The sequence below is a fragment of the Gadus chalcogrammus genome, chromosome 14, assembly GCF_026213295.1.
Source record: "Gadus chalcogrammus isolate NIFS_2021 chromosome 14, NIFS_Gcha_1.0, whole genome shotgun sequence".
NCBI classification, from domain to species: domain Eukaryota; kingdom Metazoa; phylum Chordata; class Actinopteri; order Gadiformes; family Gadidae; genus Gadus; species Gadus chalcogrammus.
Genome location: NC_079425.1, coordinates 28,570,287 through 28,642,214, shown reverse-complemented (window position 1 = coordinate 28,642,214; position 71,928 = coordinate 28,570,287). Strand labels below are relative to the sequence as shown.

At 44.5% G+C, this 71,928-nt stretch overlaps 3 protein-coding genes across 6 annotated transcripts; 2 read left to right on the top strand and 1 right to left on the bottom strand.

The window, feature by feature from the left end:
- The first annotated feature begins 19,617 nt into the window (after positions 1–19,617).
- On the top strand, positions 19,618–29,032 carry LOC130402949 (KH homology domain-containing protein 4-like). Of its 2 annotated transcripts, none has more exons than XM_056607027.1 (14): positions 19,618–20,048; positions 20,579–20,837; positions 21,021–21,140; positions 22,657–22,730; positions 23,003–23,055; positions 23,251–23,447; positions 23,856–24,064; positions 24,266–24,326; positions 25,304–25,361; positions 25,594–25,826; positions 26,328–26,432; positions 26,516–26,601; positions 26,676–26,782; positions 27,163–29,032. In XM_056607027.1, the coding sequence occupies exons 1-14, from the start codon at positions 20,023–20,025 to the stop codon at positions 27,279–27,281; spliced, it is 1,707 nt and encodes a 568-aa protein (XP_056463002.1). In that variant the 5' UTR covers positions 19,618–20,022; the 3' UTR covers positions 27,282–29,032. The 2 variants fall into 2 exon arrangements, with proteins under 2 accessions (XP_056463002.1, XP_056463003.1); XM_056607028.1 differs by having other exon boundaries at positions 19,619–20,048; positions 27,166–29,032.
- On the bottom strand, positions 27,401–41,747 carry LOC130402950 (fibronectin type III and SPRY domain-containing protein 2). 2 transcript variants are annotated; one of them, XM_056607030.1, is made up of 12 exons: positions 41,393–41,747; positions 40,348–40,538; positions 39,937–40,170; positions 39,651–39,673; positions 39,290–39,411; positions 38,751–38,915; positions 38,171–38,305; positions 37,446–37,599; positions 36,601–36,734; positions 36,114–36,246; positions 28,846–29,022; positions 27,401–27,900 (listed from the first exon to the last, which is right to left on the bottom strand). In XM_056607030.1, exons 2-12 carry the CDS (start codon positions 40,519–40,521, stop codon positions 27,651–27,653), a joined length of 1,701 nt encoding a protein of 566 aa, XP_056463005.1. In that variant the 5' UTR covers positions 40,522–40,538; positions 41,393–41,747; the 3' UTR covers positions 27,401–27,650. The 2 variants fall into 2 exon arrangements, with proteins under 2 accessions (XP_056463005.1, XP_056463004.1); XM_056607029.1 differs by lacking the exon at positions 41,393–41,747 and adding an exon at positions 40,663–41,217.
- Positions 40,408–43,642, top strand: LOC130402951 (junction-mediating and -regulatory protein-like). 2 transcript variants are annotated; one of them, XM_056607032.1, is made up of 5 exons: positions 40,408–40,616; positions 41,276–41,938; positions 42,267–42,440; positions 42,578–42,725; positions 43,011–43,642. In XM_056607032.1, the coding sequence occupies exons 2-5, from the start codon at positions 41,339–41,341 to the stop codon at positions 43,226–43,228; spliced, it is 1,140 nt and encodes a 379-aa protein (XP_056463007.1). In that variant the 5' UTR covers positions 40,408–40,616; positions 41,276–41,338; the 3' UTR covers positions 43,229–43,642. The 2 variants fall into 2 exon arrangements, with proteins under 2 accessions (XP_056463007.1, XP_056463006.1); XM_056607031.1 differs by having other exon boundaries at positions 40,469–40,616; positions 42,575–42,725.
- The last annotated feature ends 28,286 nt before the right edge of the window (positions 43,643–71,928 follow it).

Below are 71,928 nucleotides of genomic sequence, written 5' to 3'. Positions count from 1 at the left end.
AATCATTTTTGTCACACACACACAGTATATAGCCTGGCTGCTCCCTTAGGCTGAAAAACAAGCTGTGTCTCAACTGTTACTGAAATACTCACATTGCAACGTTCTTCGTGGTATGGCTGGTGCAAGTCTCGGAGGACACCAGCAACACGCTTCTCCCCTGCCCTCACTCCTTTATTGGCCAAATACCCAGTTAGCATCTTTCTTCCAAAGGTTGGTCCAACCTATAGCAGATATTTGAATTAAAAGCAAAGTATTAATGAATTGTTTGCAAGATTTGTGTGTGTGTGTGTGTGTGTGTGTGTGTGTGTGTGTGTGTGTGTGTGTGTGTATTTAGTGTCTCATGTTTCATGTTTAGTTACATCAATTATGTACTGTTATGTGAACCATGCAATCCTATGCGACTTCAGTGAAACTGTGTGTGTGTGTGTGTGTGTGTGTGTGTGTGTGTGTGTGTGTGTGTGTGTGTGTGTGTGTGTGTGTGTGTGTGTGTGTGTGATTAGTTCTACCGTAGCCGTCATGTGCAAACCAAAGGTCAGAGAGACACACTGTCGCTCTCGTTTGTTTGTTTTTGTCTTGGGTGGGGAGTTGCTTGGTAGGCCTATGACTCGCTAAATATGTGATAGAATATCCCTTTATATTTATTGGGTATTGGACAGTTTGACATGAGAGACGTTTTTTGGTGATAGGCCTACATAGGCCTATTTCTTATATTTGTGCACTTGTCATCTTTGTTTCTATTGAATGGTGTTCCTTTTTCTTTAGCATAGGCTATGTAATTTATTTCATATTCATTTGGGTTTTTGTGTAGGCCCAATTCTTTTTTTATTATGTTTTAAATATGAAGTGTGGAGCTGTCATTCATCGGCGCACTGCGCCCGCCCCTGATTGAGAGTCTTTAAAACTTAAAAATTAAAAGAACTGTCAGAAACACAAACTCACACCTACACCTGACGAAGACCAGACTGGTCGAAACGTTGTGTATAATAAACTGGGAGCAGAACCGTGTGCGGACCTTTTTCTTCTTTTGTTCGATCGCGTTTAGTCCGGCACCTGTTTTAACTGGGTGCGCGCACTCCAAAACGCTAGCAGACATAAGACCCACAGGTCATAGGCCTAAGTGTTCACATACACATGACATGAGATATAACTTATTTCAAAGGATAAATAGGCCTAACCCACTGCCGAATACGCAGTACATTTCTCATGGACGGGAAAAGGCTAGATTGACTGCATTACGTCCATCTTCATTAATAGAGCAGTAGTAAGCTAGGTACACACACATCATCATCATAATTTATGAAAAACAAGGAGAAGAGGATGTTCAGGAACACTTTATTCTGATCACCAAAAAATACAAGTTGCGTAAAATGTCAAATGTATGCAAGTATAGTGTGCAAAAGTTTGAGCTCAGTCCAATATTTTCGGGGGTAGGATGTCACGTCTTGTCGAATTGGGCGCATTTAATTGCAAACATGAGAGGGCCCTGACACTTCAAGTAGCCTACTAACCCAATTTTTGAAACAATATGCCTATATGGATCTGAGCTTCAACAGAACTTCATTTGCCCATCATTACATTTTGGCTCCGCGCAGTCGGCTTTCGCCCAGGCTACTAACCTACCTCATGAATCGCGCGAGCCACCTCTACCTCCAATCGGTCGCTTGACAGAGGACGCCTCAACAAATCATGCTCGGAGCAGTATCGCCGAATACTTCTCTCTGATAAGCCTCTCTGCAAACCAAATTCAGCGACTAGTCTTTCTGAAATGTCAGCATAAGACATGCCGCTTTGCCTCATTTCGTGTATTAAATGTCCAACTTCATCAACGGTAGCCATGATTAACAGACACTGACAAAAGACATCAAGTTCCGGGTCATACTAATGCAAAATTAATGCAAAATCAGTGATGGAAAATTGCCCCCGTTTTTATTTACCCGAATTTCCATTCATAACCACGCACACAAACCACAGAAAACGACCCGTTCCCCGTTTCCCGTTTTGAAATCGGAAATCGGAAATGGGAAATAGGTTCGTTCCTCGTTTCCCATTTTCCGACTCCGAGACGGGAGACGGGAGACGGCTCGTTATCCGTTTTCCATTTCCTGGTTTTAAAACGAAAATCGATTGGCCAGAAGATCCACGGACCATTAAGCAGCAGAGACAGTCACTTTTACCACCCATACAAGTACCAGTTTTTGATGGTGATCCCCTGCAATTCAGATCCTTTATCAAAGCATTTGAACAAGGCATTGAGAGCAAGAGAGATGATATGCAGGATAAGCTTTATTATTTAGAGCAATTCACATCTGGGCAGCCCAGAAAGCTGGTGCAGAGCTGCATGCATATGAGCCCAAAAACTGCATTCGGAGAGGCTAAAAAGCAGTTGGAGTGGAACTTCGGAAGCAAAGTGAAAGTTACAGCTGCATTTCTGAACAAGGCATTGGATTGGCCAGTCCTGAAAGCAGATGACGGCGTAGGCGTAGCATTAAGATCATACACATTTTTCCTAAGAACCAGTTATAACACAATGGAGGACGCCGGATATTTGGATGAAATGGAAAACTCCTCACACATGAAGGTGTTCGTCTCCAAGCTGCCGTTCAGAATGCGTGAGGCCTGGAGGATGAAAGTGTGCAGCATCAGAGAGGAGCAAAAACGGAGAGTGAAATTCAAAGACTTACTGGACTTCCTGGAAAGGCAAGTGAGAGCTGCAATGGATCCTGTCTTCTGTGAAAGTCAAAATACAAGAGCAAAAGCCACAACACCACCAACCCCCAAGTCAATTGGAAAAGCCAAAGGCAGCAGCTTCGCCACCTCTGTTGCTCAGGTGCCACACCAGAGTGACACGCCCAACGCTGGAAATGCAGGTGAAATTCAGTGCTTGTTTTGCACAGACGGCCACATACTTGACAAGTGCACAACATTCAAAAAGAAACCAAACAAAGACAAAATTAAGTTTTTACAGAGCCAAGGTGTGTGCTTTGGATGCTTAATACAAGTTCACTTAAGCAGGAACTGTCAAGAAAGGCTGACATGCCGCACCTGCAGTAAGAATCATCCAACAGTTCTGCACATCGAACCAAAACCTCAGAACACCCCAGCCGACCATGAAACACAAACTGTCTCCAACGCACTTGTGTCCTTGGACTCTGAAGGTGATACTGGGGTCGGTTCTAAAGAATGCTCGCTGTCTGTTCTACCTGTCAAAGTCAAACTAAACAAAAGCACAAAAGTAATTGAAACATACGCTTTCTTGGACCCAGGCAGCTCAGCTACATTCTGTACTGAGTCATTAATGACTCAGCTGAACGCACCTGGACAAAAAATGGACATACTGCTGAAAACGATGGGGCAGGAGAAGTATGTGAGTAGTCATAAGATCTCTGGCTTGGAAGTAGCTGCCTTAAATGACAACAAATTCTTGAGACTGCCAGATGTGTACACTCAATAGTCAATCCCTGTCACGAAAGACAACATACCCAAAGAAGAAGACCTCAAAAAATGGCCTTACTTACAAGAAGTGGAACTGACGCCCATCAATGCAAGTATTGGACTGCTGATTGGTGCAAATGCACCTAAAGCACTGGAACCATGGAAAATAGTCAACAGTGAAGGTAATGGACCCTACGCTGTCCAGACTCGTCTTGGATGGGTCATCAACGGCCCACTCGGACAAGAAGATAGCGACGCCAGTGATGCAGCTTCTGTACAGGTGAATCGCATCTCATTAGGAAAATTGGAAGAAATGTCGATTAAGCAGTATAATCAAGATTTTGTCGAACAGCACTGTGATGAACACGCTGAATTGTCTGTGGAGGACAAACCGTTTATGGAAATAATGTCAAGCTCAGCAACACTTACCAATGGTCATTACTACCTGAAGCTGCCATTCCGCGACTCCAATGTAGTGATGCGCAACAACAAACAAGTCGCCCAGCAGAGGGCGCAACACATGCTGAAAAAGTTCAAAAGGGACCAGTCATTTTTTGAGGAATACAAAGGATTCATGCAAGATGTTAGCACAGAGGGATACGCTGAGATCATACCTCAAGATCAGCTGAGCCATGAAGAAGGTAAAGTCTGGTTCTTGCCGCATCATGGAGTCTACCACCCCCGCAAGAAAACATTACGCGTGGTGTTCGACTGTGCCTCATGTTTTGCTGGAACATCCCTGAACAAACAGCTCCTCCAAGGCCCCGACCTGACAAACACCTTGTTAGGTGTGCTCATCCGCTTTCGTCAGGGTCCAATGGCACTAATGACTGACATCAAAGGAATGAGACCAGCTGCCTATGGAAAGAGCCCTAGGCGTCCAGTGGGATGTTGAACAAGACTCCTTCACCTTCAGCACTCTGAACAAGCACAAGCCACTGACAAGACGTGGAATACTGTCAAGTGTGAGCTCCATTTACGATCCACTAGGGTTCTTAAGCCCGGTGATACTCCCCGCAAAGCAGATTCTGCAGCAGCTGTGCAAGTTGAAGCTGGCGTGGGATGAGGCAATACCACCAGAGATGGCACAAACATGGCAAAGGTGGGTGGATGATTCAGTGTCAGAAGATGCTTCACACCTAGTGAATTTGGAAATGTAGAAATGGCACAGCTGCATCACTTTTGTGATGCCAGCGAAGTTGGATTCGGTGCTGTATCATACTTACGGCTAACTAACAGCGAGAAGGAAGTGTGTGTTGCTTTTGTTATAGGCAAAGCAAGGGTGGCTCAACTCAAGCACGTCACCATACCTCGCCTGGAACTGGCTGCAGCAGTCGTTGCTGTGCGCCTGGACAAGATGCTGTCAAAACAGTTGGAGCTCAACCTCAGTGAGTCAGTCTTTTGGTCCGACAGCATGACTGTCCTAAAATACATTGCAAACACCACCACTCGCTTTAAGACCTATGTAGCCAATAGAGTTTCCATCATAAGATCACTGTCTAATGTCCGTCAGTGGAGACATGTTGGCTCTAAGATGAATCCTGCAGATGCAGCTTCGCGAGGCATGAAAGTTGGAGCCTTCCTGAAGTCCTCAACCTGGATCACTGGTCCTGACTTTCTCGGAAAAACCGAGTGTGAGTGGCCAGCAAGCGTGGACAAAGCATCGCTGCATCTAGATGCTGACCAAGAAGTGAGAGAGGAGGTCCTTTCCTTCGCAGCACAGGCGGAAGAAGTATGTCCCACCACTAAACTGCTGCTGCACTTCTCTAGTTGGACAAGGCTCAAGAGAGCCGTGGCATGGATTACGAAACTGAAAGAAAAGCTAAGGCTAAAGATAAAAGAAAATGCACAATGTGGAGATCAAACTTCTGTCAAACAGGTAAAGAAAACAAACTACTTACCACTCACAGTCGATGACCTGCTCTTAGCAGAGGAGGCAATAGTGCGCTTTGTGCAAAAGAAACATTACTCCAGTGAATTGGCTGCACTGAAATCCGGTGGTGTAAAGAAATCCAGTCAACTGTACAAACTTGACCCCATTGCCATTGATGATGTATTGAGAGTTGGTGGTAGGCCGAGCAGGTCCGCTTTACCTGTGGAAAGAAAACACCCTGCAATACTACCAAAAGAAAGTCATGTCTCAAAGCTCATTCTTCAACATGTACACAATAAAGTTGGTCACAGGGGAAGAAATCATATGCTCTCAACCCTACGACGACAGTACTGGATTCCTCATGCAAATGCAGCAGCCAGAAAGATCATCAGTGAGTGTGTGATATGCCTAAAGCAGCGCCAAAGACCAGATTCCTGTATAACGCCATCAGGAGGTTTATCTGCCGCAGAGGCCAAGTCAAAGAAATCCGGACGGATAATGGAACCAACTTTGTCAGCACAAACCGTTTATTCAAGAAGGATGACCTGTACGCTCGGAGACGCTGGAGGCAAGTGCAATACGTCGCCGACCTCTTCTGGAAGAGGTGGACGACCGAATACCTCCCTCAACTGCAAGAGCGGCAGAAGTGGAACAAATTTCACAGAAACTTCACAGTTGGTGACATCGTGCTCGTGGTGGAAGAGTCCGCACCCAGAGGTGCGTGGCCCATTGGGCGCATCACCGACACCATGGCAGACTCCAAAGGGTGCTTTCGACGGGTCCGTGTCAAGACACAGACCAACGAGTTGGAAAAGCCCATCAACAAGATCTGCCTCCTGGTGGGGGTAGTTTAAGGGGCAACAGTGAATGTTCGCCTCCAACGGAGTCATGTTCTTGAACCTCTGACTCTACACATCTACAGATGCTCACCTACTGATTTAGTCCGTGATGCAATAGGCGTCACAACCTTTCTGCTGAAAACATGCACACAGTCCATAAGCACACAGAACACATGCACACAGACCATTGCATACACTTGAAGCCTTTTTTCCTTTCAAGAAGAAGAATTTTTGTTGTTTACGGACCGAAAACCATTTGTAAATGCACTTGAGTATGAACTTTAATAACAATGCAAAAAAAAAACACAAAAAAGAAAAAAAAGAAAGTAAATAGCATTGAATTGTATGTAAGCTTACATTTATCACCATACTCGTAATGGCCATTCACTTGTATATATTGTATATAGATTTGTAATTACTTGTTGTTCAAGTATTAGGGGCCGGAATGTCATGGCCGTTTCTGTTTTTTGTTAAGCTCACTTCGACCTGTGATTTGTATACGCCTACCTAGGCACAGGTGCAGCTGATTTTAGGTCACGCCCGCTGCTCTAGCATAGTTGGAAAGTAATGTCGGGCAGCGTGGCATGGTTTGGGCGAGATAAAAAGATTTTACCACACCTAATGCAAGCATTTTGGATAATGGAAATGGAAAACCTTTGTTAGAACTTCATGCAAAGAAAACCGTTGGAATAAACCGAACTCTTTTTTGGAAACTTGTGTTTGTGCGTAAACTTGAAGCCGAATCCACGTCACCCACGGCCTTTAGTTTGGAACATTGGAAAATAGAAAAAAGGCCGCTACAACGTGTGAAATGTACGTGTGGAGAAGCTACGCCGCCGCCGTGTGGAGAGGATATGCACGCCGCCGCTTATGGGACTGGGGTTCGATTCCCAGTCTATATATATTTTTTTTTTTTGTTCATTATTTTCTGGTATTAATATATCCAATGACTTGTTGAGGACATTTTATAAAAAACGTTAGTTTTTATGTGTCAAAAATACCAAAACTGTTTTAAAACAGATCTCAAAAATGTTTTGATGATTGTATGGGCATGATGTCACTTCATAGGGCAGAGGGTAGGCTATTCCACAAAGCCGGTTTTATCACATAACCGGGCAAATTAACCCAGGGTTTGCGGTAACCCGTTCCAAAAGGCTGATGCTACAAACTGGGGCATTGACTGGGAAGGACCTGTTGCAGAGCCTGACCCACTGGCTGTGGTTCAGGTTTTACCAGTCCATTCAGACCTGCAGCAGACAATTGAGGACCAGTGACGTCTTCGGCATGGACCTTTACTGGCAAGCTTTGTCACTTGTTGCACAGCTTCACTTACCGGACTAGTTCTGCTATTTTGTGCTATAAGTGAGCAAACTATTTATGTGACGGTTTGGGTTGATGCATCCAATTTGGGGTTGGCTCATTTATGCATTTGCAAAAAGAAATTGCATTTTTAATATTTCCAGTTATATAAATGCATTGTCTTATTTTTGTTTGGTATTTGTGCAAAATAAATGACATCAAATGACTGTTCAAGTTCTTAATTTTAAAATAATAGAAACTAGAAAATAATTACATTAATATTCTCAGGCCTCGTGTCGTTCATATATGCGACCGACACACTGTGAATGTATCACACTTGAATAATGAAAGTCAGAGTGCTTTGAAGAGTTTCTCTTTACTTATATTCTGCAAATATACACAGACACAACGACACATTAATTACGACACTTTTTTGTTCAACATTCATGTCAGTACTGCAATACAAAATGTTTAGGTTTCAGAGGACAGAAAGGTAAAATCCACCCTGTGGTACTACACAAATCAATACTATGCCTGTGTAAAAATAAGTGGAGCACAATGTATACTGCACAATGAAATCAAATAAGAGAAAATGACTTAAACAATTAATGGCAAAAATAATGACTAGACAATACAATTATGTAAGTTTCTGTAGGGGTTTATTTATGGCTGAAATGTTGCTACTGTTGAAATTGCTAGTGTTCACTTGGTATTCCCAAATTCTGGCCCCTAGTGTAAATCCTCTCTATTTTGCCAGTCTTCTCCTGTCCTCCTGTCTTTCATTTTTGTGGTAGTGCTGGGTGGTTTAAGGGACATCAGAGACGCTTCTGCAGGTTTAGAACCGGAACCACAGGAACCAGAATCTGGGAGGCAGGCAGGAGAAGTGGAGGTGTGGACAAGTGGTTGAAGAGCTGGTTTGGTTGACTGGAGAGGAAGCTCAGGAGCAGGCCTCAGAACAGAAGATGGAGCCTCTCTGGGCTCACGACAGTTCTCCCGTGCTTGTTCCCCTGTGCAGTGCCTAAAAGTATTACCTTTTTTGTATAACAAAGCATAATATCAGATGACAACATGGCTACACAGGAAATGGCACAGATACTAGGTTATTATTGGCTGGGTAAAGTGTTTATAAACTCAACATCTTGTGATTGTTGCAGTATTTATCACTTGGAGCCGGGTGGTGCTTTTCTCTATCACCATGATATTAATAATAATGACTTGCCGGATGTGGGGGTATGGCTCAAACACTGGTGCCTGACTCCACATTCGCGCCTTGATCCACAGTACTGCTCGTAGAGTTGGATGAAAAGTGCCTCAAACACACGATTGCAGTCAGGTCACTGTGCTGGGATTCTCCCTCCTGCAAAGTATTTGCAAAGGTATTGAGTAGCATTAGTGTAGTACAACACATGATGTAATGGCTTGCCTTGCAGTATTGTCATGCTTGCTCAGAGTATTCATTTAGAATATATTTGTTTGTGAATGTGAGCTTAATTCAAATTGTATTCATTATTGTAATCATATACTCGTGAAAATCTGTTGATTCTTGGTATTGTACGGATAATGAATTGTTGTGTTGGTAGATCTATAGTCTCCTGTGTGTACAAGGAAATATGAATACAGGCAAGAGAGGAGATTTAACGCTGGTTATGTTGGCTGCCATTGTCATCTCTTTTATTTTACGCCACATCAGATATTCTCAGCATTGTTATCAAAATAAACTAGGCCTACTCAATCAATAAATAATCTACACAATTTCTTCTGAATGACTCTGATTAAATAAACCCAATAACCAATAACCAAAATAAACCTTCAAATCAAATTCATTTATCTAATTACATTAATATACATTTTAAGTATAAATGTGACTCTTTACAGATATACTGTAGTAAAAGATAACACTTTCAGTGGTGTTTAATGCTAAGTCTGTAGACCTACCCATTTTAATTACAGTAAATTACCCACACAAATTAGCAATTCATTATCTCAACTAAAACAATAATAGGTCTACTTTGACAGTGAATAACCGTATCAAAACAGGCACCATCAAAATAGCCTACATTTAAACAACAGTTTATCTGTCCTACACCATTATACATTGCTGTTCCAAGTGAGATAAATGTGCTGGTTGTATAAAACACTAGTAAATCGTAAACTAAGTCATAAAATCACACTGAAGCGCTTTGTGGCCACATACCTAGTTCAGGCGTTCTCACGGCGACGCAATAGGGTCCGACTGCGTCCTGCGTCCTTATGGCAAGTGGATATGGCGAGTGGATAGTGCCAGGATTCCCTGGAGAAGGATAACAACGTGTGAAATGCACGTGTGGAGAAGCTACGCCGCCGCCGTGTGGAGAGGATATGCACGCCGCCGCCGTTGGGACTGGGGTTCGATTCCCAGTATATCATTTTTTTCTTCATTATTTTCTGGTATTAATATATCCAATGACTTGTTGATGAATAAGTTGATGACATTTTATAAAAAAGGTTAGTTTCTATGTGTCAAAAAGACCAAAACTGTTTTAAAACAGATCTCAAAAATGTTTTGATGATTGCATGGGCATGATGTCACTTCATAGGGCAGAGGGGTATTCCACAGAGCCGGTTTTATCACATAACCGGGCAAATTAACCCAGGGTTTGCGGTAACCCTAGGTTTTCCGTTCCAAAATGAACACGGTATGTTAGTTACTATAGCAACATATTGTGGTGACTCCTACCCCCCGGGGAGTCTGGGTAATGGGGTATTCATAATGTTGTTTGGGGAAAAGGGGTTTTATTGTCTTTAGATAACTTGTTTATGTTATTAAGTTAAGTGGGGTTAACGTGTTTGGGGTTCTTTATTGTTTGTGTGTTAATTGTGATGTGTGGTGTGATCGGGACCATTAGTGAGAGTGTTGTGTGTGTTGGTCAGGTGTGCCGTGTTTTCTGTTGTGTGTTTGAATAAAGGCAGCTCGGATCCGGACGGCCACCCTTCCCGCCACCGAGACGGCTGAGGCTTCCCTTGCGCAGTGTCGGCAGCTGGGGCTGGTCGAGGACTGCGGGTGGACGGGGCAGCGTGCCACTCATCCTCGTCGCAGCCGCCGGCATGGCCGTCGGAAGGCCAGATGTCGGAGGGCGGCGGAGGATGGGGTGCCCGAACGGCGCCCCAGAGGCCCCCTACAGCAGAACCTGGTGGGGGCCCCGATGGAGGTGGTCCCCGACCACACCCCCAGGACCTCTGCAGACAATTGGAGACGGGCGTCCCAACCTGAGGGGAAGGCTGCACCACAACGGGGCCGCTACTGGCAGGGACCAAGGCGGCGGCGCCGGCCCCCTGAACACTCGGGACTGTGCATTGGGTGTTGGGGTCGTCGGGACGTCTGACCCCTAAGGTGGGAGCCAGGGGCGCCGCTAGGGATTTTGGGCCCCATGAAAATAATCTTTACAGGGCCTTCTGTATTATAATTTCATCATCATTAGGGGCCTCTCTGGGCCCCCCTCCATCATGGGCCCCTAGAATCCGTCTCCTTTACCCCCCCTTTTCGGCGCCCCTGGTGGGGGCTGTGTGGCGACTCCTACCCCCCGGGGAGTCTGGGTAATGGGGTATTCATAATGTTGTTTGGGGAAAAGGGGTTTTATTGTCTTTAGATAACTTGTTTATGTTATTAGGTTAAGTGGGGTTAACGGGTTTGGGGTTCTTTATTGTTTGTGTGTTAATTGTGATGTGTAGTGTGATCGGGACCATTAGTGAGAGTGTTGTGTGTGTTGGTCAGGTGTGCCGTGTTTTCTGTTGTGTGTTTGAATAAAGGCAGCTCTCGGGGTCGTGCGGTGTATTGAGGCACGAGAGTTGCGCCGCCATTTAAACCTGGGCTCCCCGCGCTCTCGTCCTTCCCGCGCTGCTCGCCACAATATGCTCTGAATCAAACCTGGTCGGACCAGGTTTTCCGCAGGTTAAGGCCCCGTCCACACGAAGCTGATTTCATGGCGAAACCGCAAAAACCGCAAAAAATATATATAGATCTTGTACGGTTCGGCCTTCCGTCCACACGAAGCCGGCGAATCCGCTGACCGAAACCGCAAACTTCTGAAACCACCCTCGGAGGTGGTTTCAAATCTATCCGGTTTCGTTTTGGTTTCGTGTGGACGCCTGAAACCGACTGAAACCGCAAACCGACGTCATCGCCCCACCCCTCGACCTCCTAGCCAATGGCTCTTAAGCCCGCGGAGTCTCAGAAATCACAACAAAAAAGATGATGGCGGACTACAAGCTTGTAATCGTTCTGCAGCATATCATGTCCCTTGTTGGGTTGCTAAGCCATTATTTATTGAGAATCTAGTTCGCCATCGTAGAAGAGCTGTTTGTTTGTGTTGTTAGTGGTTCGGGGGGCAGCCTTTATGCGCATGCTCGCCTCTTCTTCTTCTGGATTTGTGTACCAGAAGCAGCGCCCCTTATGGGCCTGGAATGTTTACTACAGCGTTTCTACAGATCTATCCGGTTTCGCTTGGCTTCGTCTTTACGGAGATACTTCGAAACCGGATAGATCGAAACCGTAACGGTTTCGCCCGTTTCGGCTTCGTGTGGACGGGGCAAGTTTGGAACATAACCCGGTTTTGGGTATTTAAAGCTGCGTTCACCGCAGATTCCATGTGTTCACAACTAGTAAATCCTAAACTAAGTCATAAAATCACAATGAAGCGCTTTGTGGCCACATACATAGTTCAGGCGTTCTCACGGCGACGTAGGGCAGCAGGCGTCTTAGTGGCGACGAACTTATCCACACGTCGAGAGTAGACGTACATTTTGTCTGAATTTCCTTATGCACGTCGCCGTGACACCGCCGCCGGTGGACGGATCTTCCATGCCGTCGCCGTGACGTCGCTGCTGGTCTCTCGTCTGCAGTCACAATCAATCCCATTCAAAATTGCACACGTTCCCACGGCGACGTAGGGTAGGCTGCTCCTTCGCCTCTTCCAGGGTATCCTTAGGTTTGGCACAATCCACTCGCCATACGTCCTCCTGCCAAGACACGCCCCGTGTACAAAGACACGCCCCTCGTGTGTAATACACGCCTATACAACGACTGACCAATCTCAGCGTGATGACATAATACGTAGGATTGTGATTTCCTACTGAAATCGGGGAGTAATTTTCCAACGTAGCACAGAGACGGGTAAAAAATAGCGAAATATTTTTCCTTGTACTGTCGAGTACGGTGTCACAATGACAATGGGATTTCCACTGAAGTTTCCCCCGTCCTTCCTTACTCTGATGTTGGAGTTTATTTGTAAGCAACTTTATTGGAGCTCCAGCAGTTGTCTTGTTGAGCAACAACATCGTTAACTCTTCTGTTACGAAGCTGTTCCGTTTTTGTCAAAACCTACAAAACGTAGTTATCTATGCCATACAGCTACACAGCCTGCCACACCATAGGTACACAAAATGGGGTTTCAATATTTCAGTTAACTTCTGTAAGTCCAGATATTGCCTGGTGTTTGTAGGCTACGGGAGGGAGTCAATTTACTGTAACAGTGGAGTTAAAAAGTTAGTGTAATATTTTGCTCATGGGCGGTGTCATTTAAATTCTGGCTCTTAATATTCACAAAAATATTGATTGGAATTTACTCTGAAAATGTCAGGCTGACCAAAGAGTAATGAAGAGAAACCGAATTTGCATTTACTGATAACTGTGATGTCAAATGCATATACTTGGCTTTACAGAGGTACAAAGTAAAGTTACTTAAAGGATACAAGCCTTAGAATTGTACATTTTCGCCCCTATTCCACTTGTATTGTTTACAGACAATACTTATGCATACGATAGGGAATTCTTAGTAAGGGAAACATGACTCAGGCCATAAGGGTAGGCTACATTTTTTTATTATAGAGAAAGGGAAGGTCATTACACAAAGCATTTAAAGTAAATAAAAAAGTAAATACAAAATATGTGCAATAACATTAAGGGATACAATTATTATTAAAAATGGGAAACACAAGAGGCATTGGCAGGTATAAGTTAACACAAAAAAAACATCTTTCTGCTATCTAACTGCTGTTGACCAGTTTGTTAAATCTCCGGAGTAGGTTCGACAAGAGAAGAGATCCGCAAATGTCAAATAGAATAGATTATGGCTCTGCACGAGGCTATGTGTGACGCCAGACGCCGTCGTGAATCAGACCAATCAGGGCCGACTAAATACACGCCCTCCTTACAAGACACGCCTCCTCAAAATACACGCCCCCGTCTTGCAGGACGCAGTCGGACCCTACTCCGACGACGTAGGGCAGCAGGCGTCTAAAGGCCGATATATGCTCTGTTTTAGACGTAACGCGTAAGCACGTAAGATACATAACCCCCCCTTGCGCGGTAAAATATCCCCCCTTACGTGCTTAAATGCGCCGGCCAAAATCCCTGACTATGCGACTCAAGGCCGATTTAGGGTCGTTTTAGACGCAGAGACGTAAGCACGTAATTTACACAAGGGACTTGTTTTAGACAAGTTTTGATTTACGGTTCCTTTAAGGTTCCTTAAGGATTGCGCATGTTGCAAGGGGATTCTCCGCCAGAACAGTAGGGGGAGCAACGAACGAATCTGTGGGCGTGGAAGTGGAAATCGCTGGCTTGTTTATATTTATAATTATCATAATTCGTTCTTGTGTTTTCTTCTTCTCCTTCTTCAAAATTCTTCATTTGCTTCTGTCACGGCCTTTTAAAAATGGCGCTATTATGCTGTAAAACCGGAAATGTGAGACTCCTGAAAGGATGTGGTTAGCTGGCCAATCACAGTCTTTGCGAGCTGCGTAGGGCCGTAGTGTTTTAGTCGCATAGTCAGGAATTTTGGCCGACGCACTTAAGCACGTAAGGGGGGATATTTTACCGCGCAAGGGGGGGTTATGTATCTTACGCGTTACGTCTAAAACAGAGCATATATCGGCCTTAAAGGCCGATTTATGCTCAGTTAAGTAAGCGTAAGCGCAAGCGCAAGAGGCCCTTGCGCGCCCTTGCGCACCCCTTGCGCGACTTCTCACGTCTTGCGTGCGTCGGGCGACTTTTCTAGACTTGCGTCATTTTTTACGCAAGCTTTTACGCGAGCCGCGCAGCCTGCAAGGCTGTGATTGGTCTGCTCGTCTGGTTACTACTTCCTGTCTGGAGTATCACATTTCCTGTTTTCATACCGCCACCTACCACACGATCTGGCACATAATTATGCGATCCCTTTATGCGAACCCTTCAACAGGGGCAAAGTGCTATTTTGATGCGCGACATCAAACAGCTGATGCGGGATTGTGAGCCATTTTAATGATCTTGTCACCCGATATTCGTTCTATTAGGCCTACTGGCCTTATTTGTTTTAGTGTTAGCCTATTTGAATTAATTACGTAATGTTTTGTGTTCACGTTCTATGTGAAACATAGGTGTTCATGTTCTTTGTGAAACATAAGTTCAGTAGCCTCTTTGAGTGAATGAAATTTGAAAGCGTGAGTGTGTAGTGAATGAAAAATGTGTATGTGTGTGTATGGTGGGACTATTTTCTGTATTTGATAAATAAACCCCTTTTCTCTAATAATGCTGCCTACCATATAATTTATGTGGACATTATGCGCTATAGCTTAAAGCCTTTGGCTATAGGCCTACACTTAAATAATTCATTCATCTGTCAAGGCAGTAGCTGTTGTATAAACATTTTATATGGATATGAATTAATGAGTTTGACGTAAACCAAATTAGGTAACTTGTGTAACATGATAACTAATGAATCAAAAGTCATGCTTCCAAGTGACCAATGTATATATATTTATTGGTCAGTGCGCATACCCAATCGTAGCACATTGTACTGGTGGGGAAACACGCCAGCATCTGACAAAAAATAATCTGCCAGCTGCTCCCTGACAAAGGCCGGTTTTGGTGAGAGTCGGGAAGATATCGGATGACTCGCGAAAGGAGATCATCAAACTTTGGCACATAAACAAACCAACGACTCCCACAGACAAAGACGTCATTCTCGAGGTCGTCTTCAACGAAAAACTTTACTCCACATATTACTCCACCTACTGTTCTGGCGGTAAATTGCTTGGCAACACGCGCAACCTAAAAGGGAGCATGATTTGCTTTGAGTAAATTTTGCGCAACAACGTAACACCAACGCTGAAGCATGCAGCCGCCTTAACCCTAAAACACTACGGCCCTACGCAGCTCGCAAAGACTGTGATTGGCCAGCTAACCACATCCTTTCAGGAGTCTCCGTTTCCGGTTTTACAGCATAACGCCATTAGCGCCATTTTTAAAAGGCCGTGACAGAAGCGAATGAAGAATTTTGAAGAAGGAGAAGAAGAAAACACAAGAACGAATTATGATAATTATAAATATAAACAAGCCAGCGATTCCTTATGTACGTCGCCGTGACACCGCCGCCGGTGGGCGGATCTTCCATGCCGTCGCCGTGGCGTCGATGCTGGTCTCTCGTCTGCAGTCCCAATCAATCCCATTCAAAATTTCACACGTTCCCACGGCGACGTAGGGTAGACTGCTCCTTCGCCTCTTCCACCGGCGGCGGTGTCACGGCGACGTACATAAGGAAATTCAGATAAAATGTACGTCTACTCTCGACGTGTGGATAAGTTCGTCGCAACTAAGACGCCTGCTACCCTACGCAGAGGCGGTCCTGGCTGGATTTACGCCCTGGGCGAACCATCCCTCGCAACGCCCCCCCCCCTCCCCACCTCGTCGCCAAAAAAAAAAAACGTACCCCCTAACCCTGACACCAACACAACAATATATTATATTATTTGTATTATTTTAATATATATCATCTTAAATACAAAAAGGTAACAAGAACAGAGAAAAAACAAGATAAATAAATACAGTATATAAACACCAATGTAAATTGCACAAGGATTCCACAGGATCTAATAACCATGCTTGAAAAATCCCTGAAGAAAGCTAAAAAAAAACAACAAATAAAACTACTCTGCGGAGCATTAAAAAAAGATTTGTGCAGTAAACTATTTTTCACCCTGGGTTTTTCACCCTGTTTACAACTGGCATTAACATTACCAACAGGTGTGAAGTGCAATCTAAAACTTTACTTTTCTAGCCTTCTTTGCTGCAAAATCATCAATTACATCATCATACGAAATCTGTTGTGCAACTGTATGATTGATGCTGATGATGGCAAGTCCAGAGAGACGCTCCTGGGACATAGTGGACCTCAAGTATGTTTTAATAAGCTTCAGCTTGGAAAAACTCCTCTCTGCTTCAGCTACTGTCACTGGGAGGGTCAAACCAATTCTAAGTGCAGTCCACAGATTGGGGTAGATTTCTGCGAGCTCTTTCTCGTGGATGAAAGTCAGTTATCTGTATTATGTTATTTCGTCTTTTGGAAACATGAGCCGAATGTTTTTTGCAACCTGCCCGGCAACAGACGATCGCTTCGTCTGACGATCGCTTCGTCTGACGATCGCTTCATCTGTTGCCAGGCAGGTTGTCAAGATGTAAACAACTGATGACGTAGGCCGGTACAATTTTCGCCCCCGGTACAATTTTAACGTGACAGTGGCCTAGGATCAGTCTATCCCCCGCCCCCCTCCCTCTTGCCGACCTCTGCAGACAGTCGCAAATTGATCCCCCGCCGCCCCCCTCCCTCTTGCCTCTTCTGACACACACACATAACCTGTATGACTCTGACTCTCAGCAGCAAGTTGACGTGAGGGCGCCCAAGCGCCCACTCCACCAACTTTGACATGGAAATGAGCGGCGGTAGTATAGAGATATGGCGACAGTTTTTTTTTTTGTTGAATTTTTAAGTTTTTTTTTATATATATTTTTTTTTATTATTATTTTTATTTATTTTTTGGAGGGCGCTCGCTCGTGTGCGCCCTAACATAGATTGCGCCCTGGGCGGTCGCCCACATTGCCCATAGCAAAAACCGGCCCTGACCCTACGTCGCCGTGAGAACGCCTGAACTAGAGTGAAGGCTATTTAAATATATTAAAGATTTGCGTGACAATCTGTATCTCTCCAGCAAAAAGTCATCCGAATATAGCCGTGGTCTTATAAATCTCTCCCGGTGGATTGCACGAATAATTGGCGCTCCGGTATCAACAGGGCTCTCATCAAAAGGGCATGCCATTGTGAACACATGGAATCTGCGGTGAACGCAGCTTTAAATCCCCAAAACCGGGTTATGTTCCAAACTTAACCTGCACAAAACCTGGTCCGACCAGGTTTGATTCAGAGTATATGTTGCTGTAGTAACTAACATAGGCCTACCGTGTTCATTTTGGAACGGAAACCCTAGGGTTACCGCAAACCCTGGGTTAATTTGCCCGGTTATGTGATAAAACCGGCTTTGTGGAATACCCCCTCTGCCCTATGAAGTGACATCACGCCCAAACAATCAAAACATTTTTGAGATCTGTTTTAAAACAGTTTGTCTTTTTGACACATAAAAACTAATGTTTTTTATAAAATGTCATCAACTTATTCATCAAGTCATTGGATAGATTAATACCAGAAAAAAATGAAGAACAAATTATATATATAGACTGGGAATCGAACCCCAGTCCCAACGACGGCGGCGTGCATATCCTCTCCACACGGCGGCGGCGTAGCTTCTCCGCACGTTCATTTCACACGTTATCCTTCTCCAGGGAATCCTGGCACTATCCACTCGCCATATCCACTCGCCATACGCATCAACACTCAGCTAGGAGGAGGAGCTGGGGATCGAAGCTAAGCCGACCCAATTCAAAAATCGTACGTAACAAACAAGTCATACTAATTATTACTAATTATTTTCTAATGTGGGCAACGACACATTAAATACTGTTTATTTAGTCTGGCCCCATTAATTATTCAATGCAAATTGGTATTCATTATGTGGCAGGGCGAGGGGAGACGCGGGCGTGGGGCGAGGTCACGTTAGGGACCACACCAAGCACAGCCCGTGTTCAGGAGGTTGCAGACAACGCCACCTTGGGACTTTCACCCAAAGATTTAATTTAGGACACGCAAGTAAGTTGACTCTAATGGCAGGAGACGTGGTTCACAGTTTTAACAATATATATTTTATTTAATGAATCCAATGGACTAATCACACAATAAACTGTTATGACGGAGGCTGATGTGATTGGGGGGGACTAGCGAAGGGAAGGGTCCAAATAATATAAATAACCCGGGTAAATGATAATCACACACACAAACACAAATCCCAGGGAAGCACAGCACACAGGAAGAAAAGGGACACCGCCACCACCACAGACCTCTGTAAAGTAAAACAGACAAGAATCAAACACAATTAAACAAAACTAATACGAAACCAAAACGGGGCAAACAATCAATCCAAACAAAATATCCTTTGCTCAAAAACAGAAAAGAAAGTAAATAAACAAACTATATTCAAAGCAAAAGAAACCCAATGGCCAAGGAGGCACACTTATGAAAATGGCTGTAACGGTTCCGGCCGTGGTAACACAACGCAAAATCTGTTGCAACGCTGTAGGCAACAGACAACAAACAGCGCTATAAACAAGGACAACAGACAAAGCTGTAAACACAACAGCGGACGGCGCTGTAATTGAAACTACAGACGAAATATAAAGACAAAGCAGCAGGGTTCAGCCGTTCAGGTTGCTCAGTAGCCGTCCCTCATCTAAAAACAGAATGTGTAAAATTGGTAAAAATGTTTATTATTGAAATGACCATATGGGCCCAATGCTGGATTAAAACACACTATATCTGTTGACTCGATTGGCGGCACATTGACGATAACAGGGGGAGGAGCCTACAGCTACATGCGGTACCTACAACCGAACCATTGTTAGCGCTAATATTTAATAATCAGATTGTGCAGACCAAGAGGACACTTACCAACGCAGGCCAACGGGAGTAGCGCACGCTAATAGCGGGGCACGGCAGCTCAAGCGCTCTGCAGCAAAGCAAATGCACCCAAGAGTCAACAACAACCTCAATAGGATCTCAGAAACAAAGCAGCAGCGTAACACCTTACCCGCCGCGGGACAACACTTCGGACCGGAAGTCATGCATGCAATTGAGCGCAGACAGAGCCCGTTAGACATTCTCTGGCGCAGAGAGAGAGAGCACCGGGGAGACCTGCCTCCTTTATGTAGCGTTCCCCCTACCGGCTGCTATGCGCACTTCATTGAGTGTCTACTACTACAATTATTTATACTTTCATTTTCTGTAGTGTGCACTCACAACTTAGTTCTACTTTGGGTTATGGTTAGATTAGATAAACTTTATTGTATTTTTACGCAGAAATGTGTCTTACATTACATATCTCTTCAGTTAATTGGTTACTGTTAGAGTATGGGTTTGTGTATGGGTTAGTGTTGGTGTCAGGGTTAGTTTATGGGTTAGTGTGAGTTAGGGTTAGTGTTAGTGTATGAGATTTATGGTATGGGTTGTATGGGATTCCAGTGATCTGTCATTCGTCAACCAAACTCCTCGGCTTTGCGACAAGCCGTCAAGCAATAAACTGTCGTTGATGTCCGCCGGTGTTGGCGAGTTGGCGGTTGATGTTGAATAACGTAATTGGTTTCGTTAGTTCGTTTTAAATTCTGCTTTTCGGATAGCTTCCATCATGTCCTGGATGACTGGACAAACACCGTAAGTTTGGGTCTAACGCAGGTTCTGATAATTTTCAGCTAATTCCAGACGTTATCAACTATTAGCTGTTCGGCTAACACGCAGCCTTGAGCTAGGCTAGCTACATAGCCTGACAATATATAGATGTATAGATATATAGACCAACTACCTACATATCGGCTGCGCATATTTATGGCTAGATCACGACAAATACACCGTCGTCGATATTGGTTTATATTACTAGTTGGGTTTGTGATGAGGCTAACCGAAACATTAGCAGCATTAGACGCTAGCTACTCTGTCAGGGTTGTTACCAAACACCGACCCCTCGATACGCATCGCGTTAGATTAAGGCTTTGGTTTGGTGGAACAACATGAGCCGTACAGTGGTGCTAGGACTTCTGCTCACATACTACTGCTCACATACCACATCCTATTCCACCAGGGTTACTGCTAACCGTTAACTATGACGAACAGGACTGTCGGATCAAACCAGACAAGTTTATAGGTTAAGTTAAAGTTACTAACTACTTATTTGATTCTGTTCTTAGGTGTTTAACAAGCCGATGGGATCAGCCCGCTCCACCCAAACAGAATGTTGATGTACGGCCCCAGACACCTGTTGGAAACAGCGCACCTCCATCAGCCGCCTACACTGACCCTACCAGACGACCGTCCAAGTCGGCACATGAAGGGGACACGACGGTAACCCCTGGAGGAGTGGAGATGGCTGCAGCCATGGCAGCCAAAATCAATGCCATGTTGATGGCAAAGGGAAAGCTGTTGACTCCCCCACCATTGCTTGCAAAGGTAATTCACATACAGATACTTATTTTATTTGTGTCATTCACCTATTGCATACTGTAAAAAACAATCATTGTTTTATTCCTTTAGCCATTCCTCTGAAATTAGTCCAGTTTTCTTGTGTAGCAGAATTGGTGTAGTAACTTCCATATTGATTGTGTAAGGATAATGCGATCCCTTTTCTTTCAGACCCCAATGAGTGTATCGGTGCCTACAAGCATAGAAGAGACGGTGGTTACAGAGGTGGACATAAATGATGTACCTATAAACTGCAGGGACCTCCTCACGAAAGGAAAAACCCAGGAAGAGGTACAGAGACGTTTAGTGTGGTGTACAATTATGAACTGTTTCTCCTGTGTTTCATTGGACACTATACGACTAAACAATGCATTATACATCTGTTCTCTGACCCATTAAGCTGTAAATAATGAACATTAACATTTTACTACTTAAGTGGACACCTGCACCATGACCAGGTCACATTTAGGGATCGACCGATTATCAAAATGTTGACCGATATTCAACATTTTGATATATCGGCATCAGCCTTTTTTTTTTATCAGTTATTTTGGCTCTGATGCAGCCTCTCTGTCTGCTGTCACTACGCTGTCTCCACCATTGTCCAACAAAGTAAAATTAAAATAACAATGTGAAAATAAACAAAAATAACTATTTACATGATTCCCTCGCTCCCCCTCCTTTCTTCTCCGGGCACTTAGGCATCTTTCAAAATGTTCATAAAACCAAACTCACAAAAGTAAATAAAAATAAAACCACACACGAGCGGGCAAATCAACCACTTGCTTCACACTCGCACTCTGGCGAAGAGCCTGCTAGTTTACGCACACCCGTTGCGCATTTTTTTTCTCAACCACACGTGAGACGATGTTTGACATGCTGGATATCGTCAGAAAGGTATTTTCATTGGCTATTAGGATATCTAAGGCCGGTCCCCGAACCTTGCTGTCTGTAGCTGTCAATCAAAGTATACATGCCCCATTTTCATAGTGATCGCCTCATTGGCTTGTATGGCTTGTAAACAAGGAAGTATTGTGTGAGGGCTCAATGTCACCGTGAGACCCTTTCAAACACAGTGGATTCCATGAATCAGACAACAATAGCGGGAATTCAAACCCCAAATCGCAGTTTTCTACAAAAAAACATTGCAGCGTTTCGGTTTTCTATTTTTCGGCTGCTTTATATAAGATGGCAAGATGTAATTAGACTAAAATAATATTGATATTCGATTTCTGTGGACTCTTATGAACATTTCATGACCCAACATGAAGTATCAATCAACTCATTGCTAAGGATATCCACAACGACGATAACGTTAGAATGGACCATGGGAGGAGGGTGAAGGCGGGCTATTTTGACCTAAGAAACTAGGATATTTTTGATCTATATTCACTAAACATATTTATTCCACCGAATGGTTGACATTGGATGAAATTCCTGTGATTCTAAGCTTTCAAACGGTGTATGACATGACTATATCACTCAACTGAATGATGCCGAAAATTGACCCAGCATGTTGCGGGGGAAGGGATGGTGTAACTTAAACTTTGGGATTTGACGATTAAGTGGCTAAAGGCATTTAAATGAAATTAAGTGTTGGAGTTTGTATTATTCAAGATTTTGACGCCAATAGTTTCCCTTTTTCTGTAAATTAATATCGGCTCCACATATCGGTTATCGGCCTCCTTGACTACTAATAATCGGTATCTGCCCTGAAAAAAACATCTCGGTCTATCTCTAGTCACAATGCTCCGCTTGGAAGACTCATCAGGAAACCTTTTTCTCCTCGTCTGGTTCTCCTCCCCAGATCCGCCTCATCAGTGGAGCGGTAGTGTCCACAAAAGGCCGCTACATGAGCGATGCCTTCAGAGGGAAAGGAGCGTACGTACTGGCTCATTAACTTTACAGTAGTTGGTCTTAGGAACAAACCCTGGCTACTTTCTAAAAATCATACCTCCCATTTGTTAAATGCAATTCAACTCTCAACAGAACATTTCATGAATTGTATATTATTTGGTATCATTGATTTTGATTCATGTAGCTCAATTGAACATGAATGATACAATTCCTACTCAATTTGATAATGGAAACAGGAAACAACCAAATTGTGGAAGGACAGCACTTCCTGTTCTAATGTATTTTCTTTTATTTAGAGAAAGGCCTTTGTATTTGCACGTCCAGGGGAAGAACCAGGAGCAGGTCAATAGTGAGTACTACTGTTTGTCTGCGGCTTCTGCTATATCTTATGTCTTATAGCTCCTGCTATGTATTATGTCTTACGATGGTGTTTCAGCCTCACTAAACCATGAGTACTGCTGTTTGTCCGAGGCTCCTGCTATGTCTTATGTCTTACGATGGTGTTTCAGCCTCACTAAACCATGTACTTGATCTGTGCCCTCAGAGGCGGTGTTGAGAATAAAGGAGATCATCTCTGAAGACGTGCTGCGGTCGGCCTTGTCCGGTGGGAGGCAGGTCCCCGTGTTCCCCCCTCTGACCCTGTACCCCCAGCCCCCCCGGGCTGCCGGCCCCCCAGCCATGCCGCGCCTCTCCAACCCGGCCTCGGCTCAGGGGCACCGCCCCGCAGCGCCGCATTCAGGGGTTGGTATACGCCAGGATTACCTACTACACCTGCAGTTTGCACTGTGTTCTCCAGCTCACTGAATAGACTAATGGTCAGTTCATGGTATCGACCAACCAGAAATTGGCAACACATTTCTGCCGTTGCTTGTAAATGTTAATGTGGTTATGTTTTACTAGAGGGACGTATAATTGTAAATACTTTAAATAGCCGGAGGTAGAGAAGGTGGTGCCGGTCAAGACCATGCGGCAATCACCGATACCAACCTCCCACATCAACCAGCAGAGGGAACAGCCCTGACTTCCAGAAGAGGGCTGACGGCTGCTGCATCTGCTGACATCTCAGTCATGCACTGTTGTTTTGACAAACGCTGATCAGGTGGTGACCCTAAATTCACCATTCCCTTCCTTTTCCTATATGTGCTGCAGAGTTTCGTACACACAAAGATCTTTGTGGGTCTGGACCAAGCGTTACCTTCTTTCAATGTGAACGACAAGGTGGAGGGGCCAGGGGGCACGTACCTGGGTCACATTCAGATGGAGACCGGAGCTCGGGTCTTTCTCCGGGGGAAGACTTCCGGCTACATCGAACAAGCGTCCAAGCGAGAGTCCTTCGAACCACTTTATGTTTACATCAGGTCATCTTCCACTCTTTTAGATTAACTTTAATACTCTTTCTATAAACTTTTGCAGATTGTATAACATTGCAATGCTACAGTAGTCTTTTAGCTTTAGTGTAACACCACTATTAAATGTCACAGGTCTCTGCATCTGAAGCTGCTTGGGACAGTCTAATGGAGCACTTTGTTAAGGAACTGAATGTAACTTGTCTGTTACAGCCACCCGAATTCGACTGGATTGGAAGCGGCAAAAAAACTGACTGAGAGTCTGCTGGAAACTGTAAGTTAGTTTGTGTTAACTAGAGAAGCGATATGTTGATCTGTCAGGAGGTACCAGAAGGTGAAACCTTACACTTTGTGGTTGTCAGCGATGCCCACCTCTGAGATTGAACTGGATCTACGGAGAGGTATTGAGTGCTCTGCTTCTACTACATTCACCAGATCCCCCTTTCACTTCATGTAACTGAAGACGGAACTCCTCTTCTCTACTTGTTATCCGTAAACTGGATCATTCTGTTACTGCCAATAAAACACAATGGCTGATGGATAAAGGCCGGTTTACATGGGACCTTTTAATTAGGATAGTTTAAGTGATTTGAGATTGAAGGACAATGTGCATCCCTCGCAAGAGGCCAGGATGTAAAGTTGGTGCAGCACAAAAGATTGCATCAAGTAGAGACAAAAGTAGTTTTGTAAGTGCACACTGAGCTGAAATTGTAATATCGTCATGGGTTGACATGGGACGTTCTTGAACAGCTCAGAAACTGTAGGTGTACTGTATTACCGTCTTACACATGAAATATTTTTGTTGATGTTTTGTTATATGCTTATCATGCGTAATGCGAGGCAGGCCCATGCGCTACAAGTGGGAGTTCTGTTGATATCCATGCCCACCAGTGCCTACCCTTTTGGCTGTTGTACTTCAGATACTTGAATCTATGTTTGCCTTAAATGTATTTAAATTTCAGTTTGTTGCCTTAAGTATGCAATACTGTTCATTCATATTCTTGTCAAAAATGATGGTTTAGTTTAAACTCTTTTTCCTTCTAAAATGCTCAATATATTGAACAAATTTGATTACCTTATTTATTTGATGAATAGATGGAGAACAAATACATTTGTTTTGTATTTTTTCGTAGTTTGTTTAACCGGTTATTCAATTTTTTTTATAGAATATTGATATGCCTTCAAATTCCCATCCCTATTTCCTATGGGTTAGTTCAACCCTGTTCCTCATGGTTTTAACCCCTCTCTCAGGTGAGAGCGGAGCACTCCTGCATGGTGTCCAACTACACAGCCACTGGCTCCACCCAACGTAAGTACACCATGGCACTCCCTCCCTAGACGGGCCTTCTACACACACTCCCCATGCTAGCTTTAATCCATTTGTCTTGTAATCAATCCTCTCCTTATAGTTTGAATAGGAGGTCAGACATAGAGACACCCAAAAGACTTAACTATTTCAAAAAGAGAAACGCAAAACCGTGCATCATTGATTTGTGGTGAATTGTGCAAATTAACAACAATGTTTCATACTTTCATTTCAGCATACGCAGCACAAGGATTTCCACCTAATAGCAATTACTCTAGCCAGGGGTCCTGGTATAGCTACCCAGCGAATGGGTATGCTGGCGGCTACACAGCGTACCCAGGAGCCGCTGGTTATTGGAGTAATTCAAATGGTCCAAGTCATTCTAACCTGTCGACAAACCCTCAATCTTCTCAGGCTATGGTTCAGTATCCAGTGTGTCCTAGGAAACCACACCCCTATCTGGTCCAGGTATGGTATCTGCACTAGGTCTACATGCTTTAGCACACTGCTAAACATAGCATAAGCTTATCTTTGCCAACAACTGTTTAGGAGTTAGGCTGAGCAGCTTATTAATGGTGCGCCCCCCCCCCCAACAGTTTTTATCCTACTTTACGCCTTTTGCGTAAAGTAGGTCAACCTCTTTTGATGAGGACTCTTATGACTAATAGTATAAACGGCAAATTCCATCTGATTCTCTTTAGTTGCTATTCAAGTCTCCTTCATTGCCTAAGAATTATCACTTCAATTGATCCATCAAACTCTTCTGTATGTCTGCGTCTCGCTGCGTGTGGCAATATCTCGCCTCCCTGTGGTGACACGTTCTATATTGTGGGTTTAAAGTCTGGTCCAACTCCAACCAAAGGCCAATAAGATATACACCTAGATGATGTTTACTGTTTCAATAACCACAGTGTTACGATCACTTTGCTAAGACTGCCATAACCTGTGTGTAATACCAATTCTTTGAAGGACCGCGTGAGCAGTGACATCAGGGAGCCAGAGGGCTTCACAGGCAGCCCCCCCACCCCTGGGAGCCCCAAGCGCCACTTCCAAGAGGAGAGCCAGGTTGGAGAGGTGAGCCCGTTTAGAGATCAGTGTCCTGAACATCCTCTAACAAGCTTATTTTCCAAATGGTCCTAAATATCTTTTCCAATCAGCCTACCGGCGGCCCCGCAGATGCCCCTGCCCATTTGGAGCCTCCCCCCCCTGCCTCCAACGATGGGGAGGAGATGGGAGCGGAGAGGTTGGTTTCATTCATCTGCACTTCTGTCAATCTCTCCCATAACCGCCCCCTGACCCCCCCTCTCTGGCCCACAGGGTTCTGATGCCGCCCCCGCCACCCCTGTTTGCCACTCCCTTGCCCATCACCCGCAAGAGGCCGAGGGAGGTGCCCGTCCGCCCCGCTCCGCCCAGCGCACCGCCCGGTACGCCCTCCATCAGTCTCCTTCCTGGGAGCCGAGCGTCTTTATCGTTCGGTCGTTTACAACGAGACACTTCTGGTCCAGAGGAGATTATACATTTTGTGCAGCCTGCTAACCCACTTTCCCTGTACATGTGTTTTTGTCTTTCCTTGTTGCTCTCTCTGTATCCACATGTCTCCTGGACACGTCTTCTGCTGCTGCTGTTTGTTCCTTCTACATCCCCCTGTCCCGGATCAAACCAACTGCAAACCGCCACTAACTCCGCCCCGGATCAAACCAAATGTAAACCACCACTAAACCGGTGTGGTCAAGCTGGTCCCTTGTCCTTTTCAATCTTCTGTCTCCTTGCATCTGTCCCCTATTGTGTTTGTGTGCATGTTTAGTAGGTGTTGCTGAGCAGTGTGTGAAGAAGTGTCGGGTGGTTGAGGATTCATCCGGGCTAGTGCCCTACGGAGGAGACTCCTCCGATGAGGAAGAGGAGAGGACGCACAGCAGTTCATAAGCCACTGTCCCCATAGAACAGGAAGACTACGAGTTGAGACCAGAGCCTCTGATCTACTGCAGCTCAGCCCTCCTAAGAGGTGACAGGAAATCAAGAGACCCCTGAGGGAAACGCCTTCATTACGACTTCCACATTTTGAAGATCCCATTTTTTTTTTAATTTTCACAAACATTGTCGTCCAAGAAGTCAATAGTTGCTGATGATGAGCTATACATATTGTACGATTCAGTAGAACTTTTTTCATATCTTGGAAAATGAAATGCCTGTTCCCATGGAATACTGTAATAATAAAGGAAGAAAAAAGGTCTGTAATAATCAAATTAGCTATGCTTAACATTGAATGAACTTTCTTATGACTGAGCCTGCTGATCAGTTCCTGGTGTATCCCGGCGCCTCAACGCCGTTGTGAACCGTCAGACCTCCTGGGTTGTCCAGGGCAAAGCAAGGGTGCACATAGCTCTGGAAGCAGCAGTGGAAGGTGTAGAGGTGTTGTTCAAGCTCCACGTTGTAGAAGGACAGCGTCCCGCCATCGTAGTCGAGAGCCACTCCGATACGCATCGGGTTCACGGTAATCCTCAGGTCAGGACTCCAGCCGTCATGAAGGAACTCGTACTTATGCCTGCAGTGGAAGGAGGCAGTAAGGATTACTGCACAAAATGTAGATAACTGCTGAAGTACCGGTAACTAGCACCGGCAGTGCGTTGAAATGTCAGCATTGTGACATTGCATGCATGCAGTGACATCACAGCTATTGCAAGTTCACAACACACAAGGTACTGCAGCTTGTGATGACATCACTAGAGGATCGCTGTGCGGAGTCCAAAAGTCCCTCCTTGAGGGGAGCTGATGATCCGTACTATGGCATGACCCCAATGCTCTGCTTCTGATTGGCTGTGTGTTTAGGGCCAAACAGGTATAAAGCCAATGGCCGGACGAATAGGGCAGGTCATGCCTTCGCCATAGAAGGATTTGAAATCCTCACATCCTGGAGTACTTCCAGGAATACCATGGTTATGGGACCAGCCATATAGTTATGTCTACTTTAGTACCTGAACATGAATTGGCGCACTGTACGTTTGGAGGCGACAATATGGCTGAAAATACTTCCATGGACAAATTTCTAGATTAAGTGTTAGCCCCCTGAGGATAAAATAAACCGACGATACTGGGTAGTTTGAAAGAAATCTCAACCATTAAATCACTGAGGCGTTGTAACATCTCAAGTGTTTCCCCTATATGCATCCAGCAGCGGCGCACCGCCGGTGCTGGATTGTCAGCGCCACTGACCTAACCCTAACCCCAAAAAATAAAATACAATGATCTGGTCTCAGTCTACCCTGACTCGGTTGATTGTTATGTCACATTTGGAAGCTCAATCTGTACATTATTCAAAAATTAGTTTTTGATTTGTTACATCATCCAGTATACAAATAGGGGGATGAAAGCACTATTAAAAATACTATTGGGTAACAATTTTTTCAGGGGGTAAATGTAAAGTGATGCATGATAGTAAACAATGTAACAGAGTTAAAAAGGGATACAAGAAAATGCCCCTGTGCATTACCTGGTAGGGGTGAGGATGTGTCTCATACACCATGAAGTGTTGGTCGCCCCCAGGTAAGCGTTGCGGTTTGTGTCCTCGTACGCTACGCCAACCCGGAACTCTGTGTAATCGTCCACCGCTACCTCCCAGTAATGCTGGCCTCGCACTGGAAGCAGATCACCCAGCACTGCAACACATCTATAACACATGCTGGTCAGTTCTGGCCCTGCACTGGAATCACAAACCTCAGCCATATCTATTACCCTAACCCTCTTTTTTTATTCTGGTCCAACCTCTATCCCCCACACTCTGGGAAAATTATAAAAGCTCTAACGGTAGCTACAACTCAAAACCACTAGAGGCTGCTCATGGAAAAACGTACATTGAGTTGTCTCAATCAATTACATATAAAATCATCGTCAGGATATCTACCTGGAGAAGACGACACCTAGGATGCTATGCTCGACGCTGTTACCCTTCAAATCTGCGCCACCCACCACACCTTCCAGACCCAGTCAAGAAGGCCGACTCCATCTCAGCCCCCTCATCCCTCATGACTCCACTTCCTGGCCCTTACAGAGACTTGGATCACTCCAGAGAACTCTGCCACTCCAGCTCCGCCAAATTGGTCCTACCAAGTCCTTCCACTGGAACACTAGACCAGATCTGCACTTGAATTCCACGCCGTCACTGTCACCCTTCCTATCAAGCTCTACATTGTGGTGACCAGGGGCGGCCCCAGCACATTTAGCGCTCTAGGCGAGGGGGGGGGGGGGTATGAAGCGATTGTTGACGGGGGGGATTGTTGACGGGGAGACGTGGCCAATAAGTAATTTTTTTTTTCGGGCGCATTTTATATTTTGCGCTCCCCCTCTAGATGGCGCTCTAGGCGGCCGCCTGACCCGCCTGTAGGGAAGGCCGCCCCTGGTGGTGACCTACAGTCCACCAGGTCCCTTCGACTTAGACGATGACATGGATGCCCTTCTCAGCTGCTTTACAGGAAATGGCACACGTTGTCCTGGGCAACTTCAACATCCTGCTAGAGAAGTCGCACTCACCTGAAGTAACACTCCCCCCTTCTCCTCCCACCTACAGGGCCGGGAACCAACTTGACTTTATATTCACGAGGTTCTGCGGTACCATGGCTCGCTCCGTTACCCCGCTCCCTTGGTCTGACCATAACTTTGTTGCTCTTTCTCTCCCCTTGAAGTCCTCCCTCTCCCTCTTCCGTACTCCTAACACTGGCACTACCCGCCCTAACCTGAAATCTCTCTCCCTCTACCTTTTCCTCAACTGTCCTGTTTTCAGGAACATTTCTCGGAACAATTCTCTCGTCCACGTCCACTGAGGAAACCTCTGACATTCTGATAGCCTCCCTCTCCTCCTCCTTGGACTCCCTCTGTCCCTTCCAGTCCAGACCAGCGCGATCCTCTCCCCGAAACTCCTTGGCTCTGCGAATCTCTGCCGGCTTATAGAGCAGAGAGAGAGGTCATGTTTCCCGAAGCTCCGCTAGGCATTGGAAAAAACTACTTAATTCATCGTTCAGATCTACTTTATTTTATTCTATTTCATGATCATAATACTTAACAATATATAGTTTGATTCCGTCGTCCTCCATTGCTCGATTCAACAATACATTTTGGCTTTTTATGACTCCCGGATCAGACCGCAGCAAAAGCCTTGGACTTTCCTATCGCCAACATGCCTCTGTACTCGGATATCTCAGGCACGGAGACTGGGAATTGCACAGACTGCACCAAACTGCGACAGACAGTGGCTTTATTTGAAACGAGACTAGCAGCATTAGAAAAATGCAAAGGACTTCTCCAGGATACAGTGCCGATGGGTGAGTTTGCTGAGCTAACTCAGACAAATACACAACAAGATGATCAAAGCTACACTGTATCCTTCCCGAAGCTGGACAAGAGAGAGTCAGTTCCAGCTGCATCTCACTGGCACAGAGTCGGCGCTAAGCCAAAACAACATACCAAAGTGAATCAACAAGTTCACTCAACGCCAAATGCTAAGCTACCCAAAACTAAAGTTGCATGTATCAGCCGGATTAGCCCGTCACTGAAGTTAACCCTGCGGCTGAAGAACCGGTTCCTGCCACTTCAAAAGTCCACGAACGCGCCTGCCACCCATGCACCCCTGAGCCCCGAAATGTGTCCGGACGGACGGTGCGGACAGAGATGGAACAAGAACCAGTCGCCACGGAGGCGAGCCTAAGCTCCGCTAGGCATTGGAAAAAACTACTTAATTCATCGTTCAGATCTACTTTATTTTATTCTATTTCATGATCATAATACTTAACAATATATAGTTTGATTCCGTCGTCCTCCATTGCTCGATTCAACAATACATTTTGGCTTTTTATGACTCCCGGATCAGACCGCAGCAAAAGCGACGGTGCGGACAGAGATGGAACAAGAACCAGTCGTCACGGAGGCGAGCTGCGCATGCGTCTACCACCGCCACCTCAAGCCAACAAGGGCCCATCTCACAGAAAGCAGATGAACCAGACACTCTGATTATAGGAGACTCTTAGATTATAGGAACTATCAAGGATATAACCGGTAAGAAGATCAAAACATGCTACTTCCCGGATGTGATGGTTAGTGATATCAACCAGAAACTAGCCACAATCATATTGGAAAACCCCAAAATCTCACATATTATTGTGCATGCAGGACTAATGATATTCAAAGAGAACAGTCAGAACTTCTGAAGAGGGATTACGCTGATCTGTTGGATACACTGGACAAAATACACATTAAGTCATTCATCAGTGGACCCATACCAGCAGTTGACAGGGGAATAAACAGATTCAGTCGTCACTTTCGTCACTTGCACTGAATACATGGCTTTCCAGTCTGCAATGAAAGAGGAAGGGGCTTTATTGACAATTTCAATTTGTTCTGGGGGCGCAAATATCTTTTCAGAGCAGATGGCCTACACCCAAACAGGTTAGGCTCAAAACTGTTAAGGGACAATCTTCTCTTCTCGCTTTCCCACAAATCTCCATGGTCTGACGCACAGGCCACAGTCAGAGCACAGGTTGAGAAGAAGCGAGACTATAGCCTCCCCGACACATCTACTATGCCACTATCTGCCACACAGATAGAGGTCAGACCAAAGACCTTGAAGAGAGACAACAGCCTGCCCGACACCATGGACACCGTGCCTTCCCCCATCGCTGATGCTGGCTTGGCGAGGAACGGCCACCCCCCTCCTCTGCACTCCCCCATCGACGATGACCTCCAGCCTCATCTCTCCCATAGCCACAACAAAAACTCCCAGCTCCACTGTCTCCTCCCTTTTCGGTTTTCCAGCTGAATTTAAGAAACTGGAATATGTTGGCATCAAACTTGCATCTGTGTCAATGATAGCATCGCCACGTCATGGCCACAGGCTGATAACACCCAAGCGGAGGGAGCCCCGGCCCCCCCCCCCCCCCCCTCTGTACTGATAGTAGTCCTGAGTATTACTGAGACAAAAAAGGGTTCAGCCGTAGACAAAGTATAAAGGACGTTTCGCATAATCTGCTGAACCCAAGGTTGCCTACGTCAAAACATGGCAAATTTTCCATTCCTGCTGTAACCACTAAGAGAGTAAACAAAGGGAAACTTAGACACACTGCTAACCTCACAAATCTCATACATATTGCCTCCAAACCAAAAACAACCTTAAAGCCTATCAACAACACCATCAGGATGGGTCTACTTAATGTTAGGTCTCTTAATAACAAATAATTTTTAGTAAATGATTTTATTACCACCTCTAAACTGGATTTTATGTTTTTAACTGAAACATGGCTGGAACAAATAACAGTGCAACCGTTCTGATAGAGACAGCTCCTCCCAACTATAACTATTTTTTGATGCATGTAGATCTGGAAAAAGAGGTGGAGGGGTTGCTGTTATATTTAAAAATGTTTTTTCAGGGGAAACAGATGTTATTTGGTGATTTTCCATCAATCGAATACCTTTGTGCTGTATTGAAATGCTCCCCCAGAGTTCTCCTATTAATTATTTACAGGCCACCCACATACTCTGCACATTTTTTCGATGACTTCACAGAATTATTGTCTAGCATCTCCACAGACTTTGACTGTCTAGTTATAACTGGTGACTTCAATTTTCATACTGATGATTTGAATGACAAGTGTGCAAAAAAACTTTTTACCATTTTGGACACATTTGTCTCAACATGTGAAAAAGACTACTCATTGTAAGGGGCAAACTCTAGACCTGGTTGTCACAAAGGGCCTCAATGTTTCTGATCTCTCTGTGACTGATCCTTCCTTGTCTGACCATTTTTGTGTTTTCTTTAATATATCTTTTATTCCCGACATACAGACAAAATCAAATACTGTCAAAAAACGGTATATCAATGAAGAATCTTATGTACTTTTTAAAAAGGCCATCTCCTTACTACCACCTCTCAACCCATGTTCTGCTGATGATCTCGTAGAAAACTTTAATTTGAAAATTTTGAAAGTCATGGATGTCATCGCACCTTATAAGGTTAAAAGGATTTCTGGAAAGCCAAAGGCACCCTGGAGAAAAGCTGCTTCTATAACAGCACAGAAAAAAGAATGCAGGAAGGTTGAACACATCTGGCGTAAAACTCATATTCACCATGATATCTACAAAGAGAGCCTACGTGCCTACAATTTAGACTTAAAAAGTGCTAGAGAAACATTTTTCTCCAATATCATTAAAACCAATACTAATAATGCCAAAACCCTATTTGCAACTGTTGACAGACTGACCAACCCCCTAACACAAATTCCACCTGATCTCCATTCCACGTAGAAATGCAATGAGTTTGCAGCTTTTTATACTGATAAAATTGAAGGCATCAGACGCGCCATCAATATCTCCACTTCAAACAAAAATGTTGGACTACCACCCTGTTCAGGCAAAAGTAACGTGGCAGGGATGGCATGCTTTAATGTTATAGACTCGAAAACTCTTGTGGAAACTGTTACACAACTAAAGCCATCCACCTGTTGCCTTGATTCTTTACCTACCAACCTCTTTAAGAATGTTTTTGACTGCCTAGCAATAGACATATTGCAGATAGTTAACAACTCTCTCCTGTCAGGCAACTTCCCAAAAGCCCTGAAAACTGCAGTTATTAAACCCCTTTTAAAAAAGCGGAGCCTAGATACCTCTATTATTAACAACTACAGACCAATATCAAATCTCTTCATAAGTAAAATCATTGAGAAAGTTGTCCTCCAGCAACTTAATCACTTCCTGCCATCAACTGGTTGTTATGACACCTTCCAATCAGGATTTCGACCCCTGCACAGCACTGAGACCGCCCTCATTAAAGTTGTAAACGACATCCGTCTCAACACAGACTCTGGCAAAACCTCAATACTAATGCTACTAGACCTCAGTGCTGCATTCGACACTGTAGACCATACAATACTTTTGGACAGGTTAGAAAACTGGGTGGGGCTTTCAGGCACAGTCTTAAATTGGTTCAGATCCTACCTACAAAATAGGAACTACTTTGTTTCCATTGGCGACTTTGTATCAGAATCAACCAGCGTGATGTGTGGAGTCCCACAAGGTTCGATCTTAGGACCCTCTTTATTCAACATCTACATGCTCCCACTAGGGCAAATCATGCAAAACAACAATATTGACCATCATTGCTATGCTGATGACACGCAAATCTATGTATCGCTATCACCGAATGACTATCGGCCCATAGATCTGCTGTGCCAGTGCATTGAGCAAGTGAAAGACTGGATGTGCCGGAATTTCCTTCAGCTAAATGAGGATAAAACAGAGATAATTGTATTTGGTGCTAAAACGGAAAGGCTTAAAGTAACCCAACACCTTCACTCGCTGTCCCTGAAAACCTCAATCAAAGCCAGAAATCTAGGGGTTATCATGGATTCTGATTTACATTTTGAAAGTCACATCAATTTAGTTACAAAATTTGCATATTATCACCTTAAAAATGTAGCAAGACTTAGAGGGCTCATGTCCACCGAAGGCTTACAAAAACTTGTACATGCCTTTATCACTAGTAAGCTTGATTACTGCAATGGTCTCCTTACAGGTCTCCAAAAGACAAACTCTAAGGAAGCTTCAGCTTGTTCAGAATGCTGCTGCTAGAGTTTTGACAAAGACCAAAAAATTTGAACATATTACACCAATTCTTAAATCGTTACATTGGCTTCCTGTAGGTCAGAGAATTGATTTTAAAATCATGTTGCTAACCTATAAATCCCTACATGGTTTAGGCCCAAAATATTTAACTGATATGCTTCCACTACATAAGCCTTCTAGAACACTAAGATCTTCTGAGACCAATCTGTTAATTATCCCCAGAGTAAACACGAAACATGGGAAAGCAGGATTTAGCTACTATGCAACAAATAGCTGGAATAAACTCCCTGAGGATTTAAGACTTGCCCCAACTCTGAGCACCTTTAAAACAAGATTGAAGACTTTTATGTTTGCTTTAGCTTTCTGCTAATTCTTAAATACTTTGCCTTTATTTTACTAAAATGCCTTTTTAACTTTCCCTTTATTTTCTATTTTTTTTAACTCTTTTAGAAGAGGTGTATAAGGGTTAGAGTCCTGAGTTTGTATTTGCATAAGGTTTAGAGTCCTGAGTTTGTATTTGTATAAGGGTTAGAGTCCTGAGTTTGCATTTGTATAAGGGTTAGAGTCCTGAGTTTGTATTTGTATAAGGGTTAGAGTCCTGAGTTTGTGTGTGGGTGGAATTCCAGAATAAGGCCTTTGGTCTGGGTTAGAGTCCTAGAATCTGGGTCCTTGAATAGGAATTGCATGTCATCCAGAGAGACTGTTGATCTGATCTTAAATACATTGCACTTTCAATTTTACTTACTAAAAAGCCTTTTTAACTTTCAATTTAATTTTCTATTTTTACCAGAAAGATACATGATCTGATACTAGAGAGAAAGGATAAGGGTTACTAGAATCCGGGTTGGAGTCCCAGAGAAAGAACCAAGTTCCTTTAGGTCGGGCTGGAGTCCCGACGCGGTTACCAGAGAGACTGTTGATCTGATCTTAAATACATTGCACTTTCTATTTTACTCATTTCTTTGCATATGTTTTCTTTTACTTATCTATTATTTTATTTTATTGTATGACAATGTTTATATGTGAAGCACTTTGAGTTTGCCTTGTGTATGAAAAGTGCTATATCAATAAAGTTGCCTTGCCTTGCCTAAATGTAAATGTAAAACAATTACTAGCGTAAAACTTGAAAAAATTCTAATTCATTTTTAAGTCCACCTGGCAAAGTTGTTGTCATCAAAAGCCAGAGCGCTCAATGGCAGCTCCTCGTCTCCGTAGAACATGGTGAAGCCGTCTTCAGAGATGGACAGACAGGGGTGGGCCGTGTCCTCCAGGAGATGGAAGAGTGTACCTGTATGAACACAGGAACACCTACAGGTTCTTTCAAAAGTATAGCCAACTAATAAAAGATACTGAAATGATTATTCATACCCTTGTTGTCACTACCTTTGCACTTTTTCATAAATTAAACTTAATCAATGACCAAACACACCTTCATTGCACTACCCTAGTTTAGATTTAATACACTCAATCCCTCAAATGAAAAGTAGATACCACCACACACACAAATGAAATGCATCAGACAAGCATGACGTCACCGCTGACAGTGCTCTATTCTGCAATGACCAACCATGCATCAGTTAAAACGTTTCTAATAGCTATTCCATTCTAGCGATTCCAGGCTTGAGGGACAGGCTGGCATAACCTGTGGTGGAAACACCCAGGGGATGGCTCTTCTCGCTGGGGCCACCGATGTTAACGGCTCTGACTGTGACCATGTAGCGTCTATCCTGCTGCAGCTGGATCAGACACTGGCAGGAGGGCACGGCTACTATCGCTCTGGGCAGAGGGGATTCAAGTCAGGAAATTGTTTTTACATACAAGGCAATCAAAATGTGTGTATTAGTGTATATTTAAATCGTGGTGCTTATCTGTATAATTGACTGAAAGAGAACTGGAATCAAGGTAGTGACTTATGTGGAAGCTCTTCTTCCATTAATCAGCTTTAATTGATGGACCCCAGACCATCCAATGGGCGGGTGTAGTTTATGCCTAACCTTGTAACCGAGTGTCCAAATTAAAACTTAAAATTATGTACAGGAAAAATGAAAAGGTGGTCCAGAATTCATGGAGCTCAAAGCTAAGGATAATTTCTGGGACCACATTTTATCTTGAATCCCCAGCTCTATAACAATCTGACTTAAAATCTATGCCAGCAGTCTTAGTGAGACTTGCTTATAAATATGAGCATGACGTGAAATATTATGGTACCGTATCCAGCATCCTCTAGAGTAAAGGTAAACATATAATGTGATAGAGATTATATAAGAAAAACTTTAAATGTTTTTTTCTCTCAACCAAAAACGTGATATACTAGAAGTATTAAAGGATAAACAATGAATGGAGGCAAGATCTGTCATACATTCCCTATACAGGGCATGTAGGTTAATATAAATTAGTGTAATCTTTAGGCAACCTCCACAATCATGTCTAAGTGTGTGTGTGCGTGTGTGTCTGCATGCTTGAATGAATGAAAACGCCCGTTCTCACTCAGCAGCACCACACTGTGCTCCGTGTGTGTCCATCTCTGTGATCTCCACAGTGTACGAGTCCACAGGATTGTTGTTTCCTGAGTCCCAGCGAATCAGGGCAGCTTCTGGGCAGCTGCTGCACCCCCTTTCCTTGATGGCTGGAGGTGATGGCACTGGGAGAGGTAGAGACATTAACTTCTGATGATGTCTCGTCTACCTTTCCATTTTCTTGACCCGAAAAATTCAGTCCTGATTAGGGATACTGGGCCCTATAGTATCTGTAGTTGGGCATAAGTTAGAGAGCCTTGCACACATCGACACAAACCTCAGATTTAGTGTTACCAGTCAGCCTCACATGGAGGAAGTAGATTAACACCCGGAGAACATCTGCACAAACCCATAGTAGACTCGTCGGTGAGGTCAGGAATGACCATGGATAATGATAACTCCAAAATTAGGTGACTGGTGTTGCTTTGCTTACTAAAACATTTAGCAGACACTTTTATCCAAAACGACTTATAAACATTCACACACCGACGGCGGAATCTACCACCAAGGAGAAAGCCAGCTCGTCAGGAGAAGTTAGGGTGAGGTGTCTTGCAGGGACACCTCAACAATCAGCTAGGAGGAGCCGGGGATCGAACATGCAAATGACCCGCTCTCTCTACGTCCTGAGCTAAGCTGACCCGTCACCCTACATTGGTATTAGTTAGTTGTTGGTGTCTGTTCGTTTCTGTGTCGTACCTGTCATGTAAAGAGCCTTCTCGCTGGCAGGGCTGATACCCGTGGTGTTGGTGGCCATGACCCACAGCTCGTACTGGGCGTTGGGAAGCAGATCTGTAACCCTGCAGTGGGTCTCCTTCACCTTCACCTTGCAAACTGAACGACCAACCAGCGTTAGCTATAGGCGGCTTGATATGTTGCTTCCTCATTCTGTTGCAATGCCTGGCTGCATGGTAGCCCCAGATGTGCCAAACGTTCCCTTATCGTTGTGTTTAAGAATGTGTTGGACCTAGCATAAGAGTAATCAGGTCTCTCGTCTGTGTTGCTTAAATGGATCTAGTATGCAGGGCTTAATAGAGAACCCCTAAAATAAAAGCCTCAATGAGGATTAAATAAAACGCACATTAAACCTGGTATTTTTCATTTGTGTAATGCAGCTATTAACTTGTAACTGAAATAGTGCTGGTTTAAACCATTTAGACAGCGAGGTCAAGGTCTACACTACTTCACCCTCTGCTCTAAGCTTAGGTTCACGATATCTAAATGAAAGTGCCATCCACTACGGTGCTTCGATAGCTCAGCGGCGGGAGGGGATCCACACCGTCGGTTCCGTGCGTGTTGTCCGCGGGCAAGTCCTCCAACACAGGTCTGTAGAAGAGCTTGTAGAACTCCACAGTGTCATCTGAGAACAGGTTCCAGCGCACACGCAGCGAGGTCTGCGTCGCAGAGTTTGCCATCTGGGGGTTGATGACCGGCGCAGAAGGAGCTGGAAGGAAATCAAAAGAACAGAACAGAGTCTACATAGGTCATTTCAATGACGCATATTCTACTTGCGGAATAATTTCATTTGCAAATTGAGACCAAATGGCACAGCCTTCTTATACTGTTGGGTCATTTAGCTGTTTAGTTTAGCCAAAGTGAATTACAGCTAACCCTAGATGAATGTCATTGGATTAGGGATAGCAGGGGTTAGTGTAGGCAGGGGTTAGGGTTAGCAGGGCTCAGGGTGGTAAGGTTCAGCAAGGGTTAGGGTTAGCAGGGCTAAGGGTTAGGCTTAGCAGGGGTTAGGGTAAGCAGGGGTTAGGGTTAGGAGGGGTTTAGGGTAAGCAGCCTCTACAGCTGGACGGTGGACAAGCGCACCTGGAACCACACTGATGGAGTCCATCATAGTCTTCACATCGGACAGGTCGTCCTCGGGTGTGTTGATCTCTAGGGCCGTGGACAGCGTCAGGTCCATCTCCTCTTTGGCAAACTCCTCGATTCTAGTGAGGTACCAAATGGTGGGTCAGAAGCCAGACTTTGAACCTACAGAACTCCATGGCATAAGTGGGACCAACAATCATTTCCATAATTAGATAGATTAGTCAGTGTCCTAGTAAGGGAGACGTTAGAAGTGATTAGCCTTGTATAAATCCACACCAAGCTCCTGCAGTCAGAGGGATCATTGGCAACACCACCCACATGCTGTGTTAGACATTGAACAAAGCCAGACTTAAATTACCTCTGAATGGTCGGCATAACTGCCTGTCAACGGAGGCCAGAACCAAGTTATCAAACAGAACAGTCAATAGAACCTTGATTCGGAAAGCAATTCTTATCATTTCATTTTTTCCTCACAAAACACACATTTTAACATGATGATTCATAATTAAAGCAATTGCCTTAAGTAATTATCATTTTATCATTTTTATCATCAATTATCATTTTATGCGTCTCATCTTCACACTGGAAAGATGTCGGACTTTGGCTGGAGGCCCATGAAGGCATGCTCGGACGTTGGGGCGGACCTTCAGGAACAGTCGCCTGTCCTGGCTGCGGTAGACCCCCTGGGCCGCCTCTATGAGCTCCTTGGAGGAGTCCATCGTGCGGCCGCATCCCAGCAGCTGTCCATACAGGACCTCAAGCCGGCTCTTCTTGTCCAGGTCGAGCCGAGCCGCCCGCTGGTCGTAGCGCTGCGACAGCGTCTGGAGAACCTCGTTGTAGTGCTGCTCCAGGTGCTGCTCCTGACGGCCGAAGTTCTCCTGGGAACACATGATGTGTGTGTTAATGTTTGAGATGTTACGTTAGGGTTTGCTTGGTTATCAGTTCACATTTCATTTTCATTATCTTGAGTTTCACATCTTACAATGATCGGGTAACACTTGGGCACCTCCCGTCAAAAGGCCATACCTGGGCAATAAAAAATGGATAGATCTTACCTCTACAGTTAAGAAGATTTCTTCCAGATGGCCTGCGAAGTTCTCCATCTCCACAACCTTCTCTTGAAGTTGGTTTCTTGTGACGGTAATTTCCTCATCAGCCTCCTCCTGCTCCTCTGCACTGAAACATTCCTCAATCACTCCCAACACACCTCTACTGCCGAGCGGATCCATGCCGAGAGGAGGGGACCCTGCAGGACGAAACCGGTCAGAGGTCCACTCGATATGTCCGACATAGGACCACATGCGGCAAGTAATAAGTAGCCTAAGTAAGTATTAAGCATGAAAATATTTAAATAAGAGATTGAAATTTACCGTGATGATTAGGTTAATAATGTCCTTTTAATAATGCATGCATGCGTCCTTTAGGAGGGTCAGTTCGTCAGGCTCAAACTTTGTGTCCAAACGAAGACACGACGGAAATAGGTCGTCTCCACTTGGAGCTCAGATTACAACATGCTGGGTTTAAACCCGGGTTAGTGTGATGTTAGGGGTTTTAAACCAGGTTTAGTGTGGTGTTAGGATAGGATATTTAAACCCGGGTTAGTGTGATAGGGTTAAGATGTTTAAACCCGGGTTATTGTGATTTAGGGTGATTAAACTCGGCTAGTGTGATGTAAGGATCAGGAGGTCTAAAATCGGGTTAGTGTAATGTTTAGATGTTTAAACTCGGGTTAGTGTGATAGGATGTTTAAACCTTGGTTAGTGTGAAGTTAGGATGTTTCAACCTGGGTAAGTGTGCTGCTAGGAAACCCGCGTTACTGTGATGTTAGGATATTTAAACCTGGGTTAGTGTGATGTTAAAACTCGGATGAAAACGCAAGGTTCTAGTGAGGATCCAGTGAACGATCAGGCATGGGGGGGTTAGATGATCGGAACAGCTGATGCAAAGAGAGGAATTCCCCGTCACGTGACTTTCTTTTTAAAGGCCAAAGGTAAAGCCTCGTGACGTCAGAGAAATGGTGACCGGGGTAAACAACAGGCCCTTTTCATGGAAACGAACAGCATGGACAGCTTAGACGGTTGGGTCGCCGTAAAGACGAACCTTTTTGATGAAGAGGAGTTGTTTCGACTGGTCTTCATCGTCCAGTGGAGTGTGATCGAGTCCAAGTTCGCGGTCACTTGTCACAACAGGACGCTGCAGCGGCGGACGCGGAGACTCCCCGCTGAGCAGGACCCCGAAGAGAGGAGACTCTCCGCTGAACTGGACCCCGACGAGACGAGCTGGGCCGGGCTGTTCTCTCTCCACGACCTGAGGATGATCCACCAGCAGCTGACGGGGGTGGCCGATATATTGGGGCCCTATTTTCCGGATTTATCAGACTTCGAAGATGGGAACATCTGGGATTTGCTGTTCCTCACCAGGAGGTCCAACCTGGGCGAGGAGGACGACGATGGGAGAGATATAGATATGCCTTGTCGAAACCTGGAAAGATATTTCAGCACGGCGATTGATATCTGCGGGCGAAAGATAGTCCTCGACTCGTTGTTCTCTCAGGATGATGTCGAGGAGTACTTTGAAAATCTACAAGAGTTTAAGAAGAAGACTATGCAAGAAGAGGTTTCAAGAGCCAAGGACCACCTGAGAAAGGTAGGGCTCTATTCTGATGCACGTAGAGCACTTAGATCAATGTGTCGGTCTAGTTAAAGCTCTTTGGTCAATGTGTCTGTCTAGTTAAAGCTCTTTGGTCAATGTGTCTGTCTAGTTAAGGCTCTTCGATCAATGTGTCTGTTTAGTTAAAGCTCTTTGATCAATATGTCTGTCTAGTTAAAGCCCTTATTTGTTATATAAAGGATGACTGTAGTGTTAATCAGTCAACAAAATCCCCAACCCAAAATCCCCCCCCCCCCCCCACCCCCCCCCCCCCCCCCCCCCCACACGCACACACACACACACACACACACACACACACACACAGTTGCTGCAGAGCCACTGGGCCGCAGACAGGATGGTCCTGCTGCTGGATCTCTACCAGGACGAAGACCAAGCCTACCAGGACCTGGTCACCGCAGCCACCGTCTTCTTCCAGTACCTGCTGCAACCCTTCAGGGACATGAGGGAGCTGTCCTGCCTCTACAAGATGGAGATCCTGGTAAACAAAGCCCATACAAACACACACACACACACACGCACATGCACACTGGGACACACAATAAAGCTGACATGCATCAGCCCTAGGTGAATTTAAAGCATGTGAATTGCTGACAGCGGGTGTTCCTCCTACAGAAGCTGCTGGACTATGAGGAGCTGGGCCCAAAGCGACTGTCTGCTCTGGAGAAGGAGGCGGAGGAGTGGAGGAGGAGAGCGGAGGATGCCGTCTCATCCATCCAGGACGTCACCGTCCGCTACTTCATACAGACGTCCAAAGCTCTGTCAGGTGCCTCCTTCAGTGTGTGTGTGTGTGTGTGTGTGTGTGTGTGTGTGTGTGTGTGTGTGTGTGTGTGTGTGTGTGTGTGTGTGTGTGTGTGTGTGTGTGTGTGTGTGTGTGTGTGTGTGTGTGTGTGTGTGTGTGTGTGTGTGTGTGTGTGTGTGTGTGGAGTTGGTACTGCCATGTATTTAAATTAAAATGTATTAGTAGTCCCTTGATCAGTACTGTTGGCCTTGTGTATAAACCACCCTAACCACTCTAACAAATCAAACCAGTCTAACTTCAAATGCCCAGGTATGGTCAAGCAGATGGAGGAGGACAAGGGCCGCTTCGGGGCGTCGGCCTGGGCCTCGGCCATGCCCCGACTGGAGAAACTGCGCTTCCTGATGGCCAAGGAGTCCCTGCAGCACATGAGGGCCTCTGAGATGTGTCTGAAACGCAAGAAGGAGGGCATCAGAGAGCGGGTACGTCCCGCTTGCCAGGGTGGTCTAACCCTAACCCCTCTAAGGTAAACACTAGGGTCAGGGTTTTGGTCTGACCTTTGTAAAGGTCAACCCTCGGCCCTATGGGGTCGCGCCGCTCTCTATATGAATCATGCGTTCGGAGGGGACAATGTTGGACTCAAATGAAACCATGAATACAAGGGGGTATGAAGCCTTCTCATGTGACGGGAGCAGAGTTTTGTTTTCTTTCCCTTTTTCTCAAAGAGTCCTTAAGATATGGAGAACCGTTTTATTACAGTGGTTTTACATTAAAGTGTAATTCCGGCGAAAATTTAACCCAGGGTCCTTGTTTCGGCATGAAAAAAAATAAGCCACCCGATACCTTTTTCATTGAAAATCGAGTATTCGAGTTTGCCTGGCGCAAAGTTTGGCGTCCATGTTATTGGCTTGGGGCATTGAGTTTCGCTTCCAAATCGGCATTTTTGAACCACTAATATTGTTAAAAATAGCACCTAACCTCAGCAGTAGCATGACTATGGTCCCTAAACCCGGAGTTTATTTAAAAAGTCAGTTTAACAAGCATTACCGGTAGGTCCGTGTTTACAGGAAGTCCACAGAAGTCGATTGCCGAATGCGCCGGAGTACAGTTCAAGGAGGAAAGTTTTGGAATTTATAATTAATATAATTAATATTTATAAATAATATATAGCAAGTGTTGACACGTAAACTAAAGGACATGCATGTGCAGGTTACAGTTACAAAATATTTGTTCGCTACAATCAAGCGTTGGCACGTTGTTGACTGAAGACGCACTGCACATGTGATTAACGCATAGAGTGAAGGACAGCTCAAGCACCGGAGAAGAAGACCTATCTACAGCTTGAAGTCAAAAGAGAGGGATGGTTTGTGTTTGTGTTTTCCCCGGCTGCGGAAAACAACTGAAACGTTACACCCCAGAAACCTTCCGGTCATATATTTGTGTAATAACGGTAAAATAACATACAACAAACAACCTTAAAAGAGGAGATGTGACCCGGCCCGGAGGAAGCCCGGGGCCCCTGTCTGGAGCCAGGCCCAGACGGAGGGCTCGATGGCGAGCGCCTGGTGGCCGGGTTTGCCACGGAGCCCGGTCGGGCACAGCCCGAACAAACTACGTGGCACCCCCCCTCTTTTCATCTCATGGGCCCACCACCTGTGGGAAGACCCGTTGGGGTCGGGTGCGCAGCCACATGGGTGGCAGCGAAGGTCAGGGGTCTCGACGGACCAGACCCGTGCGGCAGAAGCTGGCTCTGGGGACGTGGAACGTCACCTCGCTGTGGGGAAAGGAACCGGAGCTTGTGAGGGAGGTGGAGCGCTATCAGTTAGATCTGGTGGGGCTTACCTCCACGCACAGTCTCAGCTCTGGTACCGTACTCCTGGATAAGGGTTGGACTCTATTCTTCTCCGGAGTTGCCAAGGGCGTGAGGCGCCGGGCGGGTGTGGGGATACTCACAAATCCCCGGCTGAGCTCCGCGGTGTTGGAGTTTACCCCGGTAGACGAGAGGGTCGCCTCCCTGCGCCTAAGGGTTGTAGGGGGGAAAACTCTGAATGTTGTTTGTGCGTATGCACCAAACAGCAGCTCAGAGTACTCAGCCTTCTTGGAGACCCTGAATGGAGTCCTGTATGGGGCTCCAGTAGGGGACTCCGTAGTTCTGCTGGGTGACTTCAACGCCCACGTGGGCAACGATGGAGACACCTGGAGAGGCGTGGTGGGGAGGAACGGCCTCCCTGATCTAAACCCGAGCGGTCGTTTGTTATTGGACTTCTGTGCTAGTCATGGATTATCCATAACAAACACCATGTTCGAACATAAGGGTGCTCATAAGTGTACCTGGTACCAGAGTACCCTAGGCCGAAGATCAATGATCGATTTTGTGATCGTGTCATCTGATCTGAGGCCGCATGTTTTGGACACTCGGGTAAAGAGAGGGGCGGAACTGTCAACCGACCACCATCTGGTTGTGAGTTGGATCAGGGAATGGGGGACATTTCCGGATAGACCTGGTAAGCCCAAACGAGTAGTGCGGGTGAACTGGGAACGTCTGGAGGAGGCCCCCGTCCTAGGTATCTTCAACTCACACCTCCGGCTGAGTTTTTCTGGCATTCCTGTGGAGGTTGGGGGCATTGAGCCGGAGTGGGCGGTGTTCAAAGACTCCATTGCTGAAGCTGCGGTGGCTAGCTGTGGCCTCAGGGTCTTAGGCTCCTCAAGGGGCGGTAACCCTCGGACACCGTGGTGGACACCGGTGGTCAGGGAAGCCGTCCGATTGAAGAAGGAGGCCTTCCGGGATATGATATCCTGGAGGACTCCTGACTCGGTTGCAGGGTACCGACAGGCCCGAAGGGCTGCAGCTGCTGCCGTGGCGGGGGCTAAGCAGCGGGTGTGGGAGAAGTTCGGAGAGGCCATAGAGAAGGACTTTCGGTCGGCACCAAAGTGTTTCTGGAAGACTATCCGGCACCTCAGGAGGGGGAAACGGGGAACCATCCAAGCTGTGTACAGTAAGGATGGGACTCTGTTGACCTCAACTGAGGAGGTCGTCGGACGTTGGAAGGAACACTTTGAGGAACTCCTGAATCCGAATAACACGCCCTCTATGTTGGAGGCAGAGCTCGAGGTTGATGGTGTTTCGTCGTCAATTTCCCTGGTGGAGGTCACTGAGGTAGTCAAACATCTCCGCAGTGGCAAAGCCCCAGGGTTTGATGAGATCCAGCCAGAAATGCTAAAGGCTCTGGGTGTTGAGGGGCTGTCATGGTTGACACGCCTATTCAACATTGCGTGGGAGTCGGGTACAGTGCCAAAGGAGTGGCAAACCGGGGTGGTGGTTCCCCTGTTCAAAAAGGGGGACCGTTCGTTCTCAGTGGGTGCTGGTCTCCGCCAGGGCTGCGCCTTGTCACCAATCCTGTTTGTGATATACATGGACAGGATATCGAGGCGTAGTCGTGGTGGGGAGGGGTTGCAGTTCGGTGGTCTGAGGATCTCGTCACTGCTTTTTGCAGATGATGTGGTCCTCATGGGATCATCGGCCTGTGACCTTCAGCACTCACTGGATCGGCTGGCGGCCGAGTGTGAAGCGGCTGGGATGAGGATCAGCACCGCTAAATCTGAGGCCATGACTCTTAGCAGGAAACCGATGGATTGCTTACTCCGGGTAGGAAATGAGTCCTTAGCCCAAGTGAAGGAGTTCAAGTACCTCCGGGTCTTGTTCGCGAGTGAGGGTACTATGGAGCGTGAGATTGGCCAGAGAATCGGAGCAGCGGGGGCGGTATTGCGTTCGCTTTACCGCACCGTTGTAACGAAAAGAGAGCTGAGCCGCAAGGCAAATCTCTCGATCTACCGGTCGATCTTCGTTCCTATCCTCACCTATGGTCATGAGGGCTGGGTGATGACCGAAAGGACGAGATCGCGGGTACAAGCGGCCGAGATGAGTTTTCTCAGAAGGGTGGCTGGCGTCAGCTGAGGTGGTTCGGGCATCTGGTAAGGATGCCCACTGGGCGCCTTCCTTGGGAGGTGTTTCAGGCACGTCCAGTGGGGAGGAGACCTCGGGGAAGACCCAGGACTAGGTGGAGAGATTATATCTCAACACTGGCCTGGGAACGCCTCGGGATCCCCCCGTCAGAGTTGGTCAATGTGGCCCGGGAAAGGGAAGTCTGGAGCCCCCTGCTTGAGCTGCTCTCCCCGTGACCTGACCCCGGATAAGCGGACGAAAATGAGATGAGTTGAAACAACCTTGTATCTGATCTTGTATCCCACCCATCTCAGCTAGACGGCCACGACCCCCCCCTCTTTTGGACACCTTGAGGAGCTTCAATCGATAGATTAAATGCTTTAGTAGTATTGGGGGGCAATGCTGCCCTACAATGGCAATAAAAACTCCTGGCTTTAGCCAATGCATTGGACTTCTCCTTGCGACGTTTGTTTTATTGTTTGTTATTGTACCGTTATTACACAAATATATGACCCAATTGTTAAACGTTCGGATGACTCTTCCTCCTCCACACCAATTGTGAAATATCATATAACACGACAAATAAGCAAACAACTTTAACTCAAGTCTATCCGTAGCGACGTGCTGCACTCGTGGAATAGCATTCTTCTTCAATGACACTTTCTTTGGGTTCTTTTGGTCAGCATCTCTTTTAGGAATGATGAAGTCCCCCAAAATGAGCACTGCAGACACGGTGATCCTTCTGCATCAGCATCTCTATTGGCGTCTCAATGTCCATATTCAAAACAATAAGCCACTCGGCTACCAGAGATCGGTCATTGTACCGCGATGGCAGTCTATGGAAAGTTTCTGGGGTGTAACTTTTCCGCAGCCGGGGAAAACACAAACACGAACGATCTCTCTCTTTTGACTTCAAGTTGTAGATGGGTCGTCTTCTCCGGTGCTTGAGCTGCTTCACTCTATGCGTTAATCACGTGTGCAGTGCGTCTTCTGTTAACAACGTTAACAGAAGTTGTATCTGTAACCTACGTATGCAAGTCCTTTAGTTTACGTGTCAACACTTGCTATATTATTTAGAAATATAAATTATACAAATTATAAATTCCAAAACTTGAACTGAACTCCGGCGCATTCGGCAATCGACTTCTGTGTACTTCCTGTAACACGGACCTACCGGTAATGCTTGTTAAACCGTCTTTTTAAATAAACTCTGGGTTTGCAAACTAAATTGTTGGTGCTCCATTTTATGTGTAGGGACCCTAGTCATGCTACTGCTGAGGTTTGGTGCTATTTTTAGCAATATTAGTGGTTTCAAAAATGCCGATTTGGAAGCGAAACTCAATGCCCCAAGCCAATAACATAAACGCCAAACATTGCGCCGGGCAAACTCTCATACTCGATTTGAAATGAAATGAATACTCGAATGAAAAAGGTATCTGGAGGGCTTATTTGATGGGTTTTCATGCCAAAACAATGACCCTGGGTTCAATTTACGCCAGAATTACACTTTAAAGTAGGGGGTATGGAAATAGGCCTGCACATTTCGGGGAAAAATGTATATCGCGATTTTTTTAGCTTAGGATTGATATCACGATTCCCTGCAATGATGTTTTTTTCTCACGAAATGTAATCTTTATTGCACACATGAACCAAGACAAAAAATGGCAGTACCAAACATAATTTTTTGGCACCTCTAGCACGTTGCATTTCATATCGCCCTTTATAACTGATTAAGGTGCAGTATCCAAAAAGGAATGATTTATTTTGTACATATTAGGGATGGGCATTCGATTAAATTGTCTTAGTTGATCGTAAGGAGAATTAACGATCAATTTTCGATTAATCATTAATATTTTTATATTAAAATGAACTATAGGCCTATGCTATATTCAAAATGCAATGAAAATACAAAAACACAGCGTGCTTTCCTCATTGAGATCTTTATTTTAGATGAACAACTCTTGTGGCAGTTAAACCGGATCCGTCCAATGGTTACACTTGATATAATAATAATAATAATATTAATAATAATACATTTAATTTAGAGGCGCCTTTCAAGACACCCAAGGTCACCTTACAGAGCATATAGCCATCATAAATCGTTTAAAAAAAAAAAAAAAAATTGTGGAAAAAATAAATAAACATAATATATATGCGCTACTGTGCTCTAAAACAACGGAGCCTGCAGCATCTATCATACTTAGTTCGGACAGGTTTTGCCAAATGTAACTCAAAACTATCAAAAAAGGCAGAGAAAGAGTGTAATTGTTGGCCTACCTAACAATGAATCAGGCTTATTAGCAAAGCTTCAGAGAAAATAACCAGTAACTCACATACAACTTCAGCACCAGTCTACTGATTTCTGTTGAGAAAGATGAACATGTTAACATGCTCTGGGATCAGACGCGACCGCAGCCTGCTGAGCGTCGTCCAGTCGCCGAAAACACCCGCTCTGAGCAGCTCAATCGGAATAGAAAATGATCATATTAACGCCTCAATCGGAATACAATCCTCTAATCGGAATAGATTTCCATGCCGAATAGAAGAGGTGGTTTTGTCCGCTATAATCGACATGTATACACTTATTCTGATTGGTTTGGGGTGGGTGCGGCTACTTTTTAACTTACAGAGATGGCATCAGCAGTTGCGTTGGTTTGCAATTGGTCCGTCTGTACTTTTATGCACACCTAACTCGACCACTTTCAAGGAAAGTGGATGTTTTTGCCTGATTCAAGTCTTTCTTAGCACTCCGCAAGAAGTCCGGTCACTTATGAATTAGAATTAGAAATATAGCTGCGAGCAGCAATGTGGGTGTCAAGCATAATGGGACTCGGTAAGCTAATTCTGCCGGACGGACGTAATCGGCCATAGGGCTACATGACGACCGTCTCGGAAATCGGCAATACCGACAGCCGGTGGGATGAGTAAATGGGAAAAGGACCCCACCTAGAGGTAAGGGCGCAATACAGTCTGCCTGGCAGAACAAATGTCACTAATACATAGGGGTATTCGGAACAATATCTCTAAAAGTGACACAATGTAAACAAGCATCCGTTCTGGAGGTGGTTCGTGAAGCATCGAATCCAGTGGGAATTGCAGTTTATATCGTAAGCGGGCGGAATGGTAAATATAGTCATTGTTGCATTATACATTAAGTTCCGCATGTCGCCACACGAGTGCAGTGTCTACCCATAAATGAGCGACACACGAGTGCAGTGTCTACCCATTAATGAGCGCCGTCAAGTTTGATTGACTGTCACGGCCAAACGGTTTTGAATTTGAGAAAGCTGTTTAATACATTTGTTCAGCTTGGTCGGAAGATCATATATGCCAAGTTTCATGAAGATTGGACATAATATGTGGCCTGTGGAAATTTACAACTGATTTTGACAACTTTCAACATGGCGGCCAAGTTCTGATGTTGCAATGAGAAATAATTTTAAAGCTATATAAGGAGGTCTGGCAGTATCCTCAAACATTAAAAATAGGTTTGAAATGTACTCATGTGAAGAGAGGAGTTAAAACACGTTTTCATTAATTATAGCGCCCCCTAGAGGTCAATGGTCACCAAATTCATTGAGTGTCCCCATGATGATGTTATGGGTCTATGTAAAAAGTTTGGTCATGATATGTCAAAGGGATGCTGAGATATTGGCGTGTTTCCGGTTTGGTGGCTTCGCGGTCGAATATCATTGGCTGTCACGGATATTTCTGCAATAAATAATATGCTAGCCACACGGGGAGGTCTGTTAGTATCACCAGACATTGAAAATAAGTTTGAAATGTACTCATGTGAAGAGAGAGGAGTCAAAACACTTCGACATTAATAACAGCGCCACCTAGAGGTCAAAGGTCACCACATTCAATCAGTGTCACCTTTATGAGGCCATGGGTCTGTATACCAAGTCTGGTTATGATATTTCTAAGGGATGCTGAGAAATCAGCTCACTTCCTGTTTAGCGGCTTCGCCGCCAAATTTGATTGGCTTAAGCGGGCAAAGAGTTTTGAATTTGACAAATCTATTCGATGTTTTTCATCAAGCATGGCCAGAAGATCATGTGTGCCAAGTTTCGAGATGATTGGACAAGATTTGTGATAGAAGTAGCATTTTGATGGTTTTTGACATAAACCAAGATGGCGGAAATATACGTCATGGCGCAATGACGTCATAGGGTTTGTTGAACTGGGCTTGGTTCAAGGAATCAAATGATACCTGGTTTGTGAATATTGGTCGAATGGGTCGAAAGTTATGAACATGAATGCATGTCCAACTTTGACCTGTTGGTGGCGCTAGAGCTGTTGGGCTAGCGACCTGAGATTGGCTTAATGGGCTAATGGGGCTGTCCTGAACAAGTGTGCCAAATTTCACAACTTTTCGCCAAGCGGTTCTATGGGCTGCCATTGACTCCAATGGCAGCATAATAATAATAAATATAGCTGCGAGCAGCAATGTGGGTGTCAAGCATAATCGGACTCGGTAGGCTTATTCTGCCGGATGGACGCAATCGGCCAGGGGGCTACATGACGACCGCCTCGGAAATCGGCAATACCGACAGCCGGTGGGATGAGTAAATGGGAAAAGGACCCCACCTAGAGGTAAGGGGGCAATGCAGTCTGCCTGACAGAACAAATGTCACAAATACATAGGGGTATTCGGAACAATATCAACAAAATAATTTACAAGATATATGGGGAGGTCTGACAGTATCATTAAACATTGAAAATAAGTTTGAAATGTACTCATGTGAAGAGAGAGGAGTTAAAACACGTCTTCATTAATTATAGCGCCCCCTAGAGGTCAATGGTCACCAAATTCATTGAGTGTCCCCATAATGATGTTATGGGTCTATGTATCAAGTTTGGTTATGATTTGTCCAAGGGATGCTGAGATATTGGCGTTTTTCCAGTTTGGCGGCTTCGCGGTTGAATATCATTGGCTGTCGCGGATATTTGTGCAAGTTATAATATACTAGCTATACGGGGAGGTCTGATAGTATCACCAGACATTGAAAATAAGTTGTAAATGTACTCATGTGAAGAGAAAGAGGTCAAAACACATGGACATTAATAACAGCGCCCCCTACAGGTCAAAGGTCACCAAATTAAATCAGTGTCACCTTTATGAGGCCATGGGTCTATATACCAAGTCTGGTTATGATATGTCAAAGGGATGCTGAGAAATCGGCTCACTTCCTGTTTGGCGGCTTCGCCGCCAAATTTGATTGGCTTTAGCGGGCAAACGGTTTTGAATTTGACAAATCTATTCGATGTTTTTCATCAAGCATGGCCAGAAGATCATGTGTACCAAGTTTCGAGATGATTGGACAAGATTTGTGATAGAAGTAGCATTTTGAAGGTTTTTGACATAAACCAAGATGGCGGACATATACGTCATGGCGCAATGACGTCATAGGGTTTGTTGAACTGGGCTTGGTTCAAGGAATCCAATGATACCTGGTTTGTGAAAATTGGTCGAATAGGTCAAAAGTTATGAACATGAATGCATGCCCAACTTTGACCTGTTGGTGGCGCTAGAGCTGTTGGGCTAGCGACCTTAGATTGGCTTAATGGGCTAATGGGGCAGTCCTGAACAAGTGTGCCAAATTTCACAACTTTTCGCCAAGCGGTTCTATGGGCTGCCATTGACTCCAATGGCAGCATAATAATAATAAATATAGCTGCGAGCAGCAATGTGGGTGTCAAGCATAATCGGACTCGGTAGGCTTATTCTGCCGGATGGACGCAATCGGCCAGGGGGCTACATGACGACCGCCTCGGAAATCGGCAATACCGACAGCCGGTGGGATGAGTAAATGGGAAAAGGACCCCACCTAGAGGTAAGGGGGCAATGCAGTCTGCCTGACAGAACAAATGTCACAAATACATAGGGGTATTCGGAACAATATCAACAAAATAATTTACAAGATATATGGGGAGGTCTGACAGTATCATTAAACATTGATAATAAGTTTGAAATGTACTCATGTGAAGAGAGAGGAGTTAAAACACGTCTTCATTAATTATAGCGCCCCCTAGAGGTCAATGGTCACCAAATTCATTGAGTGTCCCCATAATGATGTTATGGGTCTAGGTATCAAGTTTGGTTATGATTTGTCCAAGGGATACTGAGATATTGGCGTTTTTCCAGTTTGGCGGCTTCGCGGTTGAATATCATTGGCTGTCGCGGATATTTGTGCAAGTTATAATATACTAGCTATACGGGGAGGTCTGATAGTATCACCAGACATTGAAAATAAGTTGTAAATGTACTCATGTGAAGGGAAAGAGGTCAAAACACATGGACATTAATAACAGCGCCCCCTACAGGTCAAAGGTCACCAAATTAAATCAGTGTCACCTTTATGAGGCCATGGGTCTATATACCAAGTCTGGTTATGATATGTCAAAGGGATGCTGAGAAATCGGCTCACTTCCTGTTTGGCGGCTTTGCCGCCAAATTTGATTGGCTTTAGCGGGCAAACGGTTTTGAATTTGACAAATCTATTCGATGTTTTTCATCAAGGATGGCCAGAAGATCATGTTTGCCAAGTTTCGAGATGATTGGACAAGATTTGTGATAGGAGTAGCATTTTGAAGGTTTTTGACATAAACCAAGATGGCGGACATATACGTCATGGCGCAATGACGTCATAGGGTTTGTTGAACTGGGCTTGGTTCAAGGAATCCAATGATACCTGGTTTGTGAAAATTGGTCGAATAGGTCAAAAGTTATGAACATGAATGCATGCCCAACTTTGACCTGTTGGTGGCGCTAGAGCTGTTGGGCTAGCGACCTTAGATTGGCTTAATGGGCTAATGGGGCAGTCCTGAACAAGTGTGCCAAATTTCACAACTTTTCGCCAAGCGGTTCTATGGGCTGCCATTGACTCCAATGGCAGCATAATAATAATAATAAATATAGCTGCGAGCAGCAATGTGGGTGTCAAGCATAATCGGACTCGGTAGGCTTATTCTGCTGGATGGACGCAATCGGCCAGGGGGCTACATGACGACCGCCTCGGAAATCGGCAATACCGACAGCCGGTGGGATGAGTAAATGGGAAAAGGACCCCACCTAGAGGTAAGGGGGCAATGCAGTCTGCCTGACAGAACAAATGTCACAAATACATAGGGGTATTCGGAACAATATCAACAAAATAATTTACAAGATATATGGGGAGGTCTGACAGTATCATTAAACATTGATAATAAGTTTGAAATGTACTCATGTGAAGAGAGAGGAGTTAAAACACGTCTTCATTAATTATAGCGCCCCCTAGAGGTCAATGGTCACCAAATTCATTGAGTGTCCCCATAATGATGTTATGGGTCTATGTATCAAGTTTGGTTATGATTTGTCCAAGGGATACTGAGATATTGGCGTTTTTCCAATTTGGCGGCTTCGCGGTTGAATATCATTGGCTGTCGCGGATATTTGTGCAAGTTATAATATACTAGCTATACGGGGAGGTCTGATAGTATCACCAGACATTGAAAATAAGTTGTAAATGTACTCATGTGAAGAGAAAGAGGTCAAAACACATGGACATTAATAACAACGCCCCCTACAGGTCAAAGGTCACCAAATTAAATCAGTGTCACCTTTATGAGGCCATGGGTCTATATACCAAGTCTGGTTATGATATGTCAAAGGGATGCTGAGAAATCGGCTCACTTCCTGTTTGGCGGCTTCGCCGCCAAATTTGATTGGCTTTAGCGGGCAAACGGTTTTGAATTTGACAAATCTATTCGATGTTTTTCATCAAGGATGGCCAGAAGATCATGTGTGCCAAGTTTCGAGATGATTGGACAAGATTTGTGATAGGAGTAATATTTTGAAGGTTTTTGACATAAACCAAGATGGCGGACATATACGTCATGGCGCAATGACGTCATAGGGTTTGTTGAACTGGGCTTGGTTCAAGGAATCCAATGATACCTGGTTTGTGAAAATTGGTCGAATAGGTCAAAAGTTATGAACATGAATGCATGCCCAACTTTGACCTGTTGGTGGCGCTAGAGCTGTTGGGCTAGCGACCTTAGATTGGCTTAATGGGCTAATTGGGCAGTCCTGAACAAGTGTGCCAAATTTCACAACTTTTCGCCAAGCGGTTCTATGGGCTGCCATTGACTCCAATGGCAGCATAATAATAATAAATATAGCTGCGAGCAGCAATGTGGGTGTCAAGCATAATCGGACTCGGTAGGCTTATTCTGCCGGATGGACGCAATCGGCCAGGGGGCTACATGACGACCGCCTCGGAAATCGGCAATACCGACAGCCGGTGGGATGAGTAAATGGGAAAAGGACCCCACCTAGAGGTAAGGGGGCAATGCAGTCTGCCTGACAGAACAAATGTCACAAATAAATAGGGGTATTCGGAACAATATCAACAAAATAATTTACAAGATATATGGGGAGGTCTGACAGTATCATTAAACATTGATAATAAGTTTGAAATGTACTCATGTGAAGAGAGAGGAGTTAAAACACGTCTTCATTAATTATAGCGCCCCCTAGAGGTCAATGGTCACCAAATTCATTGAGTGTCCCCATAATGATGTTATGGGTCTAGGTATCAAGTTTGGTTATGATTTGTCCAAGGGATACTGAGATATTGGCGTTTTTCCAGTTTGGCGGCTTCGCGGTTGAATATCATTGGCTGTCGCGGATATTTGTGCAAGTTATAATATACTAGCTATACGGGGAGGTCTGATAGTATCACCAGACATTGAAAATAAGTTGTAAATGTACTCATGTGAAGGGAAAGAGGTCAAAACACATGGACATTAATAACAGCGCCCCCTACAGGTCAAAGGTCACCAAATTAAATCAGTGTCACCTTTATGAGGCCATGGGTCTATATACCAAGTCTGGTTATGATATGTCAAAGGGATGCTGAGAAATCGGCTCACTTCCTGTTTGGCGGCTTCGCCGCCAAATTTGATTGGCTTTAGCGGGCAAACGGTTTTGAATTTGACAAATCTATTCGATGTTTTTCATCAAGGATGGCCAGAAGATCATGTGTGCCAAGTTTCGAGATGATTCGACAAGATTTGTGATAGGAGTAGCATTTTGAAGGTTTTTGACATAAACCAAGATGGCGGACATATACGTCATGGCGCAATGACGTCATAGGGTTTTTTGAACTGGGCTTGGTTCAAGGAATCCAATGATACCTGGTTTGTGAAAATTGGTCGAATAGGTCAAAAGTTATGAACATGAATGCATGCCCAACTTTGACCTGTTGGTGGCGCTAGAGCTGTTGGGCTAGCGACCTTAGATTGGCTTAATGGGCTAATGGGGCAGTCCTGAACAAGTGTGCCAAATTTCACAACTTTTCGCCAAGCGGTTCTATGGGCTGCCATTGACTCCAATGGCAGCATAATAATAATAATAATAATAAGAATTCGTACAATAACAATAGGTTGTCTCGCAACATAGTTGCTTGACACCCAATAATAAGAATTCGTACAATAACAATAGGTTGTCTCGCAACATAGTTGCTTGACACCCAAATATAGCTGCGAGCAGCAATGTGGGTGTCAAGCATAATCGGACTCGGTAGGCTTATTCTGCCGGATGGACGCAATCGGCCAGGGGGCTACATGACGACCACCTCGGAAATCGGCAATACCGACAGCCGGTGGGATGAGTAAATGGGAAAAGGACCCCACCTAGAGGTAAGGGGGCAATGCAGTCTGCCTGACAGAACAAATGTCACAAATACATAGGGGTATTCGGAACAATATCAACAAAATAATTTACAAGATATATGGGGAGGTCTGACAGTATCATTAAACATTGATAATAAGTTTGAAATGTACTCATGTGAAGAGAGAGGAGTTAAAACACGTCTTCATTAATTATAGCGCCCCCTAGAGGTCAATGGTCACCAAATTCATTGAGTGTCCCCATAATGATGTTATGGGTCTAGGTATCAAGTTTGGTTATGATATGTCAAAGGGATACTGAGATATTGGCGTTTTTCCAGTTTGGCGGCTTCGCGGTTGAATATCATTGGCTGTCGCGGATATTTGTGCAAGTTATAATATACTAGCTATACGGGGAGGTCTGATAGTATCACCAGACATTGAAAATAAGTTGTAAATGTACTCATGTGAAGGGAAAGAGGTCAAAACACATGGACATTAATAACAGCGCCCCCTACAGGTCAAAGGTCACCAAATTAAATCAGTGTCACCTTTATGAGGCCATGGGTCTATATACCAAGTCTGGTTATGATATGTCAAAGGGATGCTGAGAAATCGGCTCACTTCCTGTTTGGCGGCTTCGCCGCCAAATTTGATTGGCTTTAGCGGGCAAACGGTTTTGAATTTGACAAATCTATTCGATGTTTTTCATCAAGGATGGCCAGAAGATCATGTGTGCCAAGTTTCGAGATGATTGGACAAGATTTGTGATAGGAGTAGCATTTTGAAGGTTTTTGACATAAACCAAGATGGCGGACATATACGTCATGGCGCAATGACGTCATAGGGTTTGTTGAACTGGGCTTGGTTCAAGGAATCCAATGATACCTGGTTTGTGAAAATTGGTCGAATAGGTCAAAAGTTATGAACATGAATGCATGCCCAACTTTGACCTGTTGGTGGCGCTAGAGCTGTTGGGCTAGCGACCTTAGATTGGCTTAATGGGCTAATGGGGCAGTCCTGAACAAGTGTGCCAAATTTCACAACTTTTCGCCAAGCGGTTCTATGGGCTGCCATTGACTCCAATGGCAGCATAATAATAATAAATATAGCTGCGAGCAGCAATGTGGGTGTCAAGCATAATCGGACTCGGTAGGCTAATTCTGCCGGATGGACGCAATTGGCCTGGGGGCTACATGACGACCGCCTCGGAAATCGGCAATACCGACAGCCGGTGGGATGAGTAAATGGGAAAAAGGACCCCACCTAGAGGTAAGGGCGCAATGCAGTCTGCCTGACAGAACAAATGTCACAAATACATAGGGGTATTCGGAACAATATCCCTAAAAGAGACACCATGTAAACAAGCATCCCTTCTGGAGGTGGTTCGTGAAGCATCTGATCCAGTGGGAATTGCAGTTTATATTTTAAGTGGGCGGAATGGTAAATATAGTCATTGTTGCATTATACATTAAGTACCGCTTATCGCCACACGAGTGCAGTGTCTACCCATTAATGAGCGCCGTCAAGTTTGATTGCCTGTCACGGCCAAACGGTTTTGAATTTGAGAAAGCTGTTTAACACATTAGTTCAGCTTGGTCTGAAGATCATATATGCAGAGTTTCATGAAGATTGGACATAATTTGTGGCCTGTGGGAATTTACAACTGATTTTGACAACTTTCAACATGGCGGCCAAGTTCTGATGTTGCAATGAGAAATAATTTATAAGCTATATGAGTAGGTCTGACAGTATCATCAGACATTGAAAATAAGTTTGAAATGTACTCATGTGAAGAGAGAGGAGTTAAAACACGTCTTCATTAATTATAGCGCCCCCTAGCGGTCAATGGTCACCAAATTATTTGAGTGTCCCCATGATTATGTTATGGGTCAATGTATCAAGTTTGGTTATGATATGTCAAAGGGCTGCAGAGATATTGGCGTGTTTCCGGTTTTCCGGCTTCGCGCTCGAATATCATTGGCTGTCGCGGATATTTCTGCAAGACGTAATATATGAGCTATATGGGGAGGTCTGATAGTATCACCAGACATTGAAAATAAGTTTTAAATGTACTCATGTGAAGAGAGAGGAGTCAAAACACATCGACATTAATAACAGCGCCACCTAGAGGTCAAGGGTCACCAAATTCATTCAGTGTCACCGTGATGCGGTCATGGGTCTCTCTACCAAGGTTGGTTATGATAGGTCAAAGGGCTTCTGAGATATGGGCTTACTTCCGGTTTGGCAACTTGGCGGTTAAATTTGATTGGCTTTAGCGGACAAACGGTTTTGAATTTGACAAATCTATTCGATGTTTTTTATCAAGCATGGCCAGAAGATCATGTGTGCCAAGATTCGAGATGATTGAACAAGATTTGTGATAGAAGTAGCATTTTGAAGGTTTTTGACATAAACCAAGATGGCGGAAATATACGTCATGGCACAATGACGTCATAGGGTGTGTTGAACTGGGCTTGGTTCAAGGAATCCAATGATACCTGGTTTGTGAATATTGGTCGAATAGGTCGAAAGTTATGAACATGAATGCATGCCCAACTTTGACCTGTTGGTGGCGCTAGAGCTGTTGGGCTAGCGACCTGAGATTGGCTTAATGGGCTAATGGGGCAGTCCTGAACAAGTGTGCCAAATTTCACAACTTTTCGCCAAGCGGTTCTATGGGCTGCCATTGACTCCAATGGCAGCATAATAATAATAATAAGAATTCGTACAATAACAATAGGTTGTCTCGCAACATAGTTGCTTGACACCCAATAATAAGAATTCGTACAATAACAATAGGTTGTCTCGCAACATAGTTGCTTGACACCCAAATATAGCTGCGAGCAGCAATGTGGGTGTCAAGCATAATCGGACTCGGTAGGCTAATTCTGCCGGATGGACGCAATTGGCCTGGGGGCTACATGACGACCGCCTCGGAAATCGGCAATACCGACAGCCGGTGGGATGAGTAAATGGGAAAAAGGACCCCACCTAGAGGTAAGGGCGCAATGCAGTCTGCCTGACAGAACAAATGTCACAAATACATAGGGGTATTCGGAACAATATCCCTAAAAGAGACACCATGTAAACAAGCATCCCTTCTGGAGGTGGTTCGTGAAGCATCTGATCCAGTGGGAATTGCAGTTTATATTTTAAGTGGGCGGAATGGTAAATATAGTCATTGTTGCATTATACATTAAGTACCGCTTATCGCCACACGAGTGCAGTGTCTACCCATTAATGAGCGCCGTCAAGTTTGATTGCCTGTCACGGCCAAACGGTTTTGAATTTGAGAAAGCTGTTTAACACATTAGTTCAGCTTGGTCTGAAGATCATATATGCAGAGTTTCATGAAGATTGGACATAATTTGTGGCCTGTGGGAATTTACAACTGATTTTGACAACTTTCAACATGGCGGCCAAGTTCTGATGTTGCAATGAGAAATAATTTATAAGCTATATGAGTAGGTCTGACAGTATCATCAGACATTGAAAATAAGTTTGAAATGTACTCATGTGAAGAGAGAGGAGTTAAAACACGTCTTCATTAATTATAGCGCCCCCTAGCGGTCAATGGTCACCAAATTCTTTGAGTGTCCCCATGATTATGTTATGGGTCAATGTATCAAGTTTGGTTATGATATGTCAAAGGGCTGCAGAGATATTGGCGTGTTTCCGGTTTTCCGGCTTCGCGCTCGAATATCATTGGCTGTCGCGGATATTTCTGCAAGACGTAATATATGAGCTATATGGGGAGGTCTGATAGTATCACCAGACATTGAAAATAAGTTTTAAATGTACTCATGTGAAGAGAGAGGAGTCAAAACACATCGACATTAATAACAGCGCCACCTAGAGGTCAAGGGTCACCAAATTCATTCAGTGTCACCGTGATGCGGTCATGGGTCTCTCTACCAAGGTTGGTTATGATAGGTCAAAGGGCTTCTGAGATATGGGCTTACTTCCGGTTTGGCAACTTGGCGGTTAAATTTGATTGGCTTTAGCGGACAAACGGTTTTGAATTTGACAAATCTATTCGATGTTTTTTATCAAGCATGGCCAGAAGATCATGTGTGCCAAGATTCGAGATGATTGAACAAGATTTGTGATAGAAGTAGCATTTTGAAGGTTTTTGACATAAACCAAGATGGCGGAAATATACGTCATGGCACAATGACGTCATAGGGTGTGTTGAACTGGGCTTGGTTCAAGGAATCCAATGATACCTGGTTTGTGAATATTGGTCGAATAGGTCGAAAGTTATGAACATGAATGCATGCCCAACTTTGACCTGTTGGTGGCGCTAGAGCTGTTGGGCTAGCGACCTGAGATTGGCTTAATGGGCTAATGGGGCAGTCCTGAACAAGTGTGCCAAATTTCACAACTTTTCGCCAAGCGGTTCTATGGGCTGCCATTGACTCCAATGGCAGCATAATAATAATAAATATAGCTGCGAGCAGCAATGTGGGTGTCAAGCATAATCGGACTCGGTAGGCTTATTCTGCCGGATGGACGCAATCGGCCAGGGGGCTACATGACGACCGCCTCGGAAATCGGCAATACCGACAGCCGGTGGGATGAGTAAATGGGAAAAGGACCCCACCTAGAGGTAAGGGGGCAATGCAGTCTGCCTGACAGAACAAATGTCACAAATACATAGGGGTATTCGGAACAATATCAACAAAATAATTTACAAGATATATGGGGAGGTCTGACAGTATCATTAAACATTGATAATAAGTTTGAAATGTACTCATGTGAAGAGAGAGGAGTTAAAACACGTCTTCATTAATTATAGCACCCCCTAGAGGTCAATGGTCACCAAATTCATTGAGTGTCCCCATAATGATGTTATGGGTCTAGGTATCAAGTTTGGTTATGATTTGTCCAAGGGATACTGAGATATTGGCGTTTTTCCAGTTTGGCGGCTTCGCAGTTGAATATCATTGGCTGTCGCGGATATTTGTGCAAGTTATAATATACTAGCTATACGGGGAGGTCTGATAGTATCACCAGACATTGAAAATAAGTTGTAAATGTACTCATGTGAAGGGAAAGAGGTCAAAACACATGGACATTAATAACAGCGCCCCCTACAGGTCAAAGGTCACCAAATTAAATCAGTGTCACCTTTATGAGGCCATGGGTCTATATACCAAGTCTGGTTATGATATGTCAAAGGGATGCTGAGAAATCGGCTCACTTCCTGTTTGGCGGCTTCGCCGCCAAATTTGATTGGCTTTAGCGGGCAAACGGTTTTGAATTTAACAAATCTATTCGATGTTTTTCATCAAGGATGGCCAGAAGATCATGTGTGCCAAGTTTCGAGATGATTGGACAAGATTTGTGATAGGAGTAGCATTTTGAAGGTTTTTGACATAAACCAAGATGGCGGACATATACGTCATGGCGCAATGACGTCATAGGGTTTGTTGAACTGGGCTTGGTTCAAGGAATCCAATGATACCTGGTTTGTGAAAATTGGTCGAATAGGTCAAAAGTTATGAACATGAATGCATGCCCAACTTTGACCTGTTGGTGGCGCTAGAGCTGTTGGGCTAGCGACCTTAGATTGGCTTAATGGGCTAATGGGGCAGTCCTGAACAAGTGTGCCAAATTTCACAACTTTTCGCCAAGCGGTTCTATGGGCTGCCATTGACTCCAATGGCAGCATAATAATAATAATAATAAGAAGAATTCGTACAATAACAATAGGTTGTCTCGCAACATAGTTGCTTGACACCCAATAAGAATTCGTACAATAACAATAGGTTGTCTCGCAACATAGTTGCTTGACACCCAATAATAAGAATTCGTACAATAACAATAGGTTGTCTCGCAACATAGTTGCTTGACACCCAAATATAGCTGCGAGCAGCAATGTGGGTGTCAAGCATAATCGGACTCGGTAGGCTAATTCTGCCGGATGGACGCAATTGGCCTGGGGGCTACATGACGACCGCCTCGGAAATCGGCAATACCGACAGCCGGTGGGATGAGTAAATGGGAAAAAGGACCCCACCTAGAGGTAAGGGCGCAATGCAGTCTGCCTGACAGAACAAATGTCACAAATACATAGGGGTATTCGGAACAATATCCCTAAAAGAGACACCATGTAAACAAGCATCCCTTCTGGAGGTGGTTCGTGAAGCATCTGATCCAGTGGGAATTGCAGTTTATATTTTAAGTGGGCGGAATGGTAAATATAGTCATTGTTGCATTATACATTAAGTACCGCTTATCGCCACACGAGTGCAGTGTCTACCCATTAATGAGCGCCGTCAAGTTTGATTGCCTGTCACGGCCAAACGGTTTTGAATTTGAGAAAGCTGTTTAACACATTAGTTCAGCTTGGTCTGAAGATCATATATGCAGAGTTTCATGAAGATTGGACATAATTTGTGGCCTGTGGGAATTTACAACTGATTTTGACAACTTTCAACATGGCGGCCAAGTTCTGATGTTGCAATGAGAAATAATTTATAAGCTATATGAGTAGGTCTGACAGTATCATCAGACATTGAAAATAAGTTTGAAATGTACTCATGTGAAGAGAGAGGAGTTAAAACACGTCTTCATTAATTATAGCGCCCCCTAGCGGTCAATGGTCACCAAATTCTTTGAGTGTCCCCATGATTATGTTATGGGTCAATGTATCAAGTTTGGTTATGATATGTCAAAGGGCTGCAGAGATATTGGCGTGTTTCCGGTTTTCCGGCTTCGCGCTCGAATATCATTGGCTGTCGCGGATATTTCTGCAAGACGTAATATATGAGCTATATGGGGAGGTCTGATAGTATCACCAGACATTGAAAATAAGTTTTAAATGTACTCATGTGAAGAGAGAGGAGTCAAAACACATCGACATTAATAACAGCGCCACCTAGAGGTCAAGGGTCACCAAATTCATTCAGTGTCACCGTGATGCGGTCATGGGTCTCTCTACCAAGGTTGGTTATGATAGGTCAAAGGGCTTCTGAGATATGGGCTTACTTCCGGTTTGGCAACTTGGCGGTTAAATTTGATTGGCTTTAGCGGACAAACGGTTTTGAATTGACAAATCTATTCGATGTTTTTTATCAAGCATGGCCAGAAGATCATGTGTGCCAAGATTCGAGATGATTGAACAAGATTTGTGATAGAAGTAGCATTTTGAAGGTTTTTGACATAAACCAAGATGGCGGAAATATACGTCATGGCACAATGACGTCATAGGGTGTGTTGAACTGGGCTTGGTTCAAGGAATCCAATGATACCTGGTTTGTGAATATTGGTCGAATAGGTCGAAAGTTATGAACATGAATGCATGCCCAACTTTGACCTGTTGGTGGCGCTAGAGCTGTTGGGCTAGCGACCTGAGATTGGCTTAATGGGCTAATGGGGCAGTCCTGAACAAGTGTGCCAAATTTCACAACTTTTCGCCAAGCGGTTCTATGGGCTGCCATTGGAGTCAATGGCAGCCCATAGAACCGCTTGGCGAAAAGTTGTGAAATTTGGCACACTTGTTCAGGACTGCCCCATTAGCCCATTAAGCCAATCTCAGGTCGCTAGCCCAACAGCTCTAGCGCCACCAACAGGTCAAAGTTGGGCATGCATTCATGTTCATAACTTTCGACCTATTCGACCAATATTCACAAACCAGGTATCATTGGATTCCTTGAACCAAGCCCAGTTCAACACACCCTATGACGTCATTGTGCCATGACGTATATTTCCGCCATCTTGGTTTATGTCAAAAACCTTCAAAATGCTACTTCTATCACAAATCTTGTTCAATCATCTCGAATCTTGGCACACATGATCTTCTGGCCATGCTTGATAAAAAACATCGAATAGATTTGTCAAATTCAAAACCGTTTGTCCGCTAAAGCCAATCAAATTTAACCGCCAAGTTGCCAAACCGGAAGTAAGCCCATATCTCAGAAGCCTTTGACCTATCATAACCAACCTTGGTAGAGAGACCCATGACCGCATCACGGTGACACTGAATGAATTTGGTGACCCTTGACCTCTAGGTGGCGCTGTTATTAATGTCGATGTGTTTTGACTCCTCTCTCTTCACATGAGTACATTTAAAACTTATTTTCAATGTCTGGTGATACTATCAGACCTCCCCATATAGCTCATATATTACGTCTTGCAGAAATATCCGCGACAGCCAATGATATTCGAGCGCGAAGCCGGAAAACCGGAAACACGCCAATATCTCTGCAGCCCTTTGACATATCATAACCAAACTTGATACATTGACCCATAACATAATCATGGGGACACTCAAAGAATTTGGTGACCATTGACCGCTAGGGGGCGCTATAATTAATGAAGACGTGTTTTAACTCCTCTCTCTTCACATGAGTACATTTCAAACTTATTTTCAATGTCTGATGATACTGTCAGACCTACTCATATAGCTTATAAATTATTTCTCATTGCAACATCAGAACTTGGCCGCCATGTTGAAAGTTGTCAAAATCAGTTGTAAATTCCCACAGGCCACAAATTATGTCCAATCTTCATGAAACTCTGCATATATGATCTTCAGACCAAGCTGAAACTAATGTGTTAAACAGCTTTCTCAAATTCAAAACCGTTTGGCCGTGACAGGCAATCAAACTTGACGGCGCTCATTAATGGGTAGACACTGCACTCGTGTGGCGATAAGCGGTACTTAATGTATAATGCAACAATGACTATATTTACCATTCCGCCCACTTAAAATATAAACTGCAATTCCCACTGGATCAGATGCTTCACGAACCACCTCCAGAAGGGATGCTTGTTTACATGGTGTCTCTTTTAGGGATATTGTTCCGAATACCCCTATGTATTTGTGACATTTGTTCTGTCAGGCAGACTGCATTGCGCCCTTACCTCTAGGTGGGGTCCTTTTTCCCATTTACTCATCCCACCGGCTGTCGGTATTGCCGATTTCCGAGGCGGTCGTCATGTAGCCCCCAGGCCAATTGCGTCCATCCGGCAGAATTAGCCTACCGAGTCCGATTATGCTTGACACCCACATTGCTGCTCGCAGCTATATTTGGGTGTCAAGCAACTATGTTGCGAGACAACCTATTGTTATTGTACGAATTCTTATTATTGGTGTCAAGCAACTATGTTGCGAGACAACCTATTGTTATTGTACGAATTCTTATTGGGTGTCAAGCAACTATGTTGCGAGACAACCTATTGTTATTGTACGAATTCTTCTTATTATTATTATTATTATGCTGCCATTGGAGTCAATGGCAGCCCATAGAACCGCTTGGCGAAAAGTTGTGAAATTTGGCACACTTGTTCAGGACTGCCCCATTAGCCCATTAAGCCAATCTAAGGTCGCTAGCCCAACAGCTCTAGCGCCACCAACAGGTCAAAGTTGGGCATGCATTCATGTTCATAACTTTTGACCTATTCGACCAATTTTCACAAACCAGGTATCATTGGATTCCTTGAACCAAGCCCAGTTCAACAAACCCTATGACGTCATTGCGCCATGACGTATATGTCCGCCATCTTGGTTTATGTCAAAAACCTTCAAAATGCTACTCCTATCACAAATCTTGTCCAATCATCTCGAAACTTGGCACACATGATCTTCTGGCCATCCTTGATGAAAAACATCGAATAGATTTGTTAAATTCAAAACCGTTTGCCCGCTAAAGCCAATCAAATTTGGCGGCGAAGCCGCCAAACAGGAAGTGAGCCGATTTCTCAGCATCCCTTTGACATATCATAACCAGACTTGGTATATAGACCCATGGCCTCATAAAGGTGACACTGATTTAATTTGGTGACCTTTGACCTGCGCTGTTATTAATGTCCATGTGTTTTGACCTCTTTCCCTTCACATGAGTACATTTACAACTTATTTTCAATGTCTGGTGATACTATCAGACCTCCCCGTATAGCTAGTATATTATAACTTGCACAAATATCCGCGACAGCCAATGATATTCAACTGCGAAGCCGCCAAACTGGAAAAACGCCAATATCTCAGTATCCCTTGGACAAATCATAACCAAACTTGATACCTAGACCCATAACATCATTATGGGGACACTCAATGAATTTGGTGACCATTGACCTCTAGGGGGTGCTATAATTAATGAAGACGTGTTTTAACTCCTCTCTCTTCACATGAGTACATTTCAAACTTATTATCAATGTTTAATGATACTGTCAGACCTCCCCATATATCTTGTAAATTATTTTGTTGATATTGTTCCGAATACCCCTATGTATTTGTGACATTTGTTCTGTCAGGCAGACTGCATTGCCCCCTTACCTCTAGGTGGGGTCCTTTTCCCATTTACTCATCCCACCGGCTGTCGGTATTGCCGATTTCCGAGGCGGTCGTCATGTAGCCCCCTGGCCGATTGCGTCCATCCGGCAGAATAAGCCTACCGAGTCCGATTATGCTTGACACCCACATTGCTGCTCGCAGCTATATTTATTATTATTATGCTGCCATTGGAGTCAATGGCAGCCCATAGAACCGCTTGGCGAAAAGTTGTGAAATTTGGCACACTTGTTCAGGACTGCCCCATTAGCCCATTAAGCCAATCTCAGGTCGCTAGCCCAACAGCTCTAGCGCCACCAACAGGTCAAAGTTGGGCATGCATTCATGTTCATAACTTTCGACCTATTCGACCAATATTCACAAACCAGGTATCATTGGATTCCTTGAACCAAGCCCAGTTCAACACACCCTATGACGTCATTGTGCCATGACGTATATTTCCGCCATCTTGGTTTATGTCAAAAACCTTCAAAATGCTACTTCTATCACAAATCTTGTTCAATCATCTCGAATCTTGGCACACATGATCTTCTGGCCATGCTTGATAAAAAACATCGAATAGATTTGTCAAATTCAAAACCGTTTGTCCGCTAAAGCCAATCAAATTTAACCGCCAAGTTGCCAAACCGGAAGTAAGCCCATATCTCAGAAGCCCTTTGACCTATCATAACCAACCTTGGTAGAGAGACCCATGACCGCATCACGGTGACACTGAATGAATTTGGTGACCCTTGACCTCTAGGTGGCGCTGTTATTAATGTCGATGTGTTTTGACTCCTCTCTCTTCACATGAGTACATTTAAAACTTATTTTCAATGTCTGGTGATACTATCAGACCTCCCCATATAGCTCATATATTACGTCTTGCAGAAATATCCGCGACAGCCAATGATATTCGAGCGCGAAGCCGGAAAACCGGAAACACGCCAATATCTCTGCAGCCCTTTGACATATCATAACCAAACTTGATACATTGACCCATAACATAATCATGGGGACACTCAAAGAATTTGGTGACCATTGACCGCTAGGGGGCGCTATAATTAATGAAGACGTGTTTTAACTCCTCTCTCTTCACATGAGTACATTTCAAACTTATTTTCAATGTCTGATGATACTGTCAGACCTACTCATATAGCTTATAAATTATTTCTCATTGCAACATCAGAACTTGGCCGCCATGTTGAAAGTTGTCAAAATCAGTTGTAAATTCCCACAGGCCACAAATTATGTCCAATCTTCATGAAACTCTGCATATATGATCTTCAGACCAAGCTGAACTAATGTGTTAAACAGCTTTCTCAAATTCAAAACCGTTTGGCCGTGACAGGCAATCAAACTTGACGGCGCTCATTAATGGGTAGACACTGCACTCGTGTGGCGATAAGCGTACTTAATGTATAATGCAACAATGACTATATTTACCATTCCGCCCCACTTAAAATATAAACTGCAATTCCCACTGGATCAGATGCTTCACGAACCACCTCCAGAAGGGATGCTTGTTACATGGTGTCTCTTTTAGGGATATTGTTCCGAATACCCCTATGTATTTGTGACATTTGTTCTGTCAGGCAGACTGCATTGCGCCCTTACCTCTAGGTGGGGTCCTTTTTCCCATTTACTCATCCCCCCGGCTGTCGGTATTGCCGATTTCCGAGGCGGTCGTCATGTAGCCCCCAGGCCAATTGCGTCCATCCGGCAGAATTAGTCCTACCGAGTCCGATTATGCTTGACACCCACATTGCTGCTCGCAGCTATATTTGGGTGTCAAGCAACTATGTTGCGAGACAACCTATTGTTATTGTACGAATTCTTATTATTGGGTGTCAAGCAACTATGTTGCGAGACAACCTATTGTTATTGTACGAATTCTTATTATTATTATTATGCTGCCATTGGAGTCAATGGCAGCCCATAGAACCGCTTGGCGAAAAGTTGTGAAATTTGGCACACTTGTTCAGGACTGCCCCATTAGCCCATTAAGCCAATCTCAGGTCGCTAGCCCAACAGCTCTAGCGCCACCAACAGGTCAAAGTTGGGCATGCATTCATGTTCATAACTTTCGACCTATTCGACCAATATTCACAAACCAGGTATCATTGGATTCCTGAACCAAGCCCAGTTCAACACACCCTATGACGTCATTGTGCCATGACGTATATTTCCGCCATCTTGGTTTATGTCAAAAACCTTCAAAATGCTACTTCTATCACAAATCTTGTTCAATCATCTCGAATCTTGGCACACATGATCTTCTGGCCATGCTTGATAAAAAACATCGAATAGATTTGTCAAATTCAAAACCGTTTGTCCGCTAAAGCCAATCAAATTTAACCGCCAAGTTGCCAAACCGGAAGTAAGCCCATATCTCAGAAGCCCTTTGACCTATCATAACCAACCTTGGTAGAGAGACCCATGACCGCATCACGGTGACACTGAATGAATTTGGTGACCCTTGACCTCTAGGTGGCGCTGTTATTAATGTCGATGTGTTTTGACTCCTCTCTCTTCACATGAGTACATTTAAAACTTATTTTCAATGTCTGGTGATACTATCAGACCTCCCCATATAGCTCATATATTACGTCTTGCAGAAATATCCGCGACAGCCAATGATATTCGAGCGCGAAGCCGGAAAACCGGAAACACGCCAATATCTCTGCAGCCCTTTGACATATCATAACCAAACTTGATACATTGACCCATAACATAATCATGGGGACACTCAAATAATTTGGTGACCATTGACCGCTAGGGGGCGCTATAATTAATGAAGACGTGTTTTAACTCCTCTCTCTTCACATGAGTACATTTCAAACTTATTATCAATGTTTAATGATACTGTCAGACCTCCCCATATATCTTGTAAATTATTTTGTTGATATTGTTCCGAATACCCCTATGTATTTGTGACATTTGTTCTGTCAGGCAGACTGCATTGCGCCCTTACCTCTAGGTGGGGTCCTTTTTCCCATTTACTCATCCCACCGGCTGTCGGTATTGCCGATTTCCGAGGCGGTCGTCATGTAGCCCCCAGGCCAATTGCGTCCATCCGGCAGAATTAGCCTACCGAGTCCGATTATGCTTGACACCCACATTGCTGCTCGCAGCTATATTTATTATTATTATGCTGCCATTGGAGTCAATGGCAGCCCATAGAACCGCTTGGCGAAAAGTTGTGAAATTTGGCACACTTGTTCAGGACTGCCCCATTAGCCCATTAAGCCAATCTAAGGTCGCTAGCCCAACAGCTCTAGCGCCACCACAGGTCAAAGTTGGGCATGCATTCATGTTCATAACTTTTGACCTATTCGACCAATTTTCACAAACCAGGTATCATTGGATTCCTTGAACCAAGCCCAGTTCAACAAACCCTATGACGTCATTGCGCCATGACGTATATGTCCGCCATCTTGGTTTATGTCAAAAACCTTCAAAATGCTACTCCTATCACAAATCTTGTCCAATCATCTCGAAACTTGGCACACATGATCTTCTGGCCATCCTTGATGAAAAACATCGAATAGATTTGTCAAATTCAAACCGTTTGCCCGCTAAAGCCAATCAAATTTGGCGGCGAAGCCGCCAAACAGGAAGTGAGCCGATTTCTCAGCATCCCTTTGACATATCATAACCAGACTTGGTATATAGACCCATGGCCTCATAAAGGTGACACTGATTTAATTTGGTGACCTTTGACCTGTAGGGGGCGCTGTTATTAATGTCCATGTGTTTTGACCTCTTTCCCTTCACATGAGTACATTTACAACTTATTTTCAATGTCTGGTGATACTATCAGACCTCCCCGTATAGCTAGTATATTATAACTTGCACAAATATCCGCGACAGCCAATGATATTCAACCGCGAAGCCGCCAAACTGGAAAAACGCCAATATCTCAGTATCCCTTTGACATATCATAACCAAACTTGATACCTAGACCCATAACATCATTATGGGGACACTCAATGAATTTGGTGACCATTGACCTCTAGGGGGCGCTATAATTAATGAAGACGTGTTTTAACTCCTCTCTCTTCACATGAGTACATTTCAAACTTATTATCAATGTTTAATGATACTGTCAGACCTCCCCATATATCTTGTAAATTATTTTGTTGATATTGTTCCGAATACCCCTATGTATTTGTGACATTTGTTCTGTCAGGCAGACTGCATTGCCCCCTTACCTCTAGGTGGGGTCCTTTTCCCATTTACTCATCCCACCGGCTGTCGGTATTGCCGATTTCCGAGGTGGTCGTCATGTAGCCCCCTGGCCGATTGCGTCCATCCGGCAGAATAAGCCTACCGAGTCCGATTATGCTTGACACCCACATTGCTGCTCGCAGCTATATTTGGGTGTCAAGCAACTATGTTGCGAGACAACCTATTGTTATTGTACGAATTCTTATTATTGGGTGTCAAGCAACTATGTTGCGAGACAACCTATTGTTATTGTACGAATTCTTATTATTATTATTATTATTATGCTGCCATTGGAGTCAATGGCAGCCCATAGAACCGCTTGGCGAAAAGTTGTGAAATTTGGCACACTTGTTCAGGACTGCCCCATTAGCCCATTAAGCCAATCTAAGGTCGCTAGCCCAACAGCTCTAGCGCCACCAACAGGTCAAAGTTGGGCATGCATTCATGTTCATAACTTTTGACCTATTCGACCAATTTTCACAAACCAGGTATCATTGGATTCCTTGAACCAAGCCCAGTTCAAAAAACCCTATGACGTCATTGCGCCATGACGTATATGTCCGCCATCTTGGTTTATGTCAAAAACCTTCAAAATGCTACTCCTATCACAAATCTTGTCGAATCATCTCGAAACTTGGCACACATGATCTTCTGGCCATCCTTGATGAAAAACATCGAATAGATTTGTCAAATTCAAAACCGTTTGCCCGCTAAAGCCAATCAAATTTGGCGGCGAAGCCGCCAAACAGGAAGTGAGCCGATTTCTCAGCATCCCTTTGACATATCATAACCAGACTTGGTATATAGACCCATGGCCTCATAAAGGTGACACTGATTTAATTTGGTGACCTTTGACCTGTAGGGGGCGCTGTTATTAATGTCCATGTGTTTTGACCTCTTTCCCTTCACATGAGTACATTTACAACTTATTTTCAATGTCTGGTGATACTATCAGACCTCCCCGTATAGCTAGTATATTATAACTTGCACAAATATCCGCGACAGCCAATGATATTCAACCGCGAAGCCGCCAAACTGGAAAAAACGCCAATATCTCAGTATCCCTTGGACAAATCATAACCAAACTTGATACCTAGACCCATAACATCATTATGGGGACACTC

Coding starts and splice junctions, on each gene's coding strand:
- LOC130402949 (XM_056607027.1), top strand. CDS start 20,023: ATGTCCTGGATGACTGGACAAACACC. Junction 23,056..23,250: donor GAACCAGGAGCAGGTCAATA/GTGAGTACTACT, acceptor CTGTGCCCTCAG/AGGCGGTGTTGAGAATAAAG. Junction 26,433..26,515: donor AGGAGAGCCAGGTTGGAGAG/GTGAGCCCGTTT, acceptor TTTTCCAATCAG/CCTACCGGCGGCCCCGCAGA.
- LOC130402950 (XM_056607030.1), bottom strand. CDS start 40,521: ATGGATCCGCTCGGCAGTAGAGGTGTGTTGGGAGTGATTGAGGAATGT. Junction 39,674..39,936: donor ACAGGCGACTGTTCCTGAAG/GTCCGCCCCAAC, acceptor CTCCGTTGACAG/GCAGTTATGCCGACCATTCA. Junction 38,306..38,750: donor CAACACGCACGGAACCGACG/GTGTGGATCCCC, acceptor TTGGTCGTTCAG/TTTGCAAGGTGAAGGTGAAG.
- LOC130402951 (XM_056607031.1), top strand. CDS start 41,339: ATGGAAACGAACAGCATGGACAGCTTAGACGGTTGGGTCGCCGTAAAG. Junction 41,939..42,266: donor CCAAGGACCACCTGAGAAAG/GTAGGGCTCTAT, acceptor ACACACACACAG/TTGCTGCAGAGCCACTGGGC. Junction 42,726..43,010: donor GACGTCCAAAGCTCTGTCAG/GTGCCTCCTTCA, acceptor TCAAATGCCCAG/GTATGGTCAAGCAGATGGAG.